Source organism: Manacus vitellinus, unplaced genomic scaffold, assembly GCF_001715985.3.
Source record: "Manacus vitellinus isolate BGI_N305 unplaced genomic scaffold, ASM171598v3 scaffold_25_pilon, whole genome shotgun sequence".
Lineage (NCBI taxonomy): Eukaryota > Metazoa > Chordata > Aves > Passeriformes > Pipridae > Manacus > Manacus vitellinus.
In genome coordinates, this window is record NW_021939882.1 from 5127372 (window position 1) to 5198206 (window position 70835).

The 70835-nt window shown below is 42.4% G+C and overlaps 5 protein-coding genes across 6 annotated transcripts; 3 read left to right on the top strand and 2 right to left on the bottom strand.

Moving 5' to 3' along the window:
- Window positions 1–676: 676 nt before the first annotated feature.
- C1QTNF2 (C1q and TNF related 2) lies at window positions 677–6093 on the bottom strand. 2 transcript variants are annotated; one of them, XM_018073537.1, is made up of 4 exons: window positions 5835–6092; window positions 2883–3131; window positions 1539–1637; window positions 677–1415 (listed from the first exon to the last, which is right to left on the bottom strand). In XM_018073537.1, the coding sequence occupies exons 2-4, from the start codon at window positions 3121–3123 to the stop codon at window positions 1024–1026; spliced, it is 732 nt and encodes a 243-aa protein (XP_017929026.1). In that variant the 5' UTR covers window positions 3124–3131; window positions 5835–6092; the 3' UTR covers window positions 677–1023. The 2 variants fall into 2 exon arrangements, with proteins under 2 accessions (XP_017929026.1, XP_008926313.2); XM_008928065.3 differs by having other exon boundaries at window positions 677–1637; window positions 5835–6093.
- Window positions 6094–10856: 4763 nt separating this feature from the next.
- On the top strand, window positions 10857–13344 carry GDF9 (growth differentiation factor 9). The gene is made up of 2 exons (XM_008928053.2): window positions 10857–11286; window positions 12392–13344. Exons 1-2 carry the CDS (start codon window positions 10857–10859, stop codon window positions 13342–13344), a joined length of 1383 nt encoding a protein of 460 aa, XP_008926301.2.
- A 3094-nt stretch (window positions 13345–16438) lies between these two features.
- On the top strand, window positions 16439–17434 carry LOC103761615 (cytochrome b-c1 complex subunit 8). Its single transcript, XM_018073530.2, has 2 exons — window positions 16439–16660; window positions 17221–17434. The coding sequence occupies exons 1-2, from the start codon at window positions 16507–16509 to the stop codon at window positions 17313–17315; spliced, it is 249 nt and encodes an 82-aa protein (XP_017929019.1). The 5' UTR covers window positions 16439–16506; the 3' UTR covers window positions 17316–17434.
- A 4277-nt stretch (window positions 17435–21711) lies between these two features.
- On the top strand, window positions 21712–23882 carry LEAP2 (liver enriched antimicrobial peptide 2). Its single transcript, XM_008928041.3, has 3 exons — window positions 21712–21938; window positions 22381–22514; window positions 23603–23882. Exons 1-3 carry the CDS (start codon window positions 21882–21884, stop codon window positions 23637–23639), a joined length of 228 nt encoding a protein of 75 aa, XP_008926289.1. The 5' UTR covers window positions 21712–21881; the 3' UTR covers window positions 23640–23882.
- A 616-nt stretch (window positions 23883–24498) lies between these two features.
- On the bottom strand, window positions 24499–59246 carry AFF4 (AF4/FMR2 family member 4). Its single transcript, XM_018073591.2, is given in 23 exon segments — window positions 24499–29722; window positions 30269–30489; window positions 31309–31352; window positions 31959–32052; window positions 32725–32796; window positions 33205–33341; window positions 33490–33553; window positions 34810–34907; window positions 36045–36282; window positions 37793–37881; window positions 40087–41001; window positions 41475–41637; window positions 41997–42034; window positions 43023–43077; window positions 43626–43646; window positions 44699–44747; window positions 46227–46263; window positions 51409–51495; window positions 52477–52521; window positions 53858–54254; window positions 54256–54635; window positions 56007–56133; window positions 59190–59246. Coding segments are annotated over 22 exon segments (3486 nt in total). The 5' UTR covers window positions 56130–56133; window positions 59190–59246; the 3' UTR covers window positions 24499–29603.
- Window positions 59247–70835: the final 11589 nt, after the last annotated feature.

A 70835-nucleotide genomic window follows, 5' to 3' on the forward strand; every position in this document is an offset into this window, starting at 1 on the left:
TCATTGCAATCCTGGTGTTTACCCGGGGTGCCTGTTTCTGGAGGGAAGGTTCGTGTTTCAGCACTTGAGTGTCTTTTGTGAGGCTCATCCTAACCTGTAGCTCAGAGGCCCAGGATGTTTGTTTAAGCCCAGCCAAGCCCCTCACAGCTGCTCGATCGCTCCCCCACCAGTGGGATCAGGGAGGTAATTGAAAGGGTAAAAGTGAGAAAACTTGTGGGTTGAGATAGAAACAGTTTAACAAGTAAAGCAAAAGCCATGCACACAAGCAAAGCAAACCAAAGAATGAATTCAGCCCTTCCCACGCAGGTGTTCAGCCATCACCAGGAAAGCTGGATTCCATCACACATAACACAAATCACCCCAAACATCTCCCTTTTCCTCCTTCTTCCCTCCACTTTATACACTGAGTATGATCTCATATGGTCTGGAATATCCCTTTGGTCAGCTGGGATCACCTGTCCCGGGTGTGTCCCCTCCCAACATCCCATTCACACCCAGTCCCCTCCGGAGCATGGCCTTATGAGGGGCAGGAAAGGCCTTGGCTCTGTGTAAGCTCAGCAATAACAAAAACATCATCACTGTGTTCATCCCAAACCCAAACCACAGCCCCATTCCAGCCACGGGGAAGAAAACTAACACTACCTCTGCCCAAACCAGCAGACTTGCACAGTCCAGCTTAGGCTTTGGTTTTGTTGGTTTCCATGCTTTATTGTAATAAATGTAATAATCAAAGTATTCTGCACCAGTATTTGAGTTACATGTCAAAGGCATGTTGGAATAATCATGGAAAACATAACGGATGGCTTTGAGATGGAGAGATTCATCATGAGGCTGCTTAAAGAAGTCCTGGTGCCCTGTGGACTTGATGACATCAAGTAAATATCTAAATAGCCAATACAGGCTGTTAGAGCCAAAGTTGTGGCATTCTCTGGTAATCCCAGACATGTCCATGTACAGGCCACACTTTGCTGGATTGAGGCCTCACCATATTTACTACTTTTTACCCCAGACCATTTTCTCATCCTATATTTCATTGAGATAATCTTGATCGGGATATATCAGGAATCCAGTAAACAAGCTGTCTGTCCAGTAGGGATCATAAAAGAGCCCGTTCTGTTCTGAGTAAAAGATTTGCAGCCATACCTCATCCTCCTGCTTCAGAGAAAGGATGGTTGATCCAGAGGCAACATCGTGGTTCCCAGTGTTGGCATCAAAAGTCTTGATCCGGTACTGCCCGTTGTGGACCAAGCCAATGGCCAAGTGTTTGTTGGCCAAAGTGATGTCATAGGTGAAGTAGTAAATACCTGGGATGCTGCATACGAATTTCCCACTGGAAGCATTGTAATGTCCTCCCTCATTCATCAGGATCCTGTCAAATTTGATGGGCAGCCTTTCCCTTGGGTAGCTCTTGGAGACTGCCACAGAGAAGGCAGATTTGGCTTTGTTGGCATTACAGGTGCAGGGTCCCGGCATCCCAGCCTCGCCCTTGTTCCCTTTGGGTCCCTTCTTTCCTGGTGCCCCGTTTTTCCCAGGATTACCCTTTAAACCCTTGGGCCCTCGTGGGCCTGCCTTGCCAATAGCTCCTGCTTTCCCCTTCGGTCCTGGCTTGCCAGGGTTTCCTGTTCTGCCTTGTGGACCTAGAAGAAAAATAACCTCAGTTTTTCAGTGAAAGAGTTGACATGGCAGGTGGAAATGCATTATATCATTGCAGTAGAGTAATTCTTTAAGGAGGAAAACCTTGCTGGTGTGAGAGTCCTGATGAAATACTACCTGGAGCTGGACATCTGCCTGGACTGACTATCCAGGGTTGTTGGTGTGATAACAGTGGAACTCAGGAGCAGAACAGTCTGCCCCTTTAAGGACCAAAAGGCTGGTTCTATTATCTGTCTCTCTTGAGAAAAAGGAGGAACTAAAGAAGAAGCTTTAAATATTTGGGGTTTACAGGAGTGAAGCAGGTTTGTGAAGCTTTTGGAACCTCACTTTGAGCAGGTAGAGTATTTTTAATCATGTGTCTTTTTTTTTTCTTTTCTTTTTTTTTGCATTTAGCATGAAAGTGTTAAAAAAAAAATTAAAAATAAATCTAGGTGTAGTAAAAGACCAGCCCAGCCCAGCTGGGGGATGAACCAGCAAACACTCAGGGCCAGGACTGGCTTGAGATGTGAAATGGGAAGTGAGTTGGGCTGTCACAGTGATTCTGATGTAGTAGTATCTGATATAAGCAGATTCATGAGGATTTATGCACTGTCTCTTAACCTGCTGTAGCAAGACTGGATTTAAGTGCAGCTGTGGTTGGAAATCTGTTTTCCAGATTCCCGGTTTTGGGGGTGGGAGAAGGGAGTAAGACGCATGTTGGGCTCGCTGGTGTTGGCTGAGGCAGGAGTGCACTCTAGTGTGGCAACAGGAAATCACTGGCTCTCCACCACAGCTGATCTCAGCACCTCCTGACTCCAAGGCTGGATCCAAAGGGCAGCCCCACCTCAGGATTAAAGAAGGGCTGTTGTTTGCTTTGATTTAGGTCCAGCACTGCCAGAGCAGGGCTTGTCCCCTGGTGCTATGGGCAGTAAGTACTTCATTTTTTCAACTGGCTCTGTTTTGCCTGAGAGCAGGAGTCAGAGACCAGCACTTTATCAGAACAGAGCAAACCTCACTTTGTAACAAAGTGAAGCCAATAGGAATTGCACACAGTGGGACATGATGTGTGTCTGGAACCCGTCTGACAAGTGGGACAAGTTGGAGAGGGGAGAGTGGAAATTTCTGGAAGAGTTTCCTCTGAGATGTTGCCTGTCCTTGGGCTCAGATTTGGGTGACAGGTTGCTGTGAACTGGGCTGTTGCACCATGACCTTTACATGGTCCCTTGCTCTGCTGAGCACTTTCCCCTTACCTTCATCGCCGTGCTCGCCTTTATCCCCGTCCTTGCCATCCTTGCCATCTTTTCCTGGGAAGCCCATCCTGCCAACTGTCCCTGGAGTGCCGGGCACGCCGGGGGGGCCGGGAGGCCCAGGGGGTCCTGGCAGGCTGCAGGCCAGCTGGGGACCTTCCTGCAGCTCTCTCTTGGCAAAGCCCCCGAGGATGTGGTTTGCCACACAGGGCACAGTCCAGAGGAGGAGCACAGCAGAGATCATGGCACAGCCTGTGAGGAGGAGACGGGATGTGGTGGCAGCATGTGGGGTATGGCACCAGTGGGATGGGTGAGAGACTTGCATGAAATTGGGAGGGAACTGAGCTTTTTTTGGCAGGATGGGGGAGCTGTTTGCTTTGTGACATGTGTGACATGAATTCAAGGATTGGCTCATGGAGTTTTCTAGGCCAGACAAAATTTTTTTCAAGCTTACTCTTCTCTAAGTCTGTATCTGTGGCCACTGCTCATTTTGTTCTGCTACCTGGGCCTCTTTTCCCCAAAAACACAAGGAGCAGTGGCAGAGGGGTGCAGAAATCAGCTGCCTGGGATGAGGGGAGTGGAGGAAGGGGTTTGGTATGGCTGTGCCCAGTATGACCTGCCCTGCAGTTGTGTCACTGGGGTTTCTTCCCAAGCACAAACCCATTGTGTGATGCAGGGCAGGATTCAGGAGACAGGCTGGGGAGGCTTTGGCCAGTCCTTACTGCCATTTGCCTGTCAGAACAAGCTAAGCCTCATAGTTAACATCCCGTTCCCCATTGCAGCTTGGCTGATCAGGAGGCTTTAGCAACTCCCCAGTAGTCTTATGTTTAACTCCTGCACTGGAAAGAAGATGTTTAAAGTACTGGATAAATTCCATGTTGGCATTAGTGTTCTCATCCTGGTATTGGCTTCTGAGGGGGTGGAAATGCATATTTAGATGCTCCAAATCCAGCGAGCTGATCCTACATATTTATGCTCAGTGGGAGCCCCCAGTTCTGCAATATTATAGTTAAGAACATGCAGAGGAGTGGGAAATGCAAACCAGATCTCCAGGCTGGCTTTGGCTGCTAAACCATTTTGTTCTTAAGCTCTCTCTTGCTATTCTTATACATAAATTTATTTGCTGCTGGTGAAAGGTGTCAGTTTAACAGACTTGTGAGATGGAAAACACCAACCAGTGTTCATATGGAGAGTTGAACAAAGGCTTCTCAGCTCATGGAAAGGGAAACAAAATGTTAAAATTCCTGTGAAGTGGGGAGATCACAAGGAAAGCTATATCCCTGCTTCCCAAGAACCACCTCTAACAGGGCAGAAGAGAAGCAGGAGTCATCTGGAGGTGGATGACACTAATAAGTTGTGGCAAGAAAAAATGTCACTGTGGAGCATAACCTGGAAAAAAGCTGGGAATGTTTCATGTAGAGAAGAAACGTGTGAGAGGGAGCACAGGGTGGGAGGGCAGCTCCTTCTCTGAAAGTTTCTTATCATAAGTGCTTTTATTACCTTGAGACAACCCAGGTCTTGACCTGATGGGATGAAAAGTGGCAAACAAAATACCCTGAGGCTGCAAGGTCAGTAGTATCAGTACTTGGATAGATGGGGAATATCCAGCTACCTGGAGCCGTGCTCTGGCACAGCTCCTGAGTTGGTGTTAATTAAGGACTCCAGGAGAACGTTTCATCCCATATCACAGCAACGTGTGTGGGATGCAAAGCACAATCACATTCACAAAGAGGATCTATAAATAACCTCTTAAAGAAATCTTTTTGAAAGAGAACAAACCTCATTCTGTTCCACCTTAAAAGGAGAATTGTTCCTCGATGTAGAACATACTATGAGCTCCAAAAGCAAATTGGAAACAGATCAGCATCTTTTCCCTCCACAGTATGGGCAGCTGGCCCGGCAATGGAGGCCATGCAGCATGAGGATTTCTTTTTCTAATGACATTTTAATTAATGTTTTTGTTAATGGGGTTAGAGACCCTTTGGCCATGACCAATGCCTCTTGTGCATAAAAGAGGCATTTCTGTAAGAAAAGATTTTGCCTGTAAGAGTGAGGACCAGTTGTACTTTCTGATGCTTCTGGCTGAAATCCCAGAGGGAAAATCCCTGAGGGTTGCCAGGTGTGGGGTGGTTTGGTGGCACGTGCACTGGCTGGATGGTGATTTTTGGCCAGGGAAGCCACCCTGTGCCATGTGGTGGTGAGAAGAGGAGAGTCTGCAGGAATTGCTGCTCGGAGGGAGGGAGGAAGGAGCAGGATGGTCTGAGTGGGGAGCCAGCAGCCAACAAACACCATGATTTTCTACTCTGTTTGCCTTCAATACTTGAGGCTTTCTCAAACAGAACAACCATCTTTCTGCTTCACAACTTCCTAGTGCACCTCAAGATGCCTTAATTAGTCTTTAAAATAATCAGCCACCACGAGCCCAGTTCTCAGCTCTGGTGGCTGTCCTGCACCATCCCCAGGGTGGAAGCAAAAGAAGCCCATGGGTGTGCAGGGCTAATTTAGGTAAAACAAGGTGTGTCACCAGTGACAGACAGCAGCTGAAATGGGTGGATTTAACCTCTGATATAAACCAGTGAAGCAGTTATACCAACAGGAGCATGATCTGTTCTCTGCTGCTGCGCAAAGCAATGTCAAAGGAGGGTGATGCACCTTCTGTCCTGAACCTGTACTGCCGTCTCAGCTTTAGGCAGCCAGGCAGTCCTGTGGCAAACCTTTCCTAGCTTTGAGCTAAAACCCCCTCACAGAAGCTGCCGAGGTGGGTGCTCTCAGCAAAAGGCTGAGGAGTGTTTCCCTCATGGTATAGTTCTTTAACTGGCAACTGTTGCCTTCAGGGATTTCTGTGCAGGCTTTGGAAACCTGAGTGCTCAGTGACTTAGACCTTTTTTGGGAAGTTTTCAAAGTTAAGGTTAAGAGGAGGGAGAGGGAAAAAAAAGGAAAAGTACATCTACTCACCACGACTAATCTCCTCAGTGAGATCTTGACGGGCGCTGGCAACCAACACCTCAGGCAGATGTTTTGCTGCAAATCCCTTTCACACACAGAGCCCCGGCCCCGTCCTGCTGCAGCAGCGTCCCGAGGGCTGGGCAGGATTGACTTTTGTCCTTCTTTTAATTATTGTTTTACTCCTTTTCGTGCGTATTTTTAGCTTCCTGCAGCAGCTCTCCTTTGGCTCCACGTTGCCAAAGGCATATTTTTATTATTGTGTAATGGATCTGCGCCTCTTCCTCGGTCACGTGGCACAGGAAGAAATTTTTACACACATATGGCTGGAAAGCTCTTGAGGCTGGGGGAGCTTTTCCCTCTCTCTCTCACCCTTGCAGTCTTGTAGGAAAGGCTCAGGAGCTGACTGGAGCATTTCTGACTGATGCTGCCCCTCTCTGATGTAGTTGCTGCCCAGGAAAGCAGGGGATGGATAATGCAGATCCAGCTAGGGAACAACTTTGGCACTTTATCCTGGAGCATTAGCAAGGGAAGAAAATCTTGTCCTAAGGGTGGAAAATCATTTCTAGTTGCTCCAGGTTTGAATTAAAGATAGTCAGGAAGCAGCAGCTTTGCAAATGCAAATTTTGAGAGGAAACTGCTTGTACTTCAGCACTTCTTCAGGTGGATGTGCAAGACTAAACATGACTTTGTCATAGAGATGGCATGGCAGGAACACTTCTGTTTTGAGCAAGGGTTGGGGTTTTGTTTTAAGCTTGCAAAGTTATTACAACCCCCCAGCAACTGCTTCAGGCAAAGCAGGAACACTAGAAGCAGTGGCTGAAGCCTAAGCAGGATGCTCTGGGATGCTGCCAGTGTTGGTATCAACCAGACTGATCTTTTTATTGTGGATTCCTGTTCTGGCCCAGCCAGGATCCTGCACAGGGCCTGGGACAGGCATGTCCTTGATGGCAGGGCTCCAGATCCTGCCCTGCAGCTCTCCAACCAGTGAATAATTTCTGCTCAGTGTAGACTATTAGCTGATTAGGAGCACACTGGAATTGTCATTCCTTACTCTGCCTGAATTCATCCTTCTCAGAGCTGTTATGGTTTATTTTTAAGCTTTCCCCTGTGCTTGCTTTTGGAACATGGTGGGAACGGATATAACGTAAAAATGAAGTATGTGCCCAGTTTGCTTTGTGAGGTGGGACCAGTTCAGATGCTCATGGGAGGAGTGGGAATGTTTGGCTGAGGAAGCACAGGGCTGTTTTTGTGCTGTGCCAATACTCTTGCAGAGCTCCTGCTGAGCCAGTGCCTCAGCTCTCTGACACTCTGTGATGTTCCCTGCCATTGAACAACCTCCAGGAGAGCAAGCCCCCTTCCCAAACCCACACAGTCATCACCTGAAATTTCAGTGGGAAAAGGGTTGTTTTCAGAAAAGCTGCCATAGGTAGGGACAGATCCAGACACTGCTCCAATGGCTGCTTTTCCCTGAGGCAGCTCTGGTGATGAGTCAAATAAGAATCATCACTTTTTGCCTGTTTTGATAAGGTTTGGAGGAATCCAGCTCTTGTGGAGGGCCTCTCCTGCCTGGGTGTGGACCAAAAGGCTCCAGGCACTGCAGGTGCAGAGGTCTTGCCTCAGATTTCTTATGAAATCAGATGAAAACCTCCTGTGAGCTTTACCATGGTGCCAGTCAGATTGGCCTGGGAAGCCACGCTGTTTTACTCAGACACCAATGGCATTGGTAAGAAAAATACCATTATCTTCTGCTTATCCTGCCCCATGACAGCTGTGCTGGGGCACCAGGGCTTTGGGATGGGTGTGAAACAGGCCAGGGATGACATGATTCTTGAACACACAGCAGTCCTGCCAGGAAACTCCAAGTGTGACAGGAAATTCACAGTTATGGGTGATTCTGAGCCCAGATCTGCAGCATGTTGAAGGCAGCAAGAGCCTGACCTAGTTCGTCAGCGTGGGGAGAGGCAGTGCTGGGAAGCTCCTGCCAGGCAGATGGAAAATATGTCTGTGCTGCACAGCCAAGCCAAGCTGCTCTGGGGTCCCAGGCAGCTCTGCTGGAGAACATGCTTGGCAGCACACTGTGTTAAACAAATAAACTGCCCGTGCACAGAGAATCAGAGCAGACCTGAGACTTGTTTCTCAGTGCATTTTGTTTCAGAGAGACATTGCAGGGAAGCACTAGGAGAGATCATGTCCAATCTGTGCTGCTCTTCAGCAGAAGTCTCCCTGCCGTGGGTCTCTCCAGGATCTCAGGGAAGGCTCATTGCTGCAGTACAGGGAGCTGGCTCAGGCTGAGACAGCCCTACTTGCATAGCTCTCAGTGGGGAATGGAGAAGGGGCTGAACAATGCTGAAACCAGCCTTACTCATCAATCCCAAAGTCGAACACCCTGAGAGTGAGGTGAATATGTAGCAGATGGTAAAGCACCTGATAAAGGAACAAAAAAGTGAAAGTACTGACAACTTATCCAAAGCTGCAGAGCAGGTACAGCTGGCCTGGACACATCTGGCTGACAGTCCAGCACTTTATACCATAAAAGCCCAGTCCCAGTTTTTAATAGAGGATCACACCCCTTCTTGGAGTGTACGTGGAGATTCCTCCCTGGAGTGGGGACACCCCTCACTCCTCAAGGCTGAGCCAAAGAGATTTGCCCATGGTCATTGGTCTGGGTCAGTAACATCAATCTCTACTTAATAATGGTTTTTGCTAGCTTAGTATAATTGATTCAATATAATTGCTTCAGCTTCACTTCAAAAATAGTGCACTATACTATATAGTAGTTATAGCTACCTATACTATATAGTAAACAATTCTGATTAAGATCTTTTAGTCTAAACATTATCTTAATAAATCACTTATTTTTATTTAAGTATATATATAGTTTACCATCCTTAATCCTATGTGACAAAGTGGTATAGGGGTTCAATTACACCTGTACAATCCTTTAGGCACAAACCTTAGACCAAGTCCAGAGCTAAGATTGGATCCAGCTGCACCCAGGCTCCTCTCTGAGGGGGAGATTAGGAAGACAGGGTGCCCTTTCTGCACGTCATGGCTCATTGAGGTCTTCCCTAATAAACTTTGTGCCCATTGTGGATGGGCTGCCTAAAAGGTGGGCTGTCCTTCCCCAGGACAGCAGGTCTATGTCCAGCGAGGGAGGATTTTCCCTTGTTTACTTTCTGAGCACTAACACATTTCATTGTTAGGTACTGACCTTGCAGCAACGACTTTGTAACCAAATAATTCAGCAAATGCCAAAACAGCTGCAGTTCACCCAGAGGCTGCAGGCAGCTGAAAATCCAGCCTTCCCATGGCACTGGGCAATAGCAATGGAAATGTGCTCCTCATCAAAGATGAGTGTCAGTGCTTTGGGGATTTTTTGGGAGATACTAATTGGAGGGAAGAAGTGTTTTTTCTACCCAACAGGCCTCCAGTACTAGTGTGGGATGGTGATTTGAGTAGTTTTTATTGCCCTGCCTAAAAGGAGTTTGGAAGTCTGTAATCAGTCTACAGAGAATGATTGCCCCTCTCCAAAAGCCCCCATAAAAATGAGTCAAATCTCTGTTTAAACTTCAAGGATGCCCTTGAGACCATTAGCTCTGCTTCGGATCTGCAGCCCTAACCCATTAAGATAAAAATAAATAGAGCTTATTTTAGGAAGACGGAAGTGGGAACCAACCCAAGCACCAGTGAGCCACCTCCAGCACAGAGCAGATGATGTGTAAAAGTTGGGGGGTTTTCTTCTGTTTCAAGCACCTTTTAATTCAAAGTGAAATTTAGTAACCTTTTTGACTCGCCATAAATGGCACCTGTCCAGGTGTCGAGTAACAGAGTTAAACAAGAAAAGACTTCTGAAAATGCCTTGTATTTCCCAAAAATACAGAAAACTCCAGATCTGCTCTGGAGTCTGTAGCATCAGCAGCAGCAATCCCAGTCCATGGGGACATGAGCAGCACTTGCCAAGGCCAGGAAAGCCAGTGACAAATGTCTGAGAAAATAACTCACATCTAGTGTAGAGCAGGTTACCTGCCCTATTTGCTGCTTGAGGTAACAGCAGCAGGCTCTCCATTTTTCTCAGGTCTTATTCTTCAGGGCTTTCTTTGCTCTCCAGCTCATAAACAAGAGCTTACTGTGCAGGAAAATACCCCAGGAAAGCTGAAAGAGACAATAACAAGTTTGGCAAACTCATTTTTCCACACCAGAACACCAAGGCAAGAGGAAGAACATCCAATATGGGATTCCAGTTTCCTAGTTTTTAAAATAGTTTGCTCCAAATATTTTCTTCCTCCCTTCTGAAAAAAAGGGAAGGGAGAACTGCAATCCTGCCTCCATGTTTCTGAAGAGGAGGGGGGAAAAAAACCCAACAAAACAAACAAAAATCCAAACTAAGTTCTACCTACTCATCTACATTTTTTTCACTGAATCTTCCTAGACATCTACAGTATCTGAAACATATTTGACTATACTATTGTATAACTTCAAATTATACCTAAATTAAGCTAACTATAAGATGTTCTCAAAGCACCAGGTCACTACCTTCAACCTTCTTTGTAAACAAAAAGCACATTCAAGGCTTCACCACAATTTCATATCGAGTGAGCAGCTGGAGAATGGGTCCTTCAGCTCAGAGCAGGTGAAAGCTATTCCACCAGCACATGAGGAGAGGCCAAAGGTCAAGAGGAGGAATATTTAGCTTTATATATTCCTACAAATAAACAAGGATTGATTAAACCAGGCAACACTGAGGCCTCTCTGACTCCCTCTGTAGGCTGGCACTCACTCCCATCCTGTAATTTCCCATGTGAAAAAGGTTAACTCAGAATTAGGGTCTCGTTTATAATAAGCTTTCAGGGGCCAAGGCTCATGCCCAACTTTCAGGAGCCAGCTGCAGATCTTTCTCTTTGCTTTCTAATCAGAAAGAAACCTCCCTCCTATTCCACACCTGCAACATATATAAGGGATCGGGCTCAGGCACTCTTGTTTTTCCTTGGGTATTTTAGGGGAGATATATTTTTGGCTGCAGCTCTAAAGAGCATGGAGAGCACTTGGAGAATTTGTGTTTGTTTCTACTGCTGCCTGCCCTGGCTCTCTGCTGGCACCCAGTGCTCCCCCCACTTCAGGGGCCGTGGGGATTCAGACAAGGCCCCTGCCTTTTTGGAAGCTCCTGAGGGTGCTGCCAGTGAACTCAATCCAGTGCTGCAGCTGCCCCAAGGTGCAAGGCGAGGCTATGCCCCCCTGCCTCCCCTCCTGAAGGTGCTGTCTGATCAGGGCCCCCAGAGCTGGGCTAGTGAGGTCCCCAGGCTGCAGCCAGACTCCAGGGCCCTCCGGTACATGAAGAGGCTCTATAAGATGTCGGCCACCAAGGAGGGGATCCCCAAGGCCCACAAAGGCCACCTCTATAACACTGTCCGACTTTTCACTCCGTGTTTGGAATGCAGGCACCGCCACAGGGACCTGGTGAGAGGTAGGTGTGAAGTGACCTGGGTTGTAAAGGTTAAATGGGGTTTTTCTGTGTGTTCAGCTCTTGCAGTATGATATAAAAATAGCTTTCTTCTTTAGAGCTGTTGCTATTTTAATCCTCAGGGCTGTTCTTTAAACTGTAGGAGTTTTTCATAACCTACTTCTCCTTGAATGGCATTAGGTACAGACTTCACAGTTTGGGAAACACCACACAAATGGTATGTGCAAGACGATACTGGTGTTTTGGGCTGACTCATCTCATCATGAGTCAGAGAAAGCCACAATCAGGTTTAAGTAAAGTAGGAAAAATGGAAAAAATGCCTAGGCATAGCGGGCAGCACACTTCCTTCTACTGCCTGTCTTGGTATTGCTTCTTTTCAAAAAACCCACAGCACTGGAATGAGGCTTGTATCAAACTGCCAGAACCCATTGCCAGAGGATTCCTCTCCATGTCTTGTACATTTGCTAGGGAAGAATCACAACCAAAATCTGTGAATAACCTGAAGGGAAGAGTAGAATTACTTGTAAATCAGGCTCAGGACTGAAACTAGGTTGGCCGGGCATCCTGTAACTTATGGTTTTCTTAAATGAGGGCTGGTGACAAGAACAGCACCCAGAAGTCATTGGCCTTTAATTCTACTTAAGTGACTGCTGATAGGTGATCTGAGTTCTTCTGACTTGAAATTTTCGCTAAAAAGACAGATAACCACAGAAAGAGAGATAAACACAAACATTGTACTCATTGTACTTCTGCACAGGAAACAGCAATTTCAGATGGAGTTTGTGGTTTGTATCATTTGCAGTGCCTTGCTCCTGTTTCTCCATACCAGCACTAAGTAGACAACTGTTGAATTATTCCTGTACTGTTTCTTTTAATGAAAGGAATCATAATAGCTCTTAAAACCATGGGTTTCCTTGGGTCTGTTGAAATTTCTTGACTTTTATGTCCCTGCCCAAAGTAGATATTCCAAGTAATAAATGTAAGGGAGGGCATCTAAATTGGTTTCTTTTGCTGCTAAATCATTTCTACTTATCCACTAGTATAGTATTTATGTTTAGTGGAAAATTAAGACACTCTTAACTCTACAGCATTCTGTTTCCCTTCCCAGGAGATGTTCACTCAGTGGATTTACTCTTCAACCTGGATCGTGTTACTGCTCTGGAGCACTTACTCAAGTCTGTCTTGCTTTATTCCTTTGACATATCTGTTCCCATTTCCTCTTCCATCACTTTCATATGCCATTTATCCATTAAGGAACATGATTCTGCCAGCCAAATTTGTCCCAGCATTTCCCACTCTCTAGCTTTTAGCCTGCACTTTGAAGTTAGAAAACGCAAGTGGGTGGAGATCGACGTGACTTCTTTCCTCCAGCCTCTAATTGCTACGAACAGGAGGAATATCCATATGGCTGTGAACTTCACTTGCCTGATGGGTGACCCACAAAGGAGCACAAAACTGGAAAACCCTGTTAATGTGACACTGGTTCCCCCTTCCCTTCTTCTGTATCTGAATGACACCAGTGAACAAGCTTATCACGGGTGGAACTCACTTAGGCACGGGAGGAAGAGCCCAGTGAGGGCCAGGCAAAGGAACAGCCCACCTGTGGATCCTATGGGTGACAAAGGAAAAGGGAATTCCCAGGGCAGAAGGGCCTCTCGACAGCGAAGGAATGAGAATCTGAAAGCAGCACCAGCAACTTCACCTAATAACTTGAGTGAATATTTCAAACAGTTTGTGTTCCCTCAAAATGAATGTGAGCTTCACAACTTCCGCCTCAGCTTTAGCCAGCTAAAATGGGACAAATGGATCATCGCCCCGCACAGGTACAGCCCCCAGTACTGCCAGGGGGACTGTCCCCGGGCCGTGGGGCACAAGTACGGGTCTCCCGTGCACACCATGGTGCAGAACCTCATCTATGAGAAGCTGGACCCCTCTGTCCCCAAGCCCTCCTGTGTCCCAGCCGAGTACAGCCCGCTCAGCGTCCTCACCATCGAGCCTGATGGCTCCATTGTCTACAAGGAGTACGAGGACATGATTGCCACCAAGTGCACCTGTCGGTAGTGCTGTGCTCTGCTTTCACTCCAGCTTTGGGTATTTCTGCGTTCTCAAAGTATCTGTAGCTATAATCCACTGAAGAACGTTGGTGTAACCTGATTGGGATTTAGCACAGAGTTAGCAGAAGGTGTTTACACCACACACTTATTTTTGTCGTCACTCAGCCTTTCTAGAATGTGCAATTAAATGTAAATAGTATCTTTTTATTGGAATAATTATGCATTTAAAATGTGGAAAAGGTTTCAACTATTAAATGTATATTTTAAACTGCTTTCTTGTAGATTTAAAAGAAGAAATAAATGCCTGTCACCCATCCCTTGACACCCAGTGCCTTCTAGTCTGCCTCTCTACAGAAATCTTGTGTGTGTCATCTCCAACATATGTCTAGGAAGAGAAGAAACTCTTTAATGTTAAAATTACTTCCTAAGTTTTATATTCTTTTTCCCTACCACATTCCAGCTCTTCCAAGCAAGAAGACATAAATTTTCCACACAGTTCTGTAGAGTTACCAAGTGGTTTCTTGCTTTTCTTTTGTTGCACTGTTTAGGCTTTCTCAACAAAAAGGAGGGCAAGAGTTTAAGGACAGCTGTGGGGTGACTTGTGAACACTTAAATCACTGAACTATATCAGTAAGAACTGGCACCAGCTGACAGGTGAGCTGCTAAAACCAGGAAGGCTTCATCTCGTTCAAGAACAAGAAACAGCTGTTCATGGGGTGAGGGCACAGGATTGTTCAGGAGGAACCACAGCACCACTGGCTTCTCAGCTATGAAGAAATGTTTAAAAAGCTTAAAAACACCCTGAAGGCTTCTAAAAGCCCTAAATGAGTTTCTGTAAATGCCGTTCAATTGGTTTAGTGTTCTGAAATGTGGGGCCACAATCTCATTTCCTCTTGCAATGAAACTGTAGGTAACAGTGCCTTGATTCTAGATGCTTTCACATCAAATTTTTGCTGTGATTGTTTTATTTTCTCCTCCTAGGCTTCTTCTAGTTTTAAGAATTGCATCAAAAAAGCTGGTTTCATGCAGGGAACCCAAGCTAGGAGATATTTAGTTGGGGTTCACACACAAGCACCCCCAGCTTTAGTTTGGTGGTGGTTTTGTTTGTTTGTTGGGTTTGGGGTGGTGGTGTTTTTTTTTTTTTTTAAGGCTGCGGAGCAGAACTGTCCTGTAAAATTTTTTCAGAACAGCCTTTAAATTTGGCTTGCTAAAACACTGATACGTAAATGCTATAATTTTCTCTGCTAAGCCATCCAAACAGCCCCTAGCCTTAGATCCTGAGCTGTGCAATTCCAGAGGTCTGGGAATTCAGCCTGACAAGGAAGGAATGTCCCTGAAGGGGACAGTGTGTGGTGTTACATTGCTGTGATGGTTCACCGGGTTGCTGTGATCTGATCGATGTCGGAGTGCTGGAGTGCTCTGGGGAGGTGCAACAGGCATAAATCTGCTGCAAAAGTGAGGTTCCTGCTGCAGGTTTCAGCCTGCAACTGCTGAAATCAAAGTTGGGTTAAATACCAAAAGCTCAAAGCAAATATCTTGATGTCACACAAAAGACATCCTGGCCCCAAACAGCACTGTGGGTGGTTGGGTGAATTCAGGTTGTGTCACTCCCCCTGATCCCTTCAAACTCTGGGAATTCAGCTTTGCCGGCCTGCCAGGGTGGTAAATAAATTGAGTTATTTCCTCACACCAATGGAAAAGGCTATTTCAGATGGAGAAACCCTGGATTTGAGTTAGTGATAGGCAGCTGTAGAAAATTAGGACCTCAGCAACAGGGTAAAGGTCAAGGTCTACTCCCTAGAGAGGATTTAGGGAGATGCAGCACTTCTAGGTTTCAGGGATACACATGCTGATAATTCCACTGTCTAATATATTCCAATAATTCCATTACTGTGGAAATGTTTAACGTATTCTAATAATAAACATGTATAATATATTCTAATAAATCTAATATCTTCCAATAATGTTGAAGATGTCTAACATATTCTGTGATATATATTCTAACCATTTTAAAATATTCTAATATTAGTTTAAATAATGTTAAATATGTCTAATAGTCTAATAATTCTAATATATTCTAATAATAAATTAGTGATGTGGAAGATGTTTAATATATTCTAATAATTCTTCCAATAATGTGTAGGATGACTAATATATCGTAATAATCCTAATATGTTATAATAATCACTCTAATAATGTTGAATATATGTATTATATTCTAATAATAATTTCAATATTATGGAAGATGTCTAATATATTTTAATAATTCTAATAATATCTATAATTATGATGTCTAATATACTCTATTAGTAATTCAAATATTAAAGATATCTAATATCTAATAATTAGAATATCTAATAATTCTAATAATTAGTCCACTAATGTGGAAGCTAATATGTTCTTATAATTCTAATATATCCTAGTAATAATTTCAGTAAGGTTGATATCCAATCTATTCTATTAATAATTCTAATAATAATATTAAATAAGTCTAATATAGTCTAATAATTCTAATACATTCGATTGATAATTCCAATAGTGTTGAAGATGTCTCATATAGTTTAATAGTAATTTCAGTGATGTAGAATATGTCTCATATATTCTAATAATAATTCCAATAGCGTTTATGATGTTCATTGCGGGGTGCGTGTGTATGGGGGACGACTATTTAACCTTTAAAAGCCTTTTCTGCCCCAAACTATTCCATGATTTTACGATGTTAAGCCTCAAACCCTCTCGCTGTAGCACTAGACCACCACAACCCCCACACAAAAGTGGCTTTTTCTCCGACATTTACTTAATTTTGGTACTTTGGCGAATTTTCACGCCCTGAGGCGCCGCCGCTCCCCCACTCCCCTCACAGCGCGGGTGCCGCGTTTGACCCCCTCCCTCAGGGCAGGACCCGTTCGTTACACACAGAATTTACTGCAAGCATCGCTTATTACACGCGTAATTCATTGCAAGCACCTCTTATCACAAACATACTTTGTTACAAATATCAGTTATCACAAATATAGCGCGCAACCCGCGGTTGCACAGCGGCGCCAGGGGGCGGCGCAGCGCTGAGGGAGCGCCATGGCCCCTGCCCGCCCCGGAAGGCGAAGCGGCGCCGAGGCCGTTCCGGGTCGGGCGGCGGCCATTGCCTGGTGACCGAGGTGACACTGCGGCCATGGGGAAGCACTTCGGGAACCTGGCCCGGGTGCGACATGTCATCACCTACAGCCTCTCGCCCTTCGAGCAGCGCGCCATCCCCAACATCTTCTCGCATGGCCTCCCCAACGTGATGCGCCGCTTCTCCTCCCAGGTGTTGAAGGTGGTGCCCCGTGAGTACAGCGGGGGATTCCCCCCCTTTTTGTGCCCCCTCGGCGGCGTAAATTTGGGGAGGGGGGATGTGGGGCTGGCGGGGAAGATGGCGGGTTTGTGGGACGCTGTGTTTTGTCGCAGGAGGTCTGTGCAGTGCGCAGTGCAGTGTCCCCTCACTGCGGTGACCCCGTATTGTGACTATCCCCTTATTCCAGTGTCCCCTTACTGCAATGTCCCTATATGGCGAATATCCCTTTATTCCAATGGTCCCATATAGCAGTGTCCCGTTACAGAAGTGTCCCCTCGTTGCATCGAATGTCTCCTTATTGTGAATGCCCCCCTATTGCAGTGTCCTCTCATTCCTGTGTCCCCTCGTTGCAGTCTCCCCAATACTGCAGTGTCCTGTTATTGCACTGACCCCTCCTTTTAGTGTCCCCTTATTTCAGTGTCCTCTCATTGCAGTGTCCCTATATTGAAAGCGTCTTCTTATTCCAGTGTCCCTTTACTGTGATTGCCCCGTTATAGCAGTGTCCCCTCATTCCCATGTCCTCTGATTGTGCCTGCCCTCTCTCCCTCCCAGCCTTTGCAGTCGGATACCTCATTTATTCCTGGGGGACGGAGGAGTTTGAGCGGCTGAAGAGGAAGAACCCGGCTGACTATGAGCACGACCAGTGACCACATGGCCCCAGAGCTCCTTCCCGCACTGTTACGGACCTGCTGTGCTTGTTCCCATGGCCAAAAGGGATTAACAGGGAGATAAGTCTTGTCTAATAAATTGTAACTTTGCCCCATGACTTTGTGTGAAATCTCTGTCTTAAGCTGTTTAAGGTGAGGAGCATCAAATCCCTTGTCTGGTTCTCTCTGTACAGGCAGATAATCAGGCTTAAGTTCCATGTGCTCGGATGTTTTTATTGTACAGCACTTCCAGCTTTTGTGATTCCCGTTTCTTTGAAATATTCCTCAATATAAAGTGCAGCAAGGGCTGTTTTGAAATGACAGTTCCTTGTTCTGTTTATTTTCCCATCACTGGCTGGTATTTTTCCTCCAGCCTTGAGATCTGTGAAAAACAAACATTGCCTGATTTGGCATTGATTAAAGCTGAATGAGCTAGACAGTGGCTCGGGATTGGGGATGGACCCTGACCTCTCTCTTCACTGGAGCCCTGGCCAGAAGATGAGAGGGAACAGGAACAAGCTGCACCAGGAGAGGTTTCATCTCCATGTAACAAAGGGATTTTTTCCAGTGAGAACAATCAGTCCCTGGAACACCCTGCCCAGGATGAGGGGGAGGCCCAGGGAAAGATTTCAGGAGGTGACTGGCTGGGGTGCCAGGTAACCTCATATGGGCTCCTTTCCCACAAAATGCTGGACTAGCTGATCTTTCAAGGTCCCTTCCAACCTGGGCTGTTCTATGATCCTGTGATTCTAATTACCTAGTTATATTAATGTTAATTGGGTGATTAACTACACTCTGATATCTGATCGTTGTTAATGGGCTGCATTAGAACCTTCTTGAGCACTACAGGGAGAAACATAACTGATAAATGCCTGAAGATGATTAAAAATCAGCTGCAAGTAATGAAGTCACTTAAATAGGTGACAAATTCACCCCGTGGCTCTGAGGATAGAAACAAGCTCCACTGTTTGAAGTCCAGAACACTTGGCTGGTTCCTTTGTCGGAATTTTTTCCTTCCAGTGTTCCGCTGACTGCCTCAAGCACCCGCCCTACACAGAGCAACACAGAGCAACACGTTGGTCTCCCTGCTGTGCTATTCCTGTACCTGTACTGGGAGTTTATCTTATCTGCAGGGCAGCAGTGACGTTTACCTGGGTGAGTTTCTCCACGTGCTCAGGGCTGGGAGACAAAGATGCTCAGGCTCTCACTTCAGGAAGCTGGGGGGCAAGCAGTTTTAAGAGGTCAGTGCTTGAGTATTTTGGGGCTCATAACATATACTTAAAAAGCACGAGACTAAGCTCAGTCTCTTATTTATCTTCCGAGCACAGCCTGAGGTTGGCATAAACTGCAGGAAAAGCAGTTGGCCAGTGCTGCAAGTGTTGGCAAAAATATTCTGTGCTTAAATGTACCTGCATTTTGGTTCACTGGTATTTTCTAGGCTGCTTAAGCAAGCAGGGAGCAACACCTGGCTGTGAGAGCTGGTAGAAGTGTCTAGAGGCAGATTTATAGGATCATAGAATTGCCTGGGTTGGAAAGGACCTTAAAGCTCATCTCATTCCAACACCCTGCCATGGGCAGGAACACCCTGCACTAGACCAGGTTGCTCCAAGCCCCATCCAGCCTTGTCTTGAACACTTCCAGGGATGGGGCAGCCACAGCTTCTCTGGGCAACCTGTGCCAGGGCCTCACCACCCTCATAGAGAAGCATTTCTTCCTAACATCCAATCTAACCCTGCCCTCTGTCAATGTGAAGCCATTTCCCCTTGTCCTGTCAGTGTCTGCCTGTGTAAAATATTTCTCCCCCTCGTTTTTACAAGCCCCCTTAAAGCACTGGAAGGAGACACTTAATTCAGAACTTTCTATCCTGCCCATTGAGCCTCCGAGAGCCCCGGAGCAGCTGCTGGGTGGTCTCAGTGACAGCCCCTGTGAAGTTCTGCTCAGTAAACACTTGGTTTTCACTGTGTTGTCTCACAGCTCTGCTGAAGGCCAGCACTCCCTGGGGCTCTCACGAAGTCCCTGCCCCTGCTGAACTGTGTCTGGACCAGGTGCCAGACAAATGTAAACGGGGGCAGCGGCACGGCGGCCACGTGCTGGCCCCGGGGTGGCTCAGCCCCGTGCCAGGGTCAGCCCTGAGCTGCGGGGTCAGCCCACAGCTCCAGTCCAGGCCTCTGCCCCTGCTGCTCCTCCACCTGTTGCTACCCTGCCCAACTATCCTGACCCCTCCAAGCCAACCTCCCCCTCGGACACCGGCCCTGTTCCCTGCTGGGATGGTTCCCCCTGGACCCGCGGCATTGGCAGTTCTGTCCCTGGGCATTTCAGAATCTGAACAAGGCACTCAAAAATTTTTCGGTTGCTGGTTTATTTTCATCCTCCCTTTGGTAACTATTAGAAGTGGCAACAGAGCAACATCTCTTTTCTCACATCTCTGCTGTGGGTTCTTACCAGCCTCCAGGACTTGTGGGCATGGAAGCAACTGACTCAGTTTTGTCCTTTTGTCGCCAGTTTCTTGCACAGTTTGCTGCCTGACAGGCACATGTTGATGCTATTAGTGACCCAAAAGGACACACAACAATTTTGATGTATCATCACAAAGTACCAGCCTTACCCAGCCAAAAAAGCTGAGAGATGATGACTTACAGAGGGCTCTGCTGTCATTCCAAATCCTGTGCTTCCATGGATGAACTCAGGGCTACTGCTGCTGTCTTGTTCTCCTTTCTCTGTTCTACACTAGTGCCTATGGAAATAGCAGAAATTAGAACTCAGATGCATGTAAAGGAAGGATTTAATGGGGAAAATAATTGGGAAATTCCCAGCTAAATGTAAAAGGAACTTTTAAATTCAGCTACTTGACATGCTATGATTTACTGTCCCACTTCCTTCTCGTCATAAAATCCAGGAAGGACAAATAATGAAAAATTTTGCTTCCTCCTTCCAGAGAAGCAACACAAACCAGGCAAAGGAAGGAGTGCAAGAACCACCTTAGGAAAGGAAGAGATAATCCAATATTGGTTGTAGACAGTATACTGGTTTTAAATAAAAAAGGGGGGGGTATTATTTATTTATTTATTTGTTCATAAAAAACTGGGAAGGTTTTTTATTTAATCCCAGTGAAATTTGGGCTAAGGGGTAATCATCTGACAGCATGGCATTATCTTAATCTAAGTCACTTGCCTTCCACGCTGGCACTTGTGCCTTCATATTAAGCAATCACAGAAATAGAGCCTGTGACATCCAGATCTGTATTTACAATTTAGCTAAAGGATAGTTCACTATTTTATACAATATCTTCCACCTTGAAGTAATTTAAGACATAATGTATTCCAAAAATCCCATACACTGACACAATTAAGTTGGAATTCTTTTTATGTCACCCTGCAGTCACAAATGTCTTGACCTGACAGATTCGGGGCACATGGGACAGATGTGGGAGCCAGACAGAACCACAGACTGGTTTGGGTTGGAAGGGACCTTAAAGCTCATCCAGTTCCACCCCCTGCCATGAGCAGGGACACCTTCCACTAGACCTGGTTGCTCTGAGCCCAATCCAACAAGATACACAAGATCTCACAGATGAGGAGACACAAACACTGGGACAAGTGGGAGAATTGTGTAAGCGGAGGATGACAGAGGAGATGAGAGGTAACAGCTCTGCTCAAACACTCTTTTCTCTGCTGCTGCAATCTCAGTCCACAATGGAAAAAAATGAAATTCCTCTTAATGACAAACAGCCCATCCACATCCATGGGAGCTGCTGGCACCGTTTGGAAGCCCGATGGTGAGTGACAGGAACAGAGACAGAGACAGCTCATCTAAGGAACCGCAGTCCTGCCACATGGAGCACCTCAGCTCCAGACAGCCTTGAGCAGCTTCTTCCAGTATCTGTTTGGAGATGATTATCTTTAACACACCTTAGGACTCCTCAGAGAAGAACTCTATGAGTTACTGCACATTTTACATTCCCAGACCCATCTGAGAAGTGTTACACCTGCTTTTTGAGCACCATATGCCTGGAAAGGAAGGTTAAGCAATTTTCTTACGGTTCTTTCCTGTACCAAGAGTGAGAAGCAGAATCAAAAGCACAATCCTCTGCTCCAAATAACCTTGGCAAGACAACACTTGCCCCTGGCTGGCAAACTCAGAGCAACACACATTGTGGGTGGCACAGATGTTAAATAAGGTTATGGCTTTCAGTCTTGACCATAATAATTTGGGCCAACCCCCCTTTTGGATGCAAATAGACTATGGAGTTCTGGTAACATATTAGGTAGGCTTTAAAAAAAGGAACAGTTGGCACAATGGGTAAGGTGACCAGACAAAGTACAAGTGGAAGGGGAGTAAATTATTAGCTCAAGAGACAGGCCTTGAACCAGATCACTTCAGCAGATGTAGACTTAGCAATTCCCTCTTGCTCCAAACCGAACTTTGTTCCTGTAATAACTGGCAGCTGATGTAATGATAAGAGAATGAAGTCTATAAAAATCTAGCTGAAAGCCTGGGAAGTTCTCATAGAGTTCTTCCTGCCTCCTCCGCCCACGGCTGGTCGAAGTGACAACTCACGCTGGGAAGATGCACTGGTGGAAAATGATGGCAGTCCTTTTGCTCTGCTCACTGCTGCTCAGCCAGGTAAAGAGAGACAACTATTGAAATATAGCTACTGAAATAAATAATTAGAAATATACTATTTAAAGAGCTAATTCAAATGGACGGGTAGTTCACGAAAGCTGCTATGATTTGGATGGAGAGCTGGCTGGGGTTAGAGGTGACAGTAGAGCTTTTTTAGAGGATTCAATGTCATAAAATGAAGAGTAACTGCCTAGTGAATATTGGACTACTCTGAGCCATAACTTAGCAAGCGATTCTGCCTTCCCTCCCAAGATTAAAAAACATTGTTAATTTTGGTACTTAGTTCTTTGGGGTCGGGCTACAAGCAATACTTTGACAGAGTACGCTATGTTCTGGAAACCAGAAACATTTCAAGTGCTTCAATTAAGACAACTGACCTCAGCATCAGAGCAACCATCCGCAGGTGCCTCATGTGCTGACAGTCCCCCTGGCTCTGTTTCAGGCACACGGTGCATCCCTGCCCCAGACCCGGGTGCCACGGCAGCGGCGGATGACGCCCTTCTGGAGAGGAGTGTCCCTGAGACCCATCGGAGCCTCCTGCAGGGACAACAGCGAGTGCATCACCATGCTCTGCAGGTAACTCAGCAACCCTTAATACTGTGTGATGGAAAGGAAGTTCACACTTAGTCTCACCCAAACGGGATCCAGAGTTCACAAAAAAAGATACCAGGAACAGGGATGGGGCAACAGACTCAGACTCTTTTGTAAGCAGTGCAAACAGAGCAGAGTCCAAGTTCCTTGACTGCCAGTCTTAGTCCTTTCACTGCAACCCCAAATAACCTGGCTTTGCAAAAAGGAACAGAGGACTCCAGACAGCTTTTAGGTAACCACAGACCTTAAAATTAATCCTTCCTAAAGCCAATGCTGTTCACTTTAAAGCATGTATTAATTAAAAGTAAAAAACCATGTATTACATCTTACCCTAAATTAACCACTTTAAGGTGCTTACTGAGCTCATAGTTTAAAAGACAACAATATCAAACACCATTGAGTTCTCATGAACACTAGATGTAAGCAAATTGTCCAACTGCATATAGTTGAATACATAAATAGAATAGTTAAAATTTCTACTTAGTGACTGAAAGGTGATTTTGTGTGGCACCTGCTGTGCATATATACCAGAAATCACAAACAATGTAGAACATAACCACTTTCTACTATATGTAAATAGGAAAAATGGATAAATGTATCCTATTATTAATAAATATGATTATAAATAAGATTATTTCATATTCTATTATAAATAAATAGGATAAAAAAATAAACAGTACAGGGTGGTTAGGCTGTATGCTGTGTTTGAAATGAATCATTAGGTTCTGCTGATTCCCAGAACTGAGCTGGACCAGCAACAACAGGAAGGTACAGACAGAACAGGACGCTGTGGACAGGACTGCAGTTCTGTACCATTTCTACACTGCACCTGATCCTATAGCCCTGGGCAACACACATTTTGGAGTTATGATGTAAAAGCTAAGAACAGAAAATGAATCAAGACAAACTGAGTAGAGTTAGAGGTGAACACAGTGTGCAGGGCTACCTGAGCTGGACCACTGCTGGAACACCTGGGCGTGGGGAGCGCTGCTGAGGATGTACCTGGGATACCTGTCTGAGCCCAGCTCAGTGGCAGCCCCAGCTCTCAGTGCCTCATGATGGTTTTTTTCCAGGAAGAACCGCTGCCTCCTCACCACGGCCTCGGCATGAGCTCATGATGACAACACCCCTCACTGTTACTGCTGACGATGCTCCACACACTTGGGACATATTTATTGACTGCTCAGGAGCTGGACAGTGATTCAAGCAATCAAATATAAACCATATTTAATATTTCTGTCACATGTGCTGATAAAAGGACTTCAAGAGCTCAAGACCATCTCCTGCCGTGGCTGCGCTCTGGGCCTCAGGATGCCTCTGGCCAAGCTCAATAAAAGGGCTCTGCCTCTCCTGCTCGTTTGGGTTTTTTGTAACGGTTCATATTATTTATTTGAAGGTGTGAATTAAATTATATATTCAGCAAACCACCTTGGTTTTCCTTGTATCCTGTGAGCAGAGTGGACGGTGAGTGCAGAGCTGGTGCTCAAATCCAGCTGGACCTTTATCCTTCCACCTGGCAGGAACATAAAGTAGATCAGGCTCCATCTCCTCAGTCTGACAGATGAACTCTTATCAGTGCTCAGATAAAGGCCTGTTAGAAAGAGGGAGCCAAACTGATAATACTGATACCAATTTCAATATCCCAAATATATCCAGTGATAACTGGAAGGAAAACTATTTACTCTTAATTACTTCTAATCAAATTTACTTAAATACATGTCCTAGACTGACTTTTGCCACTGACCTTACCTTCTATTTTAAAATAAATTGATCAAAATGCTGTTTTGAGCTGCTGGACGTTAATTCAGAGGGCTGAAACACAAAGCAAAGCACTTTGGGTTAAATAAGAACATACTGGATGCTGCTCTCCTTTTGTTACACAGAGCACTAGGATCAGAAAAAGAGAGAAGTCTGCCTAAAAATGCACTTCCAGGGAAAACACCCAGAAAACAGATACAAGCACAGGGGATTGGAAGTTTAATACAGAAAATCTATTTGATATTTATTAAACTTAGTTTCTCCAGTTACAGTTTTGCATTGTACAAAGCATTTTAATGACACAGTAGTTAAAAAGATCTTTACAAATTGAAATGTGATACCCTTTTCTCCAAATATTTTAATTGCCATAAATTTGTTTAAAAATACACATTAAACGCATGTTTCAGACACTAAACTTTCTATAATCTCAATACCACAAAATACATAGAATATACTATACAGATGTGGAAAAAATCTAGTTAGTATATAATACTTTGCTCACCATTAACAGCTTTATTACGTGAAATGCACATACTGACTTAGAAATCCTAATTTTGAGCCCCAAAGTACCCTTTGAAATTTCAAATGTATTGCAACAAATAAAATCACAGTTTGTTTATTTTTTCAGGTTTTGGTTGAAGACAGATGCCCAAATCTTTTGATAGAAAACAAAATGTAACACATGGACTTGTCATGTACAAAGCATAAAACAGAGACATCCCATTAGTTACTAACAGTACCTTTCTGTAGGATTAATCAGGGCTTCATTTATAAGTGACAGGTTAAAAGTTACCTCCCCCCCCAGCCCTCCCCCAAAAGAAAAACCCCTTCTTCACCAAATAATAATTTCAAATAAGATAAAGGATTTTTAATAAATATATAAGCACTTTATCCTCCATATACAAAATTTTTTTAAAACAATTTAAAAGGGGGACCAGATACAAATGTCAGGAACTGTGCTTGAAGAGTCATTCCTGGTCCTTAGAGTTGAGTTTGGGATGTGGAATGCCAAGGCAGCCCCAAGGAGCTGCTGCAGCAGCACTGTGCCCCCAGCTCCACCACAGGAGGGTTGCATATAAAACTGAAGACAGGGAACACTGCATTGCCATTTTCCTACATTGGCTGGAGTTACACCAGGAATGGGCACATTTCCATGAAGTTTCCAGGTGAAATAAAACAGGTGAAGCATGGACATACAGACAGCCCAGCTCACTCCATGCTGCAGCACAGCAGCTGGAATTGCTCAGACAGTGGACTGAGGGACACTCGGCTGAGCCAGTGGCTCTGGAAGGTCCAAGGGGAACCCAGCTCTGCCACACTCCCCCTGAGAGCAATTCCTGATGGCACAGGTGCCCCTTCCTTCCCTGCCTTCCCCTCCCAAATGGCACCACAGACCGAGTCCTCAAACAGCATCGGAGCTGGACACACCACGATTCCCCAGTGACAACCTTCCTACCTGGGAAACCCTCTCCTGGAATAGCTCTGGCTCTGCATGAGTTGGCGAGCAAAAGCTCTGGCTCCTCTCTGTACTTTAAGATGTCTGGCACTAACTTTGTTGATTGGAAACACGGGGTTTTCCGTAACACTGACACATCAGATGGAGAAATTTAAACCCTGACCGAAGGATTTGTCGGAAAGGTAAGAATTTGGAAGTTGTTTACTCCCCAATGGGTAATTCAAACTCGACTTGCTCAGGCCCTTGTGGATCTGCCTCAATACAAACACTGCAGTGACAGCAAAGATCTGTTCAGAAAATTACATTAAATACAACAAAGGTAGTTTCTCTCTCTCTTTCCAGCAGTTTGCCATTTGGGCAAACTCCATAATTCTCTGCCTACGGCCTTATTTTACTTGCCCCAGGCAAGTGCTACATCATTCCCATAAATTCTGACTCTCTGTGTGTAGGGGCCATTCATAAATACATTTCAGGGCATTTTTTGTTACCACAGCAATCAAGCCTCAGCAATCTAAAGGAATATACATTGCACTCCTGGATAATATGCAATATTTATCACCAATAAGATGGTGACTCAGCACTCAATAAATAATATATCAATATAGTCAGTTGCACCATAATCTAAAAACAAGTATAACATATACTTTGGACAGACTGAGTCATATATATATACATACATATTAAAAGACACATACAATACAAATTGCATACTGCCATCAAAAGCCAAGGAGAGCCATCCGCCCGCTCTGCTTTATGGCTACGAGATTCAAATCAAAACAAAACTCTTGGGCTGGTTTACTCTGGTGTCCTGAAGATTTGTTTGGAATTATAAATGGTTGCACCTTATCACCTGGAACCTGCAAGTCTGAGAGCAAAGTCAAACAGCTGAGCAAGCCTAGTCTGATTGAGCCATTCTTAAGATTCACCAACTGGGACCACGATCAGCGAGGGAATTAAGATTACGGTGTTGATACGTATTAATACACACCTGTCCAGGGAATGATTTGGGAAGCCAGAAGCTGGGGAGTCCCTCCTTAGTCACCACTGAGATGAGTGTTGGTGCTGCAGTGACCTGCACTCCCACTGTGGTGCTGGAGGTGCGGAAGGACAGGAACAGACCCTCCTCTCACCTGGGCAGAGGGATTGAAACCTAGGACATACTTGCTTATTTTTTTTGGCTATGAGATCTGACTAAGTTCATAACTTTCCTCTTGGAAACAATGGTGGATCCCAAATTAACATACGCTTTTGGAATTGTGAAGGCTAAACTGATCTGTTTGCAACAGTCCCAGATGCACAAGGCATTTCTGATCCATTACCAAGCCCACTGCAGATCTCCTGCACCAACAGGACACATGGGACAGCACTCCAGAGGATATTCCACCACAGAGCACCCTGTTCAGCTGGGACACTTCCAACCAGCTCAGGTCCACATTTTGACATGATGCAAAAAGCCTCCTGTCCATTTGAAGACAATTTCTAAGATCCAATGATCTGGGGATAAGCGATGCATTTTTAGGAGACCAATTTAGCGTGACACCAAAAGGTATTTGTGGGACTCTAGTTAAGGAAAAAAAAATTCCCAGAGATGAGACCATTCCTGCTGAGAGCAATGGTGACTGTGCACAAAGGAGCAAGCCAAGAACAGCCATGCTGGCTAGTGCAGCACTACACACAAAACCAACCATGAATGCAACTTCTACAAAGGTATTTCTACAGCGTCAGAGGTGTGCGAGGCACTTCAGAGTAGGAAAGGAAACACAGCTGACAGTGTCCCATGCCCACGACAGGGAGTTTGAGGGTACAGAGTTCTGTCTCCAACAGCAAAGACTAACAGAAACGTGACCTTGCACAGTGATTCCATAAAAAGGATGCTCCAACAGACCTGAAGAGTCAATTCAGCGACCAGGGAAAACCACAGGTCTGTTACTCAATGTATCAATCCGGACGTAGCAAAGCTTTTCTGGAAGTACAAAACACGCTGGGACGCAAAGGAAGCTCTACGAATATGCAGCTACCTTGTAGTAGGTTACTAATTTGCAAAACTTCTAAACTCTTAAAGCCCATAGGACATACTGCAGTACTAAGGAGCGTAGAATTCTATTCCTTCTCTCGAGGTTGCCGTGATTTTGGCACTTAACTACACCTACACAAAAAATTTAGTGCAATAATTTTCCTGAACATGCACGTTCATATCTGGTACAGAATAAAGGGTTCAATGGGAGAGAAAACAAAGCAGCATTCCACAATCTCACTCCAAAGGATTCAGAGTTGGACTCTTGGAAAGGAGACCACCACGATGAGTCAGTTTGTGTGACAGACACTGGGACTTGGAAAAAGGAAATGGAATTTTACCCAAGTACTGCAGAAGACCACTGCATACAGTATACCTGGTCCTGCTGTAAAACATCTTGTAAACAGTTCATAAAATCTTCATCTAAAAGTAAGGCATAAGGCACACCAGACATGTTGGGGGCACTAAGCAATACTGAAAGCAGTAGCATTTGAAACCTTTTACTCAGACAAGCACCTCATGTGAAAGGTACTTTGGTTTGCACTCTGAGAGCAGCCAACTGCAACTCCAGAACCATTTGTGTTGCACCGAGCAAATGTTACGCTCCATCAAATGTTAACAGGACCTTCATTACCACGGGGTAAAGCCAAGTTTTAGATCCATTCTGCACCAGAACAGTCGTTTCCCTGCAGGAGCAGGTGAGCTTCCACCCCACGGTGGCTGCAGCACTGCCAGCCTGTAGTGTCCATCACCCAGCAGACCCCAAGAAGACAAAATGGACCTCGAGTTCTACTAAAGATTCCTGGTTTCTCAGTCAATGGAAAAGATGCAAATGACAGTTCTGGTAGGAATTTAACTACTGTTGAGTTTTAACCACAAAGTTCACCCATTTTGTAAGTGTCAAAAAGTGACAAGCACGGAAACAAAAGGTATTTTAAATGAAGAGATGCAAAAAAGCACAAGATTGTCCTTTTCCAAAGCCTTTCCTGTTTGCATCGCACCCATCGGACTGAAGGTCATTCCTACACCATTACTTGGATGTTACATTAAATGCAAATTACTGTAATGTTTTGTGATTGTTATAGTGTTAATCGATGGCTTGAAACTGCCTTGAAAACAATCCAAGTCAGATCCAGCTAAATATTTCTCCATATAAATTTCTTTATAATTCATTTAAATGAAGTATCTCAATACGTAGAAGAATATCTGGAACTTTTCTATTTAGTACAAATTCTGCAATAATAAATCTGTAGTTGTCATTTATTAGTCGACTCATAGGCATTAGGCATGAGAAGTATGGTGTCCCTACACGTTAGAACCTATCAACCCTAGTTCCTTTTACAGGCTCTATCACCACAAGACATTACAGAGTAACAAAGCTCACAAAGTACTTAAATAAAGTGTCTAGGTTTAATTTCTAAGTACTCAAAAGGGAAAATTTAGGGAAGAAGAAATAGCTAAAACCGGCCCCCAATGGGGCTTTTCAAAATTAAAATTACAAAAATTAAAATAAATAGGATTTAAACTGACTATTTGTGTATTGTGACTGGAATTCCAATGATCTATCCATGACAGATCAGCAAAACTACAACTTTCATGTAGCAAATTTTAAAATATTTAAATAACTTAAACCGGGAATACTGAAGAAGTCCATGAACCAGCTGATTTGGGGTTAAACACAAAACACAAATGAGGATGGGAGACATGGGAAAGCATTCCTTGCTCTTAGTGTCAACTAAGCAATGTGTTATGGCAGTCTTCCTTATTGACATGACACAGTGTTGTGGAGAGAAATCAGAGGCAGCGAGAAAAATGGGTTTGATTTTGGGTTCCTTCAGTTCCAGCCTCACTTGGCATCGAGGCGCAGCCAGTGCAGGCCCTGCCGGGTGTAACGCACCAGCTCGGTCATGATGCTCGTGTTAAAAACCAGAGGGCCCATAACTTTATCCAGTTCAGCAAAGAACTCTAAAACAACAGAAACACGAGTTAAATAAGCACATTTGGGAATATGGGAAATACAACACCCGACCGCCCTGTATTTTCAGCGTGAAGCTTTTGGATTAAGAGAAACAGGAGTGATGAGAGATGGCTGAGTGGTGGAAGAGTAAAGGAAAAAAGATTTTTCCTGATAAATTTCTTTACTCTTTTGCAGAAGACTGGTTGGAAATGATAAGACTATTCAACTATTGTCAAACTTCCTTGGCTTTCCCCCTCAAACATGTACTTCACTTTAGAATTTCAGAACGGGAAATACACCAAGTTCCTCTTCCTACACTGAACAATTTACAGGAAATGCAACTAAGATTTTTACATCTCCAACACCACCTTGACAACCACAACACCCAGCTCAGGTAATTCCTTCAATCCAAGGTGTAACTTTCTACCTTATTTTGCAGAGGACCTGGTTCAGCATCCTGGACACCATTAACTACCTCTCCAAAATCGAAAGCCCAGGAGTGTTTGCACCCTCTGGAATGCCTGAGGTTATAAAGTACCTGTGCCACTCCTTACCTTTCTGTTCTCTTGCCAGCTGTTCAGCTTGTTCCCAAATTTCAGTGGCATAGAGGAAGTTGGACGTGACCTGGACATAACTGGCAGCCATCTGATGGATCCTCTGTGGGATCGTCACCGAGGACCCGCTCCCTGAAGGATTGGCTGCCCCAGAAGAGTAATTTCCTGAATTCCCTGGAGACAGCTTTGGAGACACTGGAGACGGCATCCCAACAGGTTTGCTGCTCACCCAAAGGGAAAGATTAAATTGGAAATGCATGAATACACGAACTTTCAACACCTCATGCTGTGAGACACCCTCCAAGACCCCTCTGCCCACACTGAGGGTGTGGGATGATCGAGCACTCCCACTTTACACATCAAAAATCAGGATCTGCCCTACAACAAATTAAATGCTCAAGGTAGTAACTGCTGAGGATCCTTCAGCTCTTACTTGTAGCTTACAAAACCCAATTACCAAACATCTTCACCTCTTAATTCAATAAAATCTTCAATTCATTGTTTGAATAAATTGAACCTTAAAGAATGAAAAAAATTACAACTACCTGGTAACCACACTGCCATAATATTACATTATATAATTACATTATATAATATTACTGCACATAACACAATGGAAATCTGAAATGCCCTCCTAAAACTCATTGAAAGATTTATCAAAAGTCCATTTTTGGGTTTAAAAGAACAGAAGTAAATTGCAAAACTAGGGGACAGACAGTGCTGCAAGTACTTGTAACCATTTGGACTTGTAGCACTGATAAAGCTCTTGTTTTGGGGGGAAAAGTACTAAAGTAAACAACAAAACTCAGTGAGATAAGTAACTTGTGGGTTAATGACCCTTTTTTTGCCTGACAAAGCCTGCACAGCAACATCACCAGCAGCAGTCTCTGTTCTCAGAATAATTACACAAAAAATAAATCAAAATCCACACCCTTAGAACTATTACCCCAAAAGCTGCTCTCTGAGCACCTCAGGCACGCAGGGAATACAGAAAATGTGCCAGAAGTTGAGAAATACAGGTAACAGCTTTTACTACTCACCTTCCCATACCAGGTGATGGTGCTTGAGAATTATTGTAGCAATTCTGTTTGGAGAAAAAGACATTTGTCACCTGATTTATGTTTATAATTTATCTAGTTACATTTTATCTGGTTATTTACTTGGTTATTTTTGACCAAATTGATTTTTGTAGTTTTTCTTTTAAGCAACATTCTCAATAATATCACAGTATTTATCAACTGAAATTTGGGAAAAGATCCTTTTTTCCTAATGACTTAAGACATGAATTAAGGGGTTATTTTAGCAACACAAAGAAGGACTGGAGTGGTCCTCTGCTCTAACCATTAGATACCACTGTCCCTTACGGGAACATTTTGGTTTTTTCAGCCTTTTAATAGAATGAAATCTGTTACTACTGGCATTGAACAATTAAAAGATCTCCCAAATTTATTAAAGAAAACAAAATTAACAGAGAACTGACATGCCCAGACCAGCAGGGTTATGACATCCAAGCTGTCTCTGCCCAGCTTTAAACTATTCAACTTTTAATATACTTTCAAGGTTCAGTTCTAAATGGGTATATTCCAAGTTCACATGTAGAGGTCTGAAAATTGGATCTGGGAATTTTAAATGATGTAGAGCTTTAATATCATTAGGTTTTAATGTTCTAAGTAAATACACCTGCAATTACCTTCAGATGTTCAGTCAGAGTTTTTGAGTATTTCAATGCACTTTCCTTTTTCAGTTTGAAAAGCCTCAGGTACAGCAGAGCTTGGCACCGAAGGCTGACCACAGACAGGACAAAAAACAGTCAAGGTCAGGTTTAGCATAACTCAGTGGGTTTCAAAAATCTAACAGCTGTGCTCTTAAAGTTTTCTCTACCAACTCAACCAAGAAAATCCACAACCACCTTTAAATTCTCAAGGAAACTGAAACAGCTTCATAAGCCTCAAGCTGAAACTTTACCTTTCAGTGATTTTGCTGATATAATGAGCTTGGGAGACAATACAGTGATTTCCTAGACAAGGGTTTCCTCTATTTTTCACCTGTGTCAGGACATTCTGAGCACTCTGCCATGGCCTCCCCTTTCCCTTCCCCCTGAACCAAGGGGTTCCTGTCCTCCATACCTGTTGCAGACATTCCATTAAAACCTACAGGGCTACTGACAGTTCTTACTGCCAGTCCAAATGGTGACTTATCCCTGGAAGTGCACAGGATGGACCCCCATCCTCTCTGCTGTTACTCCTTAGTGTTTCAAAGACTTAATCTTCATGAACATCCCCTCTGCCCCCATTTACAGCAATCAGATATACAGCATAAATCTTTATGTACAGCCAAGTGAAAACCTCATGTATTTGGTTCAGAAACACCCCAGAGCTCAGTGGAACACAGCACTTCATGCAGATAAAACATGTGAAATCCATCAGGGCACTGTAAGAAGTGCAGAACACACGTACCAAAGCACTGCCAGCCTTTTGTCCGCAGCCGTCGCATCCGGTGCCAAGTAATTCTTCAGTTTCATAGTGTATCTGCAAACAAAGGCATCAAGTGAACCACAAAGTAAAAATTACAGTTTCATTTATCAATCACAAAACACTGACACGCTTATGAATCTCTGATTTCAATTGTCTTCACCATTTTAGGAACCTCTCTCAGACTCTAAACAAAACACTAACTGGGCAGTAAACGGAATTATTTTGCTTCTCATGGGTTACTCGTTGTAGAGAGGCTTCAAGAGCCTTAGCAGAAACCATCTCAACCTTCATGGAAACACTTCAAACCTCAGCAACTGGAACAAACTGGTCAGTGATCCAGTTTTAGCGGGGAATGACAACAGATCTCAAAAGCTGGTGGCCAAACCTCAGTCCATCTGACAGCTCTGATTCCCAGGCCCCTTCCCCACCCACTTGCCTTTGTATGTGCTTTGCAATGCTTACTTGATTAATTCCACAGTTTCTGAATACATAGGGAACGGGGACTTGGATTCCTGAGCATTTTTCTCCAATGCATTCCCACACTCAATGAAGGACACGACAGCATCCAGGTAGTACACGGCCTTCTCAAACCTGTCCGACTGCAGAGAGGGGAGAGACACTTTTAGGGACGAAAAGCAGAGAGAAGTACAGGAAAGTTCCAGTACAGAAGGGCAGCAAAATGGCAAAGGCAGCAAACCAACCCCAGGATAACGTGCAAACACTGGGTAATGTTGGAGATTAACTTACCAAAGCATCTGCATTGTGTTTCAGCTTCTTTGCTTCTTGCAAATAATGATCAGCTGAGTAAGTCCTGTAAGAGAGGACATGGATTTAGGGACTCAGCCCCACCCATATTTCATGGCCTTTTATTACTGAAGCTTCTTGGCGTTGCCAAATTTCAGATTTTTTTCTGTTCCTAACTCAAGAAACACTATGATAAAACTGTTTACATAGTTTCAAATTAGTTCTCTAGTTTCAGGTAATTCAAAAAGTATTTCAAGCAAGTTGATTACCACACATGAATTAGTTCAATTTACCGCATTTGACAGCCAAGCAAACCAAACACTTGACCAACAACAAGGGCATGGGAAGGAAAAAACCCACAAAATTTGAGGGCAAATTAAACCAGCACCGTCAGGACTTACATTGCTAAGGGTGTGAAATATATTAAAATTATGACAGAATAAATCAAGATGCATTCAGGTGTTAATTGCCTTTGCTTTGCCACCTGGGACAATCAATGCTAAACGATTTCCTCAACTAGATGAGCACAAGGAGTCATAAAAGTGTAATGATTCATTTCAATGCATTAACATATTCCGTACAAGTTGATTAAAGTTTGCAATAAATTATCCCATCCATCCTATCTTACTTGTCAAAGAATTAAAGATATTTGAAATTAATATTTTTACCAGACCCCTTACAGGAAATTGATGTCATTACAAAGCAACAGTTAATACTAACAAGATTCTATAACTGTAAAATTGTTTCAATCAGTTCTAATCTGACGAAATCCTAAAATGGCTCTGTTATAACCACAAGGTTAGAACATGTCACAATTACTGTTCCTTGCAGTAGACTCTCCTTATGGCTTCCTATACTTCCATACAATTTCAGGTTTTAATTTTTTAATAAGTTTGATCTTATCTCAATTTCTTGGCTCTGTTATATCTTGGGATAATCACAAAATCCCCATAAACTGTTTTGTCCTAAATGATTGTGTATCCTAACCATCATATGTGCTCAACTTTTTTCTATTTCTAAAGAGCTTTTAACCAGAAAGCTACAATTATATTTGGTCCAAACATAATTTCATCTGTAGAATGAATTTAAAGAAGTGCTTTCAGAGTAAACCTTGTGCTGAGATCTGAGTTGGCACAAATGAAACCTAAAGTCTGCACAAGATGAAGAAGTATTTGTTTTATTTTCCTTTCGAGGTATTTTCTTTGACAAAGAGCTTTCATGTCAGATCTTTTGTGAAGCAAAATGACAACTCTTCTCCATGAGGAGCTGGTTGTGCTTGAGATCTGCAGCCACAGAGAGGGAAAGGCAATTTTCTGTTCTTACCTATCATCAAAAACGAGCTTTGCTCTCCTTGACTTTGCACTTTCCGTAGCCTGAGCAGAGGCAGGAGGGCAGCTGGAGGAATTGTTCACAATCTTTTCCTGAAAGGGAAATCAATGCCAAATAATACATTTAAAGAACAGTTAAATTTCCTCTGCCTTCAAGAGAAGCATTTGTTGTGTAAATTTCTCCCCTGACTTCACACGTTCTATGCAACAAGGACAGTTTGCAGCTGCCTGAGCTGCCACTGAGCACAGGGAATAAATAATCAACTTCCAGGAGGCTCCCACCTAATGCTGGCACAGAGCAGACACCAGGCTGGGATGGAGCTCCTCACTCCAACCCTCTCCATCAGAGGGAAGGACGCAGCCAAGGCTTTCCAAACACACTTAGATCCAGGAAATTCCTCCCTCAATCTCCCATGTCACTGTTTCTAAATTTTGCTCTTCCACTCTAACAAAGAGATGATGAGGATTTTAATTTCTCATTTCTATAAACAACACACTCTGCTGAATGCATTTGCCTTGAAAAAAAACCCCACAGGAGTAGGTACTACTCTGAGAAAGGTATGAGTAAGCACAGCTGAAGTATAAAATGACAAACATATCACAAACATACAACTGGCTTTGGGACATTTATATTTTTAAATTCCATCACATCTAAACATCTTCTCAACCTAAATCTCTTAAAAACCATTTGCTGCACCATCTTCATAACCATGTTTTTTCCCCCCAACCACAGAGAGCACTGTAAATTCCTGAGCTGGAGTTAAAATTATCTTTCTGAGCTCTTACAATGTCATAAAATGAGAGCTACAGCTTCCCAGCCCAGCACTGAGCATGGACCAAGCTCCTGCTCTCCTGCAAAACCAGGACAAGTTCTATATCTGCTCTGAGGAGACAAGAGCAACTTCATTGTTCCATTTACCAGTGTGTAGACAGCTTTCTAGCGATATTTCTCATTAACCAATTAATACACAGGCAGCATCAGTCACCAGGAGATGACTAAGACTAAACTAATTTAATCAATTAACAGAAGAATTTGCAGGATAATCATTAGTATTCCACCTCTCCCCCGAAGTGTTTTCTAACTTATGGATTTCCAAGGCACCTAAGCACTATGACACAAAACAATGCATATCTAATATTAATTACATTTTAACTTGAACTAAAAACTGTTTAGATCAAACTGCAGAGCAAAGCAGGAGGTTTAAGGCATGTACAGAGTCAGCCCTTTACCTTGGCTTCCTTGGCACTACTGGAACCCTTCCCCTCTGTCTTCTTCTGTTTGGAAGAGGAGCTGCTTTTGCTGCCACTGCTGCTTTCCTTGCCTGGGTTGCTGCTGGATTTTAAGGATGATGACTGACTGACCGTCCTCTTCCGGGACCCGTGTTCCTGCTTGGAATCTTTCTGTAGGACTGGGGCAGCAGGAGATGGCAGTAAATCCTTCTCTTTAACAGCACTTGGCTTTGAAGACCTGCACAAAAGGAACAAATTCAGGGTTAGGGTTTCTTTCCTTAAAAAACCAAACCCAAAACCAACCCAACAAAAACAACCCAAGAAAACCCAACACACAAAACTTCGATTTTTAACTTTTAAACTGAAAAACCCTTGGTTTTTAAACAAGACTTGGCAAACCAGCTATGGAGAAAAGGAGAATAATTTTGGAGAATAAATTTCTTCAAAGCCAGATTGAACTCGTTTTCACCATTTTATTTGTTCTGACCTGAAAACACAGGCAAAACTAGACAAGTTCTAACCATAAAACCACACCCCTACACCAGTTCTTAAAAAAAACACCCTAAACACTCACAATTTCAGCACTGCAAGCCAATGTCAGCGCCAGGCTGTCTGTGCAGACCAGCCAGCCAACAGCTCCAGGGAAAGATGCTCCAGATAAATCACTGGAACCCAGGGAATGGGAAAACTTCCTCAGTGCAGCCTTTCAGGACAGTCTTACTTTGGCTGCTGAGGGATGCTGTTGGCTATTCCTGGCTTCCCATAATTATTATTTCTACACATTATTCCTATAAAATCATAGAGTTTCATTTAATTAAGTGTCCTTCAGAGAACTGCACTGGCAATCAAGGAAATATCAGAAATAGCAGGTGAAAAAGCAAAATCAAGCTAGAAATGTGTGCCTTCATTCCACATCTGCTTCCTAACAAACACTAAGACACTGTTTAATTCAGGAGGGGCAAAGAAGAGTTGTAACATTTGATGTGCTGCAGCTTCTCACATATTTGTAATTTGGCAATTACTCACTAGAAATATTATCCATGGCACAATTACACCAGTTTTCAATTGCCTGAACTGAAACAGCAGTTTTCAAAAGGCAGTGGAAAAAATTTACTCTTTTCTGTGAATTAACACTGATCAAGAAATAAATCAAATAAATCAATTGCAAAAAGCACGGGAAATTCAGAAATAACATATTAAACAGTGTTGCTGATTTGCTATTTCCGTATTACTTTGCTTTTGGGTCACTCTCTCTTTTCTTTAGCTAAAGTTCCAAGCTAAATTGATAGAGGCTAAATCCATGGATCCAAAGCTCAGTGCCATCAGCTTCCAAGACAAAGTCAGTTGTGCAATTTACTCCCAGTTTACAAACTTGCTAAATGAAGAATTACCAGATTGAGTTAATTTAAAAGCACAGATTTTGCAAGATCAAAAAGCCAGCTGCAGAGCTGCTTTCTAAACCAAAACCAACTCCACTGTGTATTAGAGAAAACCAGGAAGCAATCACCTGACTTCTGTTAAGTAACACAATTGTCTTTGGCCAATGTTTTTGGGTATGAAAATTAATTTCCACCAACTAATATTAGAAACTCTGAAATAAATTTTTTTGAAGGTAAGAAATAATGAAATTTTACTAAATGATTAAGGAAACACTTGTGGTAGGGGAGTGGAGAAGAGGGTGCAGGCAGGCACCATCCTCTCTGTGACAACCCTGAGCCTTCAGTGTTGGGAACAGCCAAGATACTCACTCCCTACTGCTGGAAGTCTTGTGTCCTGATGGAGCTTTTTCTTCCAGTTTCGTTTTCTTGCTTTCACTGGCTCTGTTTTCATCCTCATTCTGAGTAAAGCAAACAAGAAATACATCCAGGAAATATCCACTTTTACAGCTTCACTGACAGTGGCAATATTTCACATTAAGAGACCCTATTTAGCAGGTGTTTTACAGTGTACAGAGTAAAATACACACAGACCACAAAAACATGACCTACAGCATCTAATCCTTATCAAATATTTGACCAGACCCTGATATTGGAACAAAATGAAAAACCAAGTCTGGCTACTAAACTACAACCTGCATAAAAGCAGTAGCAGCCAAGTTGTTCATTTTAGCACAAATATATTATCATCATGAAATACAAGAAAAATCTGCCAAAGGCTTTGGCAAAGATCAGGAGACAGATTTTATGTTGTAGGGTTTAAAGAGTGTCTTATGAATGCCAGGAAAGGGTAAAAATCTAATCAGTCTATTAAATTAAGCTCAGAGATGTTGAAGACTATATATTTATATACATTTTAATCCTGAAGTCAAAGGATCTTGAAGATGAATTTCTCAAGTGTCTTCATGGAGCACTTGAGGGATCAATACAGTGAATAAACGGAAAATGAGGCCACAGAGGAAATCCCCTGGTAACACATCCCACATTCAGACCCAAAAGGTTTCTGTTTTGTGACACTGATGCTGCAACCCTGAGCCTTGTGACCAAGGAAACACAAGAGCAAACAATGAGTAGACCTGTGGTACCAGTTGTGTTTGGAGCACTCAAACCTAAAACTGGAGGGACGGGGAAAAGGGGAGTTCTTTATTTGCCTCACACAGGATTCCATCCTCTCTGGTGGCACCAGGAAGCCTCACAGTAATCAGAGGCTTCCCAAAAATGAAACATCAGACTGTTTTCTGGGATAAAGCCTAAATTAATTGGTCTTACCAAAGCTTTCTGGTTTAGATGTGAGAGCACAGATCTTTAATGCTCTAACTCCAAATGTGTACTGAAAGGTGTAACTGATCAAAGAAAGAGAAGTCAGTGAATTCAGACCCATTGGAGCATGCAAGTGCATTCTCAGGAACATCAGGAATTATACAGCAACACTTGCAAAATTATTCACTGTGCTGGTCAGTGTGATCCCCTTTTTACAAAAAACCCTCTTTTTCTGACTTCATTTCTTCAACTAGAGAAAACAGGAAACTTAGTTAGGAAAATAGAGGACAAACCTCTGTTTGTGGTTACATGTCAAGTCTCCCAGATGACATTAATTTCAGCAAGTGATCAAGTTTACTTTGGTTACTCAGTGGGAAAACTGGTTTAACTGAAACTATCTATCCCCTCAAATGACTCTCTCAATGATTTCACAGAATCCTTGGATTGCAGATGTCAACAAAGTCTCACAACCACTGCCAAATCCCTGTCAAAATCAGAGTAAAATCCAGAGTAGCACAGGGATTTCTGAATCCCCGATCCAGGGTTTCATGGCCCTAAATTCACAGACACCAGATGTTTATAAAAACTGAAAGTGGATCACTCAGTCCATCTGACAGTCCCACGTTTGCTCTGTCCGTGTGTTGAGGTTTCTAAAAGCAGTTTAAAATTACACCATCAACTACTTCTGACATATTCCTCCCAAGAGTACTATTCCTCCACTGATTCCTCTCCATTTTACTGCCTCCAGCCACCCTTGCTTTTTACTTATAGTTGAAGACATTAAATGCTTTTTCTGAAAAAGACTGAATATTATTATGGAGAGATCCCCTGCTCCCAGTGAAGCAGCACCCCAAGATGATGTTTTCTGCTGCTGCCACGCCCAAGGTGCAGTCCTGCCTCATCCCTTATCCTGGCAGTAGCCAACTCCATAGTTCAGGGAGCTGACTGAGATGAAAACTGACTTTTTGGGGGGTTTTTACCCAGGTGGATTTTCCACTGGATCAGCTGCCTATGCTGGCCTGCAGGGCACGAGGAGCTGGTGCCAGGTCAAGGGGAAGCAGGAGAGGGCTGGATGCAGAGCTCAGAGGCACAGAATGTGTGTCACCTCCATGACCTCTGGGTACAGGGCTAACAAACACTGCTACAGGGATGTCCTTCCTCCAAAAGAAAATCCCAACAGTCTCGTCCATAAGAGCACAGGGATGATCCATGTGTTCTACACAAACAGGTAGCAAAGCCATTCCTAAATCGCTCAGTTGCTACACTGAGGTGTGATCTGGGTTCTGGGATACACACAATCCACTGTGGGCTGAGGTAACAGGCAAATCTCTCTACAAAATTATCACCTGTTTGTGTTTCCTTTTGCCTTTTGTAGAACTTTTGTCCGACGGCTGTTTCTGGGATTCCCTGGGGTGCTTCTCCGGGGCGCTTTTCTTCTCCACTTTGGGTGCATCATCCTTGTAAGGCTTCCCTGGTATTCGGGATAAGAGGCTCAGGTCAATCTTCACAATGAGTGGGTACCTTTCATCAGGATCACTGAGTGGTGAAAGAAGCTCTTTCTCTTCCATAGGAGAGAACATTCTTTGCCGAAAAAAGCTGTCATCCTCCTCCATGGAAGATTTAACAGGAGTCCTATTGCTCTCAGAGTATTTGGGTGTTTGTGATGAAGGAGGCAGACTCTCATTTTCATCTGAATCAGAGGATGAGGTATCTGTTTCGATGAATTCCCTGGATTTCTGGGCAGATTTGCTTGAAGCCTTGTATTTCTTTTTCTCTGTCGTAGGCCGAGGGGAAGACTTGGGCTCTTTCTTTATATTGGGTTTCCTGGAGCCTTTTGTGGCCGCCTTATGCCTGTTTGAAGGGATATTTGTTGCCATATCTACTGGGGTTTCACTTTCTATTTTAAGACCTCCTCTAGGCTCTTCCACAGATGTCTTTTCTGCTTTCTTGGGCTGTTTTTTCCCCACAGTCCTCCTCTGTGCCGAGCTGTCACTCTGGGCAGGCGATTTCTGCCTGCCCCGACTGCTCTCCGAGCCCTTCTGGGTGGGTTTGGAATCTCTCCCTGGTGTAGAAGAAATGGAATCCTTGGATCCACCTTGATCAGTGTACCCACTCCCTGTGCCCTGATCCCGTCCCTCTTTTTTGTAGCCTTGGGAGGATGGAATATTGCTGTCCACGGAAGAAGCTGGTGACACTTTATGGGAATTGACTTTGTTCAACCAGTTATCCAGTTGCCACTTGTTTGTCGGTGGTGGCTCTGGCTAAAAACAAATTAAAAAACAGAGTTAGAGAAGATATTTCATTTTTCATTGCATTTCTTCCATCTTTTCCATGGGATAGCTGTATGATGCTGCACACCAAAGCAAGAGGTGCACCCAAACACCTGAGATAAATAACAAATGAAATACCGGTATAAATAACAGCTCAACTTTCCCTTCATCTGGAGCAGCTGCTATCAACAGGCAGTATTTGATGTCATAGTTTTTTAAGGTATGTTATTTAACTTCTGCTTTCCAACAGACAACTGGTGGTACAGACCACCTCAAATTTAAACACCAGGTGTCTGTTTATATAGAGAATTGTCATACCCAACTACAGGTCCTTCGGCAGAAGAACAGTCCAGCCTGAAAAAGAATCCACGTTGGTCTATTTTTTTTTTCCAACAGTTTGAGAATTTATTCATCTTTCCTGTGTTAAAGCTGAGCATTAATGCCAAGCATGGGCAAAACCCTACCTCGGGGGATGCACTCTGGGATGGTTCATTGGCTTCACTGTCACTGGAACTGCTTTCACTCTCCGAGTCAGATCCTGAGCTGCTTTCAGAGCCACTGTGGCTGCTCGAGTCATCCCTGGAGTTATCTGCTCCTTCACTGTTATGCTGGGAAGGTTCAGAATTACTGAAAGAAAAATGGTGAAAAACAAACATTACCCAAGCCCCAGATACATCCTAGAACTCCTTTCATTAGAAATTACAAAATATAAAATTTTAATTAATATTTACTAGAAAATGCAACATAACTGAACACAGTTCATTGTGGAAACAACCAAACTTTGGTTTTTCCCTGCCTCCCAAAGTGGTCAGTGTAATTTGCAGGATAGACACTATTTAATCACCGATTAAATTATAATCACCTTTTGCTTTAATACAAGACAAAGAACAAATATGAATTTTGGAAATGAGCTCAAGCCAAGACTGCTGACTAGGCTGAATATCTTTCCTCTCTTTCCTATGCTGCAATCCCCCAGGAATTCCTACCTTCCAGGTGTGCTCCTTGGCACTGTCTTATCGCAGTCCTGCAATTAAGAAAAACAGCATGAAGCTTCTAGAAGTCATTTTAGGCTTGTATATACAATTAAGTTGCAAGACATCAATTTAGAGCCTTTCATTTTTTTAATATAGCATCTTCATTCAGTATTTGCAGCAGCTTAAATTTATCTGCTTTTTCCTTACACAGAAAGAAAAGCAAGAGTTATTTTCTCCAGGTTTTCACCACAAATTTCTATATTCTTTGTGAGAATTCCCATTTCTACCACTAATTAATAACACGTTTCCATCTTTTTGAATCAGATGATTCAGCATTTCACAATGCTGAAATCCCAAAATGCCCAGGGTACTTGGAGTTCACTGACTAAATGCATTATCTCCAAGTTTTCCACATGAATAAAGTCAAGTACTAGAACTGGGAACATGAAGAAAAGAAACACCAGAGGAGTGAAGTTACTGCTAGGCAGCACAGACATACAGGTATTTTTATTTCACATGCTAAGGGCCATTTCTGGTAGAAGTTGCATAAAGTTAATACCAAAAAGAGTAAAAAAGAGATTTATTTTTATAAAAATAAAGGTGCTGCTGTACTCCCACTGACATATAGAGCACCTCTTATCATCCCAAACACAGTCCCAAGGTACCAATGCACAGAGATGTTTACACCATGAACTCTTTAGCTGGAATGGCAGAACATGAGGGCCCCATCCTAAATAATGAGCCATTATTTATGTTCTAAAGTACGCTGTTGCCATTTGGTGTTCAGAGAAAGCCCACGTGAAATCAGTAAACAAGAATTTCTAGATAAAAGCATAATGTTTTCACAAAACAATTTCCCCCCAAGATTACATTTAGGAATACCTGAGGTTTGCCTAAAAACATTCCACTAGATTTTAGTTTCTTAATCCCAAATCTCCTGTTAAACTGCCCAGTTTGCTGCTGGGACCTGATCCTGCTGCAGGACTGAACCATGAATGAATTCAGTGTTTTTCTGGAACTCTGATTTAAGGCACATACCTGCTCTCCATCGCTGTCTTCGCTACTGCTGAGTTTTAAGTCATCTTTCAACATACTAAGTAAAAGGGAGAAAGTGAGACAAGTTTTTCCAGGTACTTTAATTACTTTCAAAGCATTCTTCTAGATTTCAACATGCCACTGTTTATCCTACAGAGAGGCTGCGTGGGTGAAAGCCACCAGATACTATTCAAACATTTCATGTTTAAGAATGGTGAGCTGAGTCATTCTTTAGAGAAGAATAAGGATTCAGGTACTTTGACTCCTTAGTCCATTCTGCTAAATTTAGAAAGGAAATTTGACACAATTTACTGATGTGGGAGGAGGTAACTTGTATATGTTCAACTTCTTACACACAATGGCCAAGAACAGTGTTTTAAATGGAATAAAGAAAGCCAACACCAGTGGCTGCTTCCTGTCTTGTGGCAACAGTGCAACTGTCCTAAGCCATAATTAATTATTATTATTCAAAGCAATAATTACTTATGGTAGTCATACATACATTATTTCACAAGACTGAAAATACATGAGCACACTGAAAACATATTAACAGGGCTTTTATGTTTAGGGAGAAATATATTTGATTATAAAAATAAAACATCTTACTCTGTCTGGTTTGATTCGCATCTGCAGAAAGAAAATGAGAAAGGATTAAAAAGTCTGACACTTCTGAGTTTCACAGTAGAGCTGTTCCTACTGATGATCTGGAAAGGAATACCCGCCTCTAGGATCGTGTTCCTGAAATATTTGTCACTGCTATCCTTTTCGAAAAGATGCAGTTATCTCCTTTTTAGAGGCTTTTTTTACCAGATCATAATCACTTTAAAAAAAAAAAAAATCATTTAAAGCTGAATTGTCACAGTAAACATCATCTAAACTTTCTTCCCATGCATCCCAGCTCAGCATGTGTTCAATCTTGCCTCTTGTTCTCAGATGTCCTCATGTTTCCCATCTTTGGAAACAGCAAAGTTCCTCTCAGCATCTTCTTAAACTGCATGTTTTGGGGAAACTTACTGTAAATCTACATTAATTGAGGGGGGTTTCTTTTTGTTCTATTTCTTTTCCATAGGTCACGTGCTTTTTAATCTTGCCAATTCAGTGGCAGAAGAACCAGACTTAATTCTGTGACTGCATCCCAACAAATGGTAACAGAGAGTAAGTTTTCAGATTCTACTTTCATTAACATACAATCAGCCAGTAAATATTTATTTTTATGGGTATATGTGTTTGGAAACAATCTTTTAACTGCATATAATTGATTTTTAGGTATGAGAAAGGTGGACTACAGCCATCTAAAATATTCCAGTTGCTTTTAAATTTTTCTGTGTTGCTGTGTCCGTGTCCATAACTAATGGAAACATTCGTCAGTGAATTAATAGACTGAGCAGAACAAACCTCACAAGATCCCAGACACAGTTTTCTGTCTCCTCCAATCCAAAACCTTTCCTTATCCTGTATTTGTGACACCTACAAGCTGCTTCCAGCTGACAGCTCTGCAAGGCACATGTTTGGTAAGTCCTGTCCTGCCCACTCTCACATGCTGATCCCCTTCTCCTGCCAGCCAAGGAGAGGATGCTGAAGTGTCTGTGCAAGAGCTGACACATTCTACTAACAGCTATTTTCCAAATCTCTTAAAATATGACTGTTGTTTGTGAAATGTTTTCTCAACAGCTACTTACGATTTGGATTGATGACCATTGGATGTTTTGGACGAAGGATTGTATCGTTCTAGAGGAAGAGAAAAAGAAATGCACAGTTGAAAACTCTGGCAGTAAAAGAAGTCACTCCAAAGCTGTCACAAGGATACAGTCATGGATAAACCATGAACAGCTGAGGGGACAGGAAGGAGCAGTAACCAGGTGACACAAGGTACAACCTCCCACAGACTGAAGGAGGGAGGGAACGCCAAGGCAAAGTACTAAATACAGCCAATAAATTAATCAAGAAAATCATTTAAATCATTGTTGTCTAAATGAATACACAGTTTGTTACTAATGTTGTGAAATCTGTTTTGCTTCTACTAAGATTAAACTATTGCTTTCTACATGGAGGATATGGGATATAGATCTGTCTATTGAGCTCTGACTGTTTCAGCATCCCCACACAGCTTTTGAGTGGATGAGCAACTTCCACATCCCAAAATCTTTCTGAAACACCAATTCTGACAACAGGAATACACACTGATATCATCTGCTTTTCAGTTTGGTTTTTTTCCCCCTTCCCTCTTCTTTAATCCTGGCAAATAACTGAGTGTAGCTCAACAGAAACAAGAACTGAGACTGTTTAAAGCTTTCCAGAAAATCCAAACTGGAGCTGAAAACTGGCTCTGTGTTTTAATTAACCTTCCTCTTCCTTTACACACCTAAAGATCAGCTGCTCCTATAACGTGAGCCTATGGTTTAGCATTATGGAATTAAGCTTTAATTTGTTTCCTTAAATCCCCACTGTATCAGGTGTTCACATTAAGCTGCTTGTGAATATCTAAGAATAAACCATTCTTCTTTTACTATTTAAGCTGTTTAATCACTTCAAGAAGGAGTGGAAAGACTTTTGGAAGGTAACAGAACAAATGGATTTCACTTTTAGCTGGTATGTTACCTGTGTTAAGTGTTACTTTCAGCAATATTCAAAATAATTACACAGTTAAAAGAAATAAAACTGCTTTTGTCTAAAATCCAAAAATGCATTCTGGGACAAGAAGTTCAAGGATATTACTAAGCATATTATATGAGTTCTTGACCAGTTCTCTCTCCTGATTTTAAAATGTCGAAGTGAAAACCAAGAGTGAAACTGCAACGTCCTTTTTCTACTGAATATAAGCAAAAGCACTATTTCAGTTTCCAATATGTCCCCAAGCAGGGAGTTGGGTTTTGTAAAAGTGTTTTGGTTTAATACTCAGCTATTTTCAATTCAATCAACCATGGAAGCATTTTTTCAAGAATTAGAAAATGTGATCAATTAAAAATAGTTATTTTTTCCTAGAACACAACACCCTTGCAACTCAGTGATAACTTTCTATATCTGAACAAAGAAACAAAAGGAAATCAAGCAATTGTTTTATAGCTTAAAACTTGAGAAAGTAGACTCCATCTTATTACCAGTCTGGAAAATCTCATTCCCTAAAAAACATGACATCTTAGGAGATGCTGAGAATCATGGATGTCAACAATAGCATTAAACATATTCCAAGGAGTTTAATATACTCACTCTGTTCTCCAGTGCCAAAACTGGACTGCTGAGATTCCTAAAGGAAGAAAAGATCACAAATGTTGGGTTTTTTCCACTGGGAATTTTAACATACTAAAAACCAGGCTGTAAGGAAGATATTCTTTCTACTTCAAGGATGGCGTCTAACCTCTGAAAAATGGGAAAAAACTATCAACAACCAGAAAGAGGGATTCATTATCCAGGCCCCAGAGCAGCCCAGGTGAAGAGCTTCCCACTCCTCTTCCTCAGCCCAGCTCACCCACGTCCTTGCTGGGCAGTTGCACTGCATCATAGCTGGAACTCCAGAATCCCTCTGTAACTTCCATAAATCCCAGCTCCCTGTATGTTTAGCATAGAGAGGAACCATTCAGAATGTTTGTTTATCCTCCTTATACACAAACTTTGCTGCTTGTTTGAAGTATTTTCCTTCAAACCCTTTTCTCCTCATTTTCCTTTTCCAGGCACACACAGCACCCTGAGGGACAAGCAATGAGGACACGAAAAACCTCTCAACAAAAAAATTTATCTCAGCCACAAAGGACCCTAAGGGACAATCTGAGATTTAAATTGTGACCAGCTCTGCACACTCTGCCCAGAATACTCCATGTGGGTCCCTGGTAAATCCAGCCAGGCTTGGGTAGCCAACACAGCGTTCCCAGAATAGCCAAATCTCCATGAAATCACACAATTCCCTTGTGCAAAAGCCAATACACAATGATACCATAGATTTACAGAAAGGTTTGAGTTGGAAGGGACCTTAAAGCTCATCTTGTTCTGCCCCTCTGCCATGGGCAGGGACACCTTCCACTATCCCAGCTTGCTCCAAGACCCATCCAACTTGGCCTTGGACACTTCCAGGGATGGGGCAGCCACAGCTTCTCTGGGCAACCTGTGCCAGGGCCTCACCACCCTCACAGCAAAGAATTTCTTCCTAATATCATATAAAACTAGCTGTGAGAGATGAAGCCTTGCAAATTTTAGCACTTTTATCATCTTCAGTATTCCCATTCCACAGAAACCTCAGTTCTGACTCCCAAGACACAGTAGATTATAAACTTTTTTGAAACCCTAAAATACTGCTTTAACAAACAAATACACAGAGGCTACTGAGCTACTGAAAACCCACTTCCAGGCTGGAGTATCTTTTTAAAATAGGACCTTCCTGACCTCATTTTAAAATGAGGACAACTGCCAGTCCCAGAAATACAAATTGAGTCAAATATTTCCAATTTTTTAGCTACATACATACGTTTTACCTAAATGGTCTGGCAGTATCCTACCAAAATTACAATAAAATGAATTCCACTTTTTCTGGTACACCTGTGAACCAGTTTTGCCACACAGCCAAGTCAGTGCCAGGCAATTTATAAAATGGAGGTTTTTAAACACACAAAAGCTTTACACAGCAAAGCAGACTTAAAATGTTTCAATTTCCCTTAACTTTGTATTTCTCAAGTGGAGCAGTTGCAATAATGCACTGAACAAGTATTTTGTGCATGGGGAACTTGATGGGGAACCTGATAAGGAACTCTCCTTGGAAGGTGTTTCTGATCCTTACTAACTGAAAGAAAGGAAGGGACAATAAAATAAAATTAACCTCTGTTTAAAGTGCAAAGCAAAGATGGAGAGAAGTCTTGTGACTTCAACAGAAAGCAACAGTCACACTTCCTTCAAAATAAAACCTGGTTTTTTATCTTTTACACAGGTAGGAGGAGGGCAGGTGTGATTCCCTGAATCTCTTTTGCCACTGGCAGCTCAGACGCCAACAGACTAAGTCAAAAAAGAAGTAACGACCACACAGTAATCAAACACCACACCTCCAGAGGCACTGCACTGAAGGGAGCATGGGATGGGGAACTGGCACCCCTTTACCAGCACACGGATGAGGAATTTGCAGAACACACCTGCCTAATTCCTCGCTTTAGTCAGCTTCCTACTTGGAAGGCAAAGCACAGGCTCTCAGCTAAGTGCACTTTAATGAGGTGTTATGGTTAAATGCGCAACTTTTTCCAACTCTCTTGCCATCTATTGAATACATATTTCTTTAAGAAACTCAGAGATCAAAAAAAAAAAAACAGCTCTACTTTCAACTCCAAAGATATTTACAGCAGCAGCTTCTAAAGGTCTGCTTCAGAAAGAAATTCAAAACAACTGAAAGGAAGGAAACCCTTTTAACCAAAATATAATAGACTGCTACGGTTACACAGGGAAGACACTTAAGCAGGAAACAAAAAGTATGACAAAAAAACGTGGAGAGAGGAACTCTCCAGCTGGACAGGACGGCATCGGGGGCTGGATTCCCCCCTCACAGACCTGGCTGTGGTGAACGGGACCCATTTCTATTTAATAGCTGAAATCTCAGGTCAGATCTCATTTTCATTTCTCAAAAGGAAGTTTCCATATTGCTGCAGATCAAGGGATCCGACTGCTGGCCTTGGTCACTCTGGCACAGGGCAGGAATGGAGGAACCTGGAGGCAGAATCCACCTCTCCATGGCCTTCAGGCCCCGGCGCAGGTACAAACAGTGCCAAGCCTCCCGTGGTGCTGGGAAACAAAAACCTTCCCCTCCCCAGCAAACAGCTGGAGTTTTTTAATATATTTTATAAACATGCCAGTATTTTTGGCGGTTTTGACTGTGAGCCCATGGATAAAATTACAGAGTGTTAGGTCACGGGATAACATTTTTTATCAAGTCTCAGGAATCTACATATTTTTCATAGCATCCATAAAACTTTCCCTGACCTATTTTCATGGAGTTTTATCTTCTGATTCAAAGACTTCCTGGTAACTGTTAGATATATTTATAGTAATCAGAGAGGCCCCAGTCAGGAGTTTGGGTTCCTTCAAGTTACTCACTCTCTACACATGAGGAAAGCAATCCCATCCCAACAGTTTGACAAATAAAATCAAGTGGTCCACCAAAGGGAGCTTAATTCTGTGTGAACAGGAGAAACATACCAACTTTTGCACACAGGAGAAATGCTGTGAAACACTTCAGCATATGACTTGTAATAAATGGAGCACAGTATTAAAGAGGAGGAGCTTTCCTGCAACAGAACTGCTTGATTAAAGTAAACCACTGTTTTGTTTTGTTTGGTGAATTCTGCTCTGGGCCCAGACTGCACAAACCTATGGCTCACTAACTCACTGGAATTCTGCATAGCTGCTGCTGCCAAGAATGACAGAGGGGAGAAGGCAGAGGAAATTATAGGCTTTGGATGCAGAGAGAGAATTTGACAGAGTTCCACGGCTAAGATGTGCAGCCACAAAATAAAAAAGCTGGCAAAAAGTCAAGAGAGTCAGAGCAGCCATAAATGGAATTTTTTGCAAACTGGGTGAAGAAACACAATCCTGGTTGAGAGGTTCAGAAAGCCCCACAAGCCACCTTTTTTGTTCAAACGTTAACATAACTGTGCAGTCCTAGGTAGTTTCTCTCTGTGTCATAGACATGGATTTCTGCACACTTCTCCTCAGACTGAGTCAAATGCCAGGGATACACAGAAACAAGCAGCATTCAAAGTATTCAAGTATTCAAAGTAGTGGAATAAGGACCTTTGTTGATGAGAAAAGGTGTGGGATTTCTTTCTCTATAATAAAAGGTACGAATTATTTCCAGGCTGACAGTTTTATATAACACAGCAAATAAACCCTGACTAAGAGTAGTATATGCAAGATTAATATTGATCTAATGCTAAGAAAATAGACGACAGGATTTACTTTCTAGATATGCCTTCCAAAGTAAAGCTGAGAACTGAATGGCATGTTCTGAATTTTCTGATCACTGGAGAGAAACAAAATGCAGTGAAACAGGAACATGCCACACAAAGGGTGGAGACAGCAGGACTGCCCATGGCTCTGAGATATCCAGCCAGGATGAGAAGCTCAACTCATACCAGTCTGGGGTAGTTTTGTGGATATGCCCTTCCAGCATGGACCTGGAACCTTTGGCTGAAGGAAGGCGATGTCAAATCATTCACATAAGACGACGGGTTTAGACATATCACATCAGAAACCTCAGTGAGAAACTTTTCTTAAAATTATTCTCTCAACTGTTCTGGTTTGGGGAGCAATTTGGATCAAACAGGAAATTAAGAGCAGCAAATGATGCTCTAAAACAGCAGTAGGTCAAATAAAACATAGTCTTAATCATTACAAAGGTAACTTTTAAAAGATAGTCTGATTTCTATAGTCTGAAGCTATGCCAAGTTAGGGGTGGGGCACCCCAATTCCTCACAGAGATATGTTGAGTCTGGAGAAAAATCCTATTGTTGAGTTGAATCTTTTACTGGTAATCAGCAGATACAGGAAACAAACCATGAATTCCTGGATGAGTCAGGAATCTCCAAGCTGGGTTTTACCCACAGTTATCTCCCCTGCCTACCCATGGGCTCCCAGGATCCTGCAGACTGCAGAGCTGCTCTTCAAGGCAAACAATTCCCAGTGCCAGTGTGCCCCAAAACCCTGCAGCTGGGGCTGCCAGACCCGACCCCAGGGAAGGAGAGAGATCTCCTTCCTCAGAGGTGTCAGCTCCAGCAGGTCTCCTGGAAATGTGCCCAGAGCTGTCAACAGCAGCAAAGAGGTGGTTTTCTCTTTAGAATTAACAGCTTAAACCCTTCATAGTTATTAAGCACACAAGAGGTTGGGAAAAGGACCTTTTGAAACAAGTGATCTGAACATTTCTGATTTTTAAAAGGTTTTAATTTTTTGTAAATGTAAAAATCTCTTAGAAAGACACTTCAAAATAAGGAGGAAATTTCAGTTTAAGCAGAGAAATACACTTAAATTTCTCAGCATTTATCAGCCAGACTCTGATCCTTTGCTACATGGAGGGAAACTCACTTGGTTCTACATAAGTAGTGCAAACCATTTTCCTAATAGGGAAAAGGCTCAAAGGCATTTTCAAGCCTTTCAAGTATCCTGAAGATTTGAATTTATGAAACAAAAGTTAAAAAAGAAAGTTTGACTATAGACAACCTTGCAGACTTCTATCCGTGCAAAACAGAGGAAAACTTTGGACATTCCTCATAAGGTCACTGCTGACAAGTGGTTTTGAAGCAAAATAAAGAGACATAAAGCACTGAAATAAACCCGGATTATACAGAATTGAATGTAAGAGTTCCAAAATCCTGATCTTTAACAGGAGTTACTTTTACAACATTCAGTATTTGAATACAGCACTGACCTTTGTTGGAAAGGGGAATTTGGAGGGTTCAGTTTTGCATGGTGTATGGATTGCAGTCAGTGGAGGGGGCCAGGAGTGGGTCATCTCCTACAACAACAACAACAAGAAAAATTAACAGAATTACAGCAAAGATTTCATTACAATCTGAATTTGAATGGTGACTGTCTCTCAGTTTTCAGCTCATTGTTCACCCTTCACTAAGATTTATATTCAAAACCTTAATTTCCCCAATGTGCAAAGATTTTGCATATAAACAGTTTAAAATTCAGGTTATCCATGAGAACAGATATTGCATGTAAACCTGAATTTTAAATTTTTATCCCTGAGAACAGATAGTTAAGACATAATAACAAACAGAAAGGCATAAATCAATAAACTTGGTTGGCCTGAATGTAAACTGCAGTACAGGTCAGAGTCTGATCATTTCAGACCATGAAGAACACGTGTGGGACACAGGGGCAGAAGGAAGAATCCTAGGAAAGGGAAACCTACAGAGTTTAAGGAAAAAGGGGAAAATCAAATGCCTGAAGCTTCAAAGAAAGTGCCTTGTATTCTTTCAAAGCATCTCTCAGGACCACGCAGTACTGAAGGTCAGAGGAGATGGCAAGCCATGGAAATGCTCAAGGGGGGCCTGATGATCCTTTTCTGGGAGCAGACATAGGACAGGGAATCGCAGGACTTGGGGAAAATAACCCAGGTAGGGGACCGGGAAAATTCTGCCACGGGGTAGCAAAACACCTACTATACTCTAGAAAGGTATCAGAATGAAGGACTGTATTCTGGTGGAAGAAATGGGTAGTTTTGATTACCAGGGAGGAGGCATAAAAGAGCAAGAATGCAGTGAGGATATTCAGGAGACTGTGTGCACACCCACAACACCCAGTGCCCACTCTGCTCCCAGTTTTCCCAAGTCTCCTTGTGCTAGAGGAGCACCTGAAGAGCCCTCCTGTAAATGACTTCCAGCCAAGGCAGTTTGAAAGGCACTAATAACTGCAGAGTCCTTCCACCTCCTTAGGAATGTTTGAATTTTCAACAAATAAATGATGAAGAAGAGCACAGGGAACTTACTTTGAGGATTTCATCCACACAGCTCACCTCGCCAGATGCTGATGCCTACAAATCAAAACTTAAGGTTAACATCTCCCAAAGCAAATCTTCCAGGGACTAGAAACACTTAAAAACAAACTTCAATCTTTATCATGACTCATATGGACTCTACACAGATACAAACAGCCCTTGCTAATTCCTTTCATCAGTTTTAATATCAGATAGATCCACGTTTTTATGGCATGAGTCACATCCAGTTATGAAAAGCAAATACATGAGATCTATAAAACTGTGACAATGATCTCTTACTTCTCACTCGACAGTTAAAATGATCACAGGCACTCAGTGACATTAAAAACTTCAAGAGAGGGGAATGAGAATTGCAGCTTTCAATCATTTCCTGGAAGAAGCCACAGGATAATATCTTGAATTCAAGTGCAGGACCGTGAATTCACAGAAATGACAAACTGCATTCCCAAGTAAAACACACGTTATAGAGTGATTCCAGAAACAGCAATAATTACCAAACTATGAATCTTCTGCATCCCTGACTGCCACAAGCAGAAAGAAGCAAAGCTACTACAGGATTCACTGCCTCAGCACTGACATGGCAAGTCTTGACAAATAAAATCATTCTTAATTTCCTTACCTGTGTCCTGAATATTATTTTGCTATTTGCTGAAATCCCAGGAACAAAGGCTTTTCTCTGGCTACCATGATTCAAGGAGTTAGAGAGGAGATGCAATGAGATCTTATTACTAGGAAAGGCTCTCTCCTTGCCAGTGAGCTGGAGTCAGTCTGTGCCTTAACGAGTCAAGAATTACCAAACTCCTAAAAGTTGTTAACCCAATAGTATTTTATATCCAGCATGACTTACAGAAGTCCTTAACCCTGTTCAATTTGGTGAGTTAGGGTGAGCTTCTTTTCCCTAGGTATATATAATAATCACATTTAGTAATTGCTACACACTTCAAAAGAAAATCTGATATAAGCAGATATGATCAAGGCTAAGTCAACTGGGCTCCCAGTAACAATGTCAGTATCCAGGTTGTCAAAATATTTGTGTGTCCTTCTATTTCATTAACTTCTAACTACAGAAATACTCCATGAAAATTAGCCTCTCTGGGTTATCTCACCCTGCCTGAATGTCTCAGCCTTTACTTAATTAAAATCTCAGTACCCACATGGAAGAAGCAGAAGAAAAAAAAACTATTACTTTTGCACGTTCCCCACTGAAAATACAGCCTTCACTGCTTATGGTTAAGGTGCTTTGTGTAACAAAAAACACGGTGTTTACTAAAAACTCACTTTTGGTTAGGCAGATTGGGATTTTAAAGAAGCTGGAAAATCCCAGCCCAAATGGATTTACATTTCAGAAGCCAGGAAACAGCCAGCAACTTACATCCAGTGGCTGAGAGGGAATTTTCAGCTTGGTTAGGTGTGCTTTGCTGCTGGGCTTCAGCTCGTTCACGGCGCTGCTGTGGGTCTGACTGCTGTAGTGTTCCGAGGATAACTTTGGTTCCATGGATTCCTGCCCATCCATCGGCCTGACGTATGCAGTGGGTTTCTGTAACATTGAACTGGACTTGGACATTAGTGAAGGTGGAAAAGACTGATTAGAGTGTTGTCCACTTGAAAATGAGGGTACACGGGAGGGAGAGTCCCAGCTGGGATCAGGATCCCGGGGCGACTTTGACCGTTGATGTTCTTTGCTGTGGTGATCATTCCCATGAGATCTCGAATGGCTGGAGCTCAATCGCAGGAACAGCAGTGGTTCCAAGGTGGAAGAACGGGGTTTTTTCATGACCCATCTGGCTTTTTTTTCTGCTGCTGCTTCGCCTAGCTCCAGCCCATGCGTTCGTGCCTCTGGCCGCTTGCCCGTGCCGTGCCATCGGAGCGCTGCCCGTCCCTGCCAGGCCCGAGGAGCGCTTCTGGGACTGGGAGGAGGTGCTGGGAGCCGGCCCCACTGGAGTCCATTTGCTGCTCTGGTGGGAGCCTGTGCTGTGTCTCTGATCACCAAAGAAGCTTTGGTTTGATTTCTCGTCGGGTGCTGATGGAACGGTCGGTTTGGGAATTGCAACAAGCTTTTGGAGCGGTCTGTCTCCTATGAGATCCGTCATTTCATCATAGTTACCAAGCATGCTCTGGATACGACTGGACAACTTGTCTTCTTTGCTGGTCTAAGAAAATAATTTTTAAAAAATAATGATTTGAAACCAATCACAATTTCACTTTCACTTAATTGATTTGATAAGTACTGCACTTCATCTAAATTTCAGGTCTAAGTTCACGGCTAGAATTCATGTCTCTTTTGCCATTGTTTCCAATTCCCAATTTTAGTTCTTAAAGCAGTAATTTAACAACCTAAAACATAAGGAAAAGATGTACTTCAGCAGCAGGAACAGCTGAAAGAGCATTAATCAGTGCTTCAAATAATGCAATGGTGAGCTGGATGCAGGTTTAAAAGCAGTAGATGCCTACTGTCACCTTAAACATTATTTCTCTAACACAGAATGCATGAGTTCTAAAAAGTTTTAATTAGCAGTAAAATAAAATCAGCTTAACCTCACCCCTGCATGTAATTTTTAATTGGTATTTATATTGGCACAATGTTTGTTGCCCAGAGTTAAAAGGGTTCTTTCTTCTATAACCATTTCGTTTTCCAAATTAGGTCTATTAGATCATTCCCCATGCATCCCAATCAGCTCCAGTTAACTTCATAAAGGTGGGATTTGGTTATCAAGCACAGGAAAGTAATGGGAGGACATGAATAAAAAAAAAAATCACCAAATATTCCTCAACTTTCCTCCTGCAGGAAGTCAGTTTTTAGTAACAATGTTTTACTTCTTACAAACCAGTTGAAATTGTAATAAGGGAAGAGGTTTGCTTTCAAAGTGAGTTCTGAGCTACATAATTAAAATCTTAAATGGTGTTTTATTAGTTATCCCAGAATTAGGTTATTTTTTCCAATTCTGCTCAGTAAAGCAAACCTGGCAGGAAACCCAACACAGGCTTAAAGCTGTGCAAGATCATAAACAAAATCAAGTCCTTCAAAACAAACTAAAAAAATCAGATACAAACTACTGGAGTACTAGTTAGAGCTTATAATTCCATCCTATCAGGGATTTCAGCATTTAAAATTAACTTCCTATTTAAACATTTTCTTTCTGAACTTGTCCAGATCTGGATTACACTGATTAAAGGTTAGAAAGTTTAGCAACCAGCATTCATTCACCCCAAAAATGGCAACTTGGCATCACACAATGGACAGTTTAAGTGTTTTGAGTCACCGTACAGAAAGTGAAGGAAGGAAAAAAATTTTATGATTTTATTTTTTCTCTTTCTCATTCCCTTCAAAGCTTCTCCTCCTTCCTAAGCACTGTAAATCTGCCAGTGGAGCTGGTTAGTGACTGCCCAGCCTTATTTTCAAGCCCTGCTTAAATACTCGGTTGCCGTAAGAGCTTTGGATCTAAAAAGAATGCAGACAAAAATACATTTAAAACATGATTTCTGTTATGAAACCTGCATTTTCAAGCACTGCAGAAACTCACCACTTTGTAAGGTTCAGCAAAGAGAGGGGAGTTGGGTGGAAAGGCTTCGTCACCCTGCTGAATTTCTTGATTTCGCCTTTCCCTTTCTTTCATACGCAGCACATTCCGGTCTTCACGGTTCATGTTGCTACGGGCAAAACAGATAATTTCTGATCACAGAAGGAAACAAGGAGAGATGTGAGCGCACAGAGTCAGCCCCTGGTCCTGTTTGGCCAAAGAATGAGGATCATAACTCCTCAAACCCAGATGTTTGTCCAAATTCAGCCACTTCCCCCTCCAAAGAGCTGTAACCCCCAATCCACAGCTGCTCTAACAGGGAAACTTTATGCAGTATTAAAAAAAAATTGAAAAAAATCCACAAAGTCCTCAGGCAAGTAACTATTTCAAACCATTTCACCGCTCGACTCATTTCGCTGTCTCAGCCCACGCTGCACATCTCCCATTCATTTCTAAAATACTTTTTCTCCCCCACATCCCCCAGATGTTCTGTAACCCCCCACCCATTCAGTGCCTGGCTTTTCCTGTAGGTTTGGGTTTATTTTTGGTGCTGACATACCTTTTTTTGGCACCCATCCTCCAACATATTCTAACCTCAAGCTTTGATGTGGTTTCCAGGTCTCCCTTCCTCCCCTGACTCCCAAAGGCATTTCTACTCAGAGCAGTAATTTCAGGGAAGTTCTGGCAATATTGCACCTTCTGCCTTGGACCATATTCTCCTACTGCAAAAATTCAGATTAAAAACTTGCTAATACCCCTTCTTACAAATTTTACTTTGCAGTTTGGTTGTGCTGCTGGTGTTAACAGAAATATGTCAAATTGTTCCAACACACACAAAAGCTGGAAAAGATTCCCTCAGAACTTTATAAAGCATTGGGACTTAAAGGAGTAAACAAAGTAAGATGAGAAATAAGGTGGTACTAATTCCTTTAACATTTAATCCCAGCATGGTTTGGGTTGGAAGGGACCTTAAAGTTCATCCATTCCATCCCCTGCCATGGGCAGGGACACCTTCCATTAGACCAGGTTGCTCTAAGCCCCATCCAACTTGGCCTTGAACACTTCCAGGGATAGGGCAGTCAAAACATGTGCTAAACTTTCTATCAAGTGATTTAGAAATGTGCTTTACTGATCTGCACAAAGTACAGTAGGTGTTCCCAAGAAAAAGTTATGCTCTTCCACATAATTTGCAGTCTAAAACGAAAATGTTGGTTGCTTAGAAAACCATTATTTCATGTTTTTAGACAGCTGCCTATTAAAAAGAAAAAAAACTTGCTGCAGTATGACCCTGAAATCTGTGTAAACCCAGCTATCCCATTCTAAACAGGAAAACTTCAACCCATCACTCAGTTTTTAAAATACAAATCTCTTCACCTCAATAATATTACAGCCTCTTGCATTTATTTCTTTTACTCATTTGGCTTCATTTTGTCTGTTACTCTGAAAACAGTGAAGTCTAAGAGGACACCTAAACCAGAATAAAGCCAAGGTATAAGTTTAGATCTTTAATGTTTTTGAAGGCAACAGGTTTGTTGTATTTCCCTGCACCATAAAAAGGTATGAGCATCAGCTTAATTCATGCAATGATGATATCAAGCCTATGAACACAATACATTTGAAACTTTATGTGAAAAATCACTTTTTTCTCCAGTTCCCCTGTAATCAGCTGAACTCATGTAACTGCAGGTGACCATCAAGGCTGAGAGAGGGATCTATGCACTGGAATGTGGCCAGCAAATCCCTTGGATTATTTTGGCATTCATGACAAACTTGTTTTAAAAGTTTGAGGCTTAAAAAGCTCATTCTTCAGACTGCAGCCCAATTTCTTACACATGCAGGATTTAAACACAGACAAATAACAGATTTAATTATAGACACTGATCAGTAAAAGCCAATTAGAACAGTCTGAGTCTCTGGCATTTACTATTGAAGGCAAATTTTGAGGTAGAGAATAGAAGTGCCCTGGTTTTGGGAGGTTCATTCACATTAAAGGGATGGGATTGGGAATGATATACAGCTGTACATTCAGAATATTATAATTCTAAAGAATTTTACATCTATAATTTTCAAATAGAGGGTTAAATATTAACAAAGACTTTCCCTATTTTTTACGGAGTCAAGGATCATCTTTTAAAATTTTATCAACATTTACTATAACTCTTGGGACTGCAGAAAAACCAGCATTTTTACCAACACAAAGGAACATTACAGCAAAGATTCATTCGAGATACGAGCTGGAGCAAATCCAGAACTGATCTGGCTGTACCTGCCCAGGTCTATGTAAAATTAGTCATCAGAAATACAGCAGTTAATCACACTTTTAATCACTCCTCCCCAGTCTTTTGTAATGTAGTAAATGATAAAACACCCTCATGGGTAGTCATGTTAAGGGGATTGGGTTTAGTTTTCTTGAATTCTTTTACATTTTTTATTAGAGCAAATAGTTTGAATGGGATTCAAGTTAGACCTGTTTGTATCTAATCACCTAATCTCTACACAGAGCTATTTTAAGTTCCTCTAATGTGTACGAAGCTATTAAAATCACACTACCACTAAATGTGTAAATAAAGGAAGTTAGTGAGTGAGGCTTCCTTAGTTCTGAACTTCAGACAACTTCCCAATTAACTTCCTATCTTGCACAGCCACGAGATGTACCAGAAAATAAGCTGCCCATGTAGAGGAAAGCAAGGAGAGGTACTTTGAAAGCAGATGACCAAGGCCTGTCTACTGATCAACGTTGCCAGCAGCTACCTTCAGCGTCAAGGAAATTGCAAAACTAAGTTTTCAGACCACTTGAATTACACCAACCCTGTAAAATCCACTACATAACATTTACTGGTATGACCAAAGTTCTGTACTGTTTGCCAGTCCTCAGGTTTTTTTCCAATTTGGAGTGGACACCAGTCCCATCTCCTGCTGGCACTCTGTTCTCTCTCAGTTTGGATTCTGGCTGGGGGAAGGAGCTCTGCCCCATCACTGCTCCCACCAGCAGTGCAGGCTGCTCAGAGGCAGAATTGCTTCTCCCTCTCCCACATTTAAACCTTTTCCCACAGGATGGAAGAGCTGGGAGCAGCCAAGCTCCCATCACTCCTACGCCATCCTCTGGGCAAGAGGACAGCTCCTCTGCTCCTGTCTCTCTGCACACCAGGCCTGCAAGCAGAAAATGAAGATCTTGTTGCCTTGTACCTGCTGCTACCAAGAGGATGTTGCAACAATTTCCCTTTTCCCAGGAGTCCTGAGCAAAGTGTGAAGGAGAAGCAGAGCCAGGCTAAGGGAGACAAAACAGGTCCCTGCAGCAAGGACCAAAGTCGCCTTAATTTCCACATCTGGGAAAAGAGAAGTTCAAAAATTAAAAGAAATTAGAAAACAGGCCTAAAGCACAGCACAGTATTTTCATTTTTAGGAAGTTTAACTCTACGTGTTTTGAGTCATTACTTGTGCTCAGTGTGCCCTGCTGAACTCCACAGTCTGTGTGTATGTGACTGCACAACTGACTGTTCAGATCTCACGCCTCTGCTCCAGCTCAATAGGAAGAGTTGAAAGAAAGCAGGAAAACCAGCAGGGAACTCACAGAAACTTCTGACACAACATTCTCTTGTGTATATTCTTTAATCATCATTAATTGCTGCTCCAGGTCCACCAAGCACATCAATTGCTCGAGTATCGCTCAAATCACCCGTACTAGAAACACAATCTTAACTTCTCCTTCCAACATCTTCCTAAATCCTATTTGGTATTTCTGTTCATCCTTAATCCAACAAGGGCATGGCTTTGGCTTGAGCTTCCTCAAGCCATCATCATCTTGGATTTTATAACTAGTGTTATGAAACGGCAGCACCGGTGCCACCTTCTCCTGCTTCCCACCTCCCACTCCCCTAGCTCCAGGCAGGGGGGGCACATCCCAGGTCTGGGACTTTTGGACCACAGTTTCAGACTAAAAATAAACCCCAATCAACACACCCACAATTGTCAAAGTTTTCCTGGCAATGCTGTTAAAGAGGACCTTGGCCAAACCCTGGGTACAGGTATAGGTCTGGCAGCCTCTTCTCACCCCCTTGAACCACATCAGGCATCCCAGCTCCTGCCCTCACCCCAGTTCACCACCAGCACTATCTCTCCATCTTCCCAGGCACCATAAGGTAAAACCATCAAAGGCGAAGGTTGGTCAGAGGAACCCTCCAAGTGCAGCCCCTTAAAAGGGATCCAAACCCACCACATCTCAACCAGGCACTCGTGGATCTTCAAAGCCTGTTTACAACACCTCCACTTCCTTCAAGACATCCTCATTTAACTCCAAGGTTTCTTCCATCTCAATTGGTTTCGCAAGCAAGAGGAATCAAACAGTTCATTTATCCAGTGCTGGTTAACTGGCAGTGCTGAAACACAAATTTTGTTTGACAACATTTGGCCATAAACGATCAACACCTTCAGAGAACACAGAGTAGCTCGGGCTCTGTGCGGGGCACACCCAGCTCTGGGGACACACACAGCTCCCATGATTGTATTCTTTTTTCTTAAAAGGAGGGGGGAAAAAAGCTAGAAAGCCTGTTTGTAATAAGGAATGATGTTTTAAGAAGGCATTTAAAAATACCTGAAGCTGCCTTAATGCTGCACCCAACTCCCTCCCAAAGATGCCTGTTAATTATTTCAAATACTTTTCTTACTTGTACCATGAACAGCAAGGGGCATCTCAGGAGTTGGCACAGCAAGCTTCTCCCAGTTTGTGCATGGAGTATGGCATTGCCACAAATCCTGCATTAAAATGCCTGTGTCAGCTTTTAAAACGCGCTCACAGAAAAGCTGTTTAAAAAGGGAGAAACCGAAAAATAACAACAAACCCCCACTGCTACACAAAGAGGAACGTGTCACCAAGAGTTACTTGATACTTAACAATAAAAGTGAATGTGTAATCTTAACTTCCAGATTTCTATGTTATGGTAAAGGAGAAAAATGCAGAAAAAACATAACATTTCCTACTAAAATGATACAACTTTACCCAAAAGAGAACAAACAGGAGGATTATCCAGGATAAATTTAAAGAATAATCACAATGCTGCAAATACAGAAGCAGCACAGAGTCATCTTCAGAGTTTTATAACTGAAATAAGGAACAAAATTAAAACAAGAGCTTACAGAGAATTTGAATAATATTCATATGTGTTCAGAAACAGGCAAAACCCAACTTGTCAAAAGGATGAAGCTTTCTGTTTCTCTCCCTCACACCTTCTGATACTGCTGCAGCACTCTGTGCCAAGGGAGGGGGATTTGGTTTGGGAGGACTCCACATGGGATTTTCTCCAGCAAGGAAAAGACTGGTGATACCAGTAGTACTCCAAAATTATAACTCTAACTCCGTATCACACAGTAAGGCTGCACAGCTGAACACAGGACAGCCTGAGCCGTAATTCCATTTGGGTATTTTGATAAGAACAAACTCTTCCACAGCTCCATCTCCAGAAGAGAGCTGTCCATCCTTCCAAGGCTTCGTTTGAGTTCTTGGAAATAGGATTCAAATACAACTGTATTGCTAATATGATACAAATATAAATCAGTGATTCACCACTAACTGAAACATAAAGGTTTCTCATTTCTATAACACAAACACAACTGTTTGTATCCCACCCTTCAGATTAGGGATTCCTGCTGCACATTCCGTGGGGGAACATAAAGTGCCGTAAGAGCCAGACGGGAACACCTTTGTACATATCGTGAGGGTGGGAGAGCTTTAAATATAAATAATTAAAAAAGTGAGTTGGCCTAGGTCAGGTTAATGTTTGACAGAACTCCCAGGGAGGGCAGAGCCAGCAGTTTGCTGCAGGCACTTCTCCTTCCCACTCAGCTCCAAAGCACCACAAAAATCCCCACAGAGCACAATGTGCCTGGACTTGCCACTGCTCCTCAGACAAATGAGCACAAATCCCTCACCACCGTTAGCTGAGAAAAATCCCACAGCACTTTCTGTAGGAGCACGTTGTTAATTCCAGTGTCTCAGTCAAGTGATGATGCAAGTAATTACATCCTGCTCTTGAGTTTTATCTGCCAGAGTCCCCCTCCATCCATCAAATATCAGGTTACCCAAGGATCAGTCAGCATCTTCTACCTGAGGAGCCAACACAGGGCAATGATGGATAATATAAAAGAATTACAGGGATCATTTGTAACTCAACACTAACCACTGGAAAAGGATTTGGGGATCCTTTAGAAAGAGACTCTGCAAGTATGACATTTCATTAAACAAGTTCAGATGAGAACTGGTGTATCATTCATTATATGTGAGATCCAGCACACAAAAGCAAGGTAGAATCACAGGATGGTTTGGGTTGGAAGGGACCTTAAAGATCATCTAGTTCCACTCTTCTTTCCAAGGTAAAGTAAAAGAACTAAGGTAAAAGTGCACACCCAGCAAATGGATTTTAGAAGTCAAGTTAAGGAAGAAAGTTCTATTTTCAGCACTTGCAATACAGCTCATTCAAACCTAAGTTTTAAGTCAATTTCTAAAACATACTGATAAGACAGCCTAACACTGTTTATATCTAAGAAAAATTTGATGTAATTCACTCAGAGGACCTGAAAAAATGCACAACCATCCATCCTTTAAAATGTCTCATTTTTGTGCAGAAGTATTACACGATAGGTAAAACATCCCTCCTCCCTGATGAACCTTACACAGAAATAAATTCCCAACTCTTTTCTTGCATAGAGAACAGACCTCCTCACATCAACTTCAGTCCCTCCTTTCTGTCCTGTCTCTTCAGAAATGGTAGAGAAACAAGGGAAGTGGCAGGAAAGTCTGGGAAGTGACAGGACAGCTTCACACTCCCTCCTCCTCTCCTGGTGCACAGAGAGCAGAGGAAGGTTCATTTCCCCATCCACTGTCCCTCTCCATCACAAAGCTCCATCCTAGCTGATGGCACAGATCCCACAGAGGAGGGACCCGACAGTGCAGTTACTCACTCAGGGGAGGAGGAAGTCTGTAGGACTGAACAATGTCATACAACAAAGCTACAACCCACCACAATGGTCATTTTCTGCACCTACCACAACACCCAGTCAGATAAGACACAGGAGCCTCAATAAACTCCTGTCACAAGAACCAAGTCTGAGCCAGGAGAGGGAAGTGAAGCTGCTACTGTTCAGCAAAGCTCAACTTTGACTTTGCCTTCTCCAGCTTTTGCATTTCTGTTTGCCTCATCCTGCAATATCAAAACTACTTTCAGGAACAGGAGACTTTCTTAACCAGGCAATGATATTCTCTTTATCAGCATCTGCAGTTCAAGCCCTGACATCCTACAGCTCAGATCACAAAACCAACAGCCTAACAGCACAGATCGAACTCAGAGCTTGACCAGTCACAGTTTTGTTTCTCACTCTTGGCAAACTTCAGCCCAATTTTATCTCCCAGTCAACAAATAACATCCTTCCCATCTTTGCTGTTCTCCATTGCTGCCAAAGTCAATAATTCACCCAGTGCACAGATGGACCATCCTGAACACAAGGTTTTTACATGCACTCCTTTCATGTCCACACAGGCAAACCAAAGCATATTCCAATACTGTTTCTCAACAAATTTCTGCCCTCTAATTGGGCAGAAACTTAATAACCCAATTCCTGTGCCTACATGTTCTTCTGCTTAAACTTTGAAGCCAAGACAACTGCCGTTTAAATTTTATTAAGCAATAGTTATTCAGACATCTAACATTAATCTGGCTATTATCATTCTGACTTCCTCACATTAATTTACTTTCATAAAAGATATCATTACATTTGAGTGTTATGAACTCTGTGGCATTAGGATTAAGAAAGGATTCACTGACAGAAATTCTTTGATAAATCTGCTCTGTGTCAGATTTGAAACAGCAGACAAGGTTTTAATGAGGTGCCATCTAAATTAGGAGTGAAAAGGCAAAAGGGAAAATCACATTCAAGGTTCACATCCTTCTCCCATCTTAACTACTTAAAAAGGAAGGAGAGAAAAAGTTTATCAAATACTTTACCCTGGTTTAACTGTCATTTCCTCCAGCTTTACTCAAAGATCATCTGTCTGCACTGTCTCACAAGACATTTATCTTGGACTTCCTATCATGACCAAGGCTCACACATTCTGCTGCATCACACATTGAAATGAACATCAGGGTTTGAGATAATGAATTCTGCCACTCTCCAAACCACTTGGGTCTTGTGTAACTGCTTGCAGTAGCAAGGTCTCCTCAGCCCAACACCGTGTAACCACTGATAGTGTCTCTGTCTCCTCCCTTGCTGCCTCAACACGGCTTGTTTTCTGAACACAGCTTTTATTTGATGCATCTTCACAACACAAGTGCAAGTAATAAAATATTTTAGGGCTGTTAATGCATCCTGTGCCCAGCTCTACTTGGTTCTTACAGCAGAAGGGAATTTTTAAAATTTGAGAGTTTGGTTTGGGTGTTGGTCCAAGCCCCCATCCAGGGCAGATGTCCACAGCAGCTCCCAGCCCCTGTTCACCCCACTATCCTGGTTGTGCTCACACAGAAATTTATTGGAACTGGTTATGCTGAATTTGGGAAATCTGTGCAGGTTCAAAATAGGTATTTTGGGAGCAGGGTTATTTTTAAATACAAAGAAGATTGAACACTCCACAACCCCAAAACAGAGAGTAGGAATAACCAACCTGTTTAAAACCCATTTAATAACAAAACCCAACGAAATTCCCCAAGTCTCATTAAATTACTGTTTTTTGCATCACACTGTCATGGGTGAACTTTACCTGTAACAGGCAACAAGCAATGTTGTTATGAGGGATGGAAGACCAGAAGGATGCTGGGGAGCATGTCAGCAGAGCAGCCAGAGTTAAAAACTTCATCATTTTATGATTTAACTCTCCTCAGAACCATGGGAAAACACTCAGGGTGTGACACAGAAAGATTCAGAGACTCAAAGTGAATTATGTTTCCAGGTTGTTCCCAGAACAACTGAAGGGGGTGGAAGGGAAACATCAAAACCACCTGAGTTGATGCACATCAGCATCAATATATTTTCAAAATTATTATCAATACATTATTATCAATATATTTTCAAAAGTGGTGGCTTGAACACTCCCAGCACCGGTGCTCTCCACTGGCAGCTGCAGCAGTTCCACGATTGCTTTAGAGCTTGAAGGAGCCTTTGTAAAATCCACAGTTTTGAGTACCAAAAAAGAGAGAATACAGATTCTCCCTCCTGGTTTTCAGCCCTGACTTGCATGCAAAGAGTTTACCAAACTCATCACCATTTCCTACCTGTCTAAAATGTATGTGAATGATGTGACAGCTCCGAGACCTGGGATGCTTTCTGCTAACTTACAACTTTATTTTTAAATTTAAATACACTGAAGATGAGAGCCCATAGTAGTTAAACTCTGGAAAAACCCACTAGGGAAGAGAAGTATTTAAGATTTGTAGACAAAGCAAAAAAAATTTGGAAGCGAGAGGAAGGGACCAGAACTATCTACAGAGGGAAGCTGAAATGCAGCAGGAAAGCCACAGCTTTGATGTGTTGTGCTTCCAAACAAACACTGCTTAAAAAAGCTGGAAAGTTCTAACCTTTCATCCTACCTACTAAATGCCACCTGTACTTTATAACCCCCTTAAGCAGATTGAGAAAATCGTTAATATTTCAGCCACCACTGAGCATCAAGGCATTCAGTGTAGTATCTATTACCCCAGGAAAACGGTTGATAAATGTTAATTTATCACAGAATATAGAGCTAAGTATTCTATTTATTGTAGAAAATAGGGCTATACAAACTCTTTTAATAAAATGACACAACCTCATTTTCCCCATGATGATAATGTTTGGGGTTTTTTTCCCCAAAGTTCTTGCAGTTGTTTGTACTTTTCTGGATGTGGTCTTAAAACAAAAGTCACGCTGTTAACAGAGATTTAAGTACCAAAAGGAAACCGAGCCACCTGCACAGAAGAAGCCTCACGTCCCAGGCAGGGTGGTCTGGGCACAGTGTAACTCTGTGCCATTACACCACAGAGGGCATCATTATCAATAATTATTATTATGAACTCTTGTCCCCAGAACAGTTTTTGGTCTACCTAAACCAACAACGTAACTTCTGCACTTGATACACTAGCAAAGGACTTGTGCAAGCTGGTGTGGAACTGCTGCTCCCAATGGGCTTTGTTAAATATGAGCCTGAAGACCCGACAGGTGTGAAACTACAAAGCACAGGTTCCTAACAACACATTTAATTTCCAGCCACAGAAACTCTCTGAGTTTTGCCACTAGAGAAGGACGTTCAGCTTTTTGTCACATGAAGTTAAAGACAAACACAAGGGACATTGCAAAAGCAGTGTCAAAATCCAGCTGAATTTCAAAACCCTTCATGCAAGAGCCCAGTTCAGCTCACACCGAGCGTGTGCTTGGGTCAGGGCTGGAGCCTGGAAAGAGCTCTGGAACAGCCCAAACTGCTTCAAGTGCCACAGAAATTACATGGCAAGAAATGCTTCTCATTCCTCCAGCTCCCAGGCATGTGTCAGACAAACCAGCTCTAGTTAAACAGTTCTGGTGCCCTTCTGGGGCACCTGGCACTGTTGGCAACCTCTCTTTGTGGGCTGATTTAACTGAATTCTACTAAGCACAAACTAATATTAATTATTAAGGTATGACTCACTATTTAGAGTGAGAGTCACATGTAATAATGTTTTTGATTGCATAACTTCATATTTATAATTGAATAGCAAGAAATCAGCCCATTAGACCAGCCAACAAGATCCAAATTTTGTACTCTTAAATAAAAATGAAGATTAGACCACACCCATTCCGATCATTTATAGCTTTTGAGTCTGTCAGTAAATCATGACTGGATGTATTTTAACATTCCTCTGAATAAATAATGAAAAAAAACAACAAACAAAAAAAAAAATAAACCAAAGAAAAAAATTCTCCCCCCCCAAAAATCAACACAAGCTATTTGGGCCAATTAGGTATGTGAAGAGGCTGCTGCAAAAACATCTTCAAATGTCAATTCAGCATGGATCTTGCTTCATGTGGCCAGGAAATAATGCAACTTTTTCCATTAAAAAAAAGAGAAAACTGAAGAAAAAAAAAAAACTAAGCAAAAAAACTGAAGGGGAAAAAAAAACCGAAGGAAAAACCACCAAAGAAAAAACCACTGAAGAAAAAAAATTAAGAAAGGTGGATTTTAGAGGGTTATTAGTGATTAACAAATTTAAGCTGAAGACTACTTGTTAAAACTCTCTCCTATTAAAACATATTTCTGGTAATTATTGGCTAAGAATGTGTCACAGTGCAAACTCCTTACTTGTATTTTTTGCTCATTAAATATAATTAGTGCAGCTCTTTCAGCACAAGTAATCATTGCTTCAGGAAAAACCTTTTCACCCTTTATCTTTTAGAGGCTGGTTTACACCAAACCCCAGAGTTTTCATCGTGTTAGATCAACGCTTTAATATGATGCTAATTTACCCTATCAGCAACAGAAGGATAAAATTAAATATCAATTAATTAAATTAAAATATATTAATTAAATATAAATCCAAAACTTCACAATTTAAAACAATGTTCCAAGCAGGCACAGTGTAAAAAAGAGTCACAAACCACAGGTGAGGTGGAGAGTTTAATGGTAAATCTCAAACAAACACAACACCCCAGCCACCCAAAAATACAAAAACCTCCTGGAAACACGCAAACAACACTATCAGTAACCTCTGTTCCACATAGGACCACCCAGAACATCAAAAAAACCCCCATGAGACAGGAAAAATATCAGTATATCACTCCATTTTATCTCCTCTTGGGCAATCTTTGTGCTTCAAGGCTCGTGAAGTTACAAGAATAAAATAGTATTAAGACATCTTCGTAAAATCAAGCATTTTTGACTCCCAGCAACTTCCACTGGGTTAATTTTCTTATTTGTTCCAAAACACAGAACAACTTGCTAAAGTTAAAACATGTAAGGTAAGTCCTTTAACTTGTCCTTTAACCTGTTTCCCATATTCAATTTTTCTGAAATTTTCACCTTAATGGCTCAGTTTCTCAAATTTGGACTTTGACCTAATATGTTTTTAATTAAGTAAGGAAGTGCTTATGCCAGCAGTAATGCAGCACTGAAAAATGAAATTGGAAGATCTCTTTTTTTTTTCCCCCCAGAAACTCTGGTCACTCCTCTGCCCACAAAATACACAACGTCAAACAAACTAAATTCCCATTTTGATGTAGCTTTTTTGGTTTGCTGCTACCCCTCCCTGTAAGAAAAAACAACATTTTAGAATGGTTTAGGTTGGAAAAGCCCTCCAAGACCATCAAGTCCAATCATTCCCAAGGCCAAGGCCAACACTGCCCATGTCCCCAGGTGCCACATGCACATGGCTTTTAAATCCCTCAGGGATGGGGACTCCAGCACTGCCCTGGGCAACCTGTGCTAGGGCTGGAAAGCCCTTTCCATGACGGAATTTTTCCAATATCCAACCTAAACCTCCCCTGGCACAACTTAAGGCTGTTTCCTCTTGTCCTGCCCCTTGTTCCCTGGGACAACCTGCTCCGCTCCTGCTCCTTTAGGATTTCCTTCTTAACATTTCCTTCCTACTCCATTAGTTCCTCTGCAGACAAACTGTACAAAGAGAATTGTGGACTCTTATCTCTTCATCCTCCTCGCTTTAACGATTTGTGCACATCAAAGCCTGATTAAAACCATTTAAGCACTTCCATCACTGAAATCTCTTTAACGTCTTTTGGAAATTAAATTAAATGCAGAATCAAAAAAACCCTCCATGTCAATGTACAAAGCTGGACAATTATGATCAGGTTTGAACTTCTATAGTAATGTCAACACAGATGAAGACCCTCATGGAAATACAAAGTATTTTTAAGCATAATTTATATTTAAAATATAGCAGACAACCTGTAAATACTAAATATTCCTTTAAAACCAGACACTTGAAACAGTATTACACTAAGTCAATACTAGGAATTTCAGAGGAAAATGAAGTGAAAAAGTGAATGACTGTTCAATGATGTGAGATTTCCACAGGAACCAACTGTTGAGAAAAGTATCTACTATGGAGCAATTTACTTCAGTGAAATCTTAGAATCCAAGCTAAGGACAACTGTAAACAATTTTCCCTTTCTCAAGAGTTTAACTTGAGACAAGTTTTTAACTGGTCACTGGTTAGAAACAATATTTTCCCAATGCTTGGTTCTGAAAATTAGGAACATACTACTATTTTTCCTTAAAACTGGAAAATGTATGTAAATAAAAGGATGTTTGATCCAACTACAGTGAGACACCAAGTAGAGCCTCCTCTTCCAGATCCCAAAGCAACACCAAAACCTGGGTGCAGAATCATTTTAACATTTACAGAGTTTTAAAATCTCTTAAGTTTTTATCCAACCTTTGGATCCCCTTTGTTTTGACACATTCTGTGACATTCTTCCCAACCCAGGAGCCACCCCTGGGAGCTTCAGGAGGGGCACAACCATTCCAGGGCTCATTTCTGCCTTTCCATGAAGAACCCACTAAACTGAAAAGCTGGGGAAAGTCTACAGTCCAAAGACAAATAACTTAAAGCTGCTCTTGGAAACTGCAGATAATGAGGGAACATCAATCCTTTAAAAACAAACACACTGAAGAGAATCACACCATTATCCTGCCTCTTGTCTCCTACCTCTAGTTTTTATGTTCCCAGTGTAGTACTGGGAATAAATAGTGAGAAACTGCTGTGGGGCTGCAGAGGAGCACACGTATCCACAGGGAGAGATTTGGAAAAATAAAACAGTCTCTCCTGGAAAACATGATCACTACAGGATTATAACATTAGTTAAAGTACACTCCATATTTGTTTAATTATAAAACATGAAAGCAGCATGTTCAAGTGATTTATCAATAAATGTTATGACATGAATAAAAACTAAGATGAACTATTAAAAAAAAAAAACAAACAATAAAAAGGGGTTTTAAGCTGCATCGTGAGGGGTTGTTTTCCATAGAAAGGAGTGCTGGAAAATTTCTCTTAATGAGCTGTTAACAGAAGAAAATTAGTTCAAGACTTCAGGGTAAGAACTTCCCTTATTCTATGTTTGCAAAGTACAAGAGCACAAGATTTTTTTTTTCCTGCTGGTACCTGGTGCTAGTGGCAGTTCATAACCTGGGTTTTACATTCATCAGCAAGAATTAATGAACTAAGTAAGAATAAGAGACAGAACAACCTGAAGAATACAAACACTTGGGCAGAAAAGACAGAGCACTGCGCTAGGGGAAAGAGAGGCTTGAAAGCACCAAGTTGGAGAAGGAAACTTGGGAAGTGGTAAGAATCCGAGAGCCTGGAGAGGTGGCAGACACCAAATCAGACACGAGTGCATGAGGGAAACATGCTCAGAGCTCCGGGGAACATGGAATTTTGGCCGGCACATCCAAGGCTGGCACAGCCCCAGCACAGGAAGCCCCGGCGGTGCCACGCTGAGCTCGGCAGGGACCACGGCCTGGGGTCACTGCAGAGAGCACCAGCTTACCCAAAACGGGAAGTGTTAATTCAGCTGGAATATGTACATCTAGTTCAAGGACCTAAGGAAAGAATAAACGTGGATTCCCGCAGGAGAAAGCTCCACAGCCAGAACAGCACAGCTTTAACCGTTCAGGGTGACTGCGCTCACGAGAAAAGCTCCGTGACAGGAAGGAGTAGGAGCCTGTGCAGTTGAATTTCCTAAGCAGTGACAGAAGCCCTGTCATTTCACAACCTGGAGTACATCTCCTTAGTCATTAGTGACTGCAGAGAAGGAATGATCCTGCAAGAGAAGAATAACTGCCAGAGAAGTTCTTTCATCTCGAGCTTTGCAATTCTATGAACTTGA

Bases quoted from the DNA above. Each gene is read 5' to 3' on its own strand.
- C1QTNF2 (XM_008928065.3), bottom strand. From the start codon at position 3,123: ATGATCTCTGCTGTGCTCCTCCTCTGGACTGTGCCCTGTGTGGCAAAC. The intron at 1,638-2,882 runs GTAAGGGGAAAG...TTTTTCTTCTAG, and splicing joins AGGCGAGCACGGCGATGAAG to GTCCACAAGGCAGAACAGGA.
- GDF9 (XM_008928053.2), top strand. From the start codon at position 10,857: ATGGAGAGCACTTGGAGAATTTGTGTTTGTTTCTACTGCTGCCTGCCC. The intron at 11,287-12,391 runs GTAGGTGTGAAG...TTCCCTTCCCAG, and splicing joins CCACAGGGACCTGGTGAGAG to GAGATGTTCACTCAGTGGAT.
- LOC103761615 (XM_018073530.2), top strand. From the start codon at position 16,507: ATGGGGAAGCACTTCGGGAACCTGGCCCGGGTGCGACATGTCATCACC. The intron at 16,661-17,220 runs GTGAGTACAGCG...TCTCCCTCCCAG, and splicing joins GGTGTTGAAGGTGGTGCCCC to CCTTTGCAGTCGGATACCTC.
- LEAP2 (XM_008928041.3), top strand. From the start codon at position 21,882: ATGCACTGGTGGAAAATGATGGCAGTCCTTTTGCTCTGCTCACTGCTG. The intron at 21,939-22,380 runs GTAAAGAGAGAC...GCTCTGTTTCAG, and splicing joins GCTCACTGCTGCTCAGCCAG to GCACACGGTGCATCCCTGCC. The intron at 22,515-23,602 runs GTAACTCAGCAA...GTTTTTTTCCAG, and splicing joins TGCATCACCATGCTCTGCAG to GAAGAACCGCTGCCTCCTCA.